Consider the following 72,089-nt stretch of genomic DNA (forward strand, 5'->3'; position numbering starts at 1 on the left):
TGCCACCCCACCCATATGTGTCATGTTGCCTATCACTGATGCCACCCCACCCTTATGTGTCATGTTCCCTATCACCGATGCCACCCCACCCATAGGGGCATGTTGCCTATCACTGATGCCACCCTACCCATATGTGTCATGTTCCCTATCTCTGATGTCACCCCACAAATATGTGTCATGTTGCCTATCACTGATGCTACCCCACCCATAGGGGCATGTTGCCTGTTACTGATGCCCCCCCCACCCATAGGGGCATGATGTCTATCACTGATGCCACCCCACCCATATGTATCATTTTCCCTATCACTGATGCCACCCCACCCATATATATCATGTTCCCTATCACTGATGCCACCCCACCCATATCTGTCATGTTGCCTATCACTGATGCCACCCCACCCATAGGGGCATGTTGCCTATCACTATTGCCACCCCACCCATAAGGGCATGTTGCCTATCACTGATGCCACCCCCCATATGTGTCATGTTCCCCATTACTGATGCCACCCTACCCATATGTGTCATGTTGCCTATCACTGATGCCACCTCACCCATAGGGGCATGTTGCCTATCACTGATGCTACCCCTCCCATATGTGGCATGTTCCCTATCCATAGGGGCATGTTGCTCATCACTACTGCCACACACACCCATAGGGTGGATGATGCGCCACACATCCATCAAACATCAACCACAGGTATGTCAGGCAGATACATTTCCCCACAACAGCATGCCAACAGTGTGTAGTGCCTGACAAATACCCCCAACAGTGAATTTGAATTATGACACACAACGCAACTACCATCACATGTGTGAAAAACACCTGAGTGTGGGCTACACAAGTCAAGCTTTGAAATAGCACTGGGCCAATGTTGTCATAACCCCCATTAGTGTGTACATCCAATGTAAAATGTGTGGACACAAACTGCAGCTAAAGGTGAGCATTGTGGCAAAGGGTGAAAATCCCTCATCACTGTGACCTCAAGGTAAGTGTCATCATGGAAATAGCAGCACATGCCAAACAGTATGTATGATTCCTGGACATGTCAGCACAACACATGTTCCGTCATCCATCATTTGCCACCCAATGTTGGCACTGGTGACATACACTTGGGTACTGTACAGCCCCTTAAGTCACCTGCACATAGACAGTACATATGTCTAGCAAGTTGCCTTTACACCAATGATGCCCACACCTGCATGTACAATGGAGATGGGACAACAGTCAGGGAAAGTGTCAAATTGAACAATGTGAAGCACATCATATGTGCATGGGTGCAAGCCACAGATGTGGCCATGCCAATGAAATGTTAACATCCCAGTGCAAAATTAGTTAATCCTGACACACCCTGTCAGCTGCAAAGGATGACATGGATACCATTCTGAACAGGAAACATATCTCATGGTCCACATTGAGTACACCACATCAACACCTCAGTAACAGACATTTGTAAATCCTGTATCTTCACACTAGGGTCATGGTAAACAGCATCAACATTATGTACAGCTAAATCAAATGCACAAGGGTAACAAAAAAGGCTTTATTCTGCAAATGGCAATTTGAAAGGGAAAATCCAAAATGAAATGTAGTCCAATGTCCTCTCAAAAAACAAAGTCCAATGAGGGTGTGAGTGACACCTGCCACCCGTTGCTTGCCTGGACTGCTAAGGACTGGGGAAATCCACTCTGAGGGGCATACATAGGGCAGGCCAGGTACCGTAGGGACAGGATTAGTCCTCATCAGAACGAGGCTGGGAAGGGGTGGTGGGTGCAGGAGAGTCAGTGGCAACTGCAGTGGAGGCGCCTGACATGGTTTGTGCCATCACAACTGTGGGGCACAACTCTGATGGGGTGGGTGCTGGAACCACTGCAGTGGGCAGGTCAGGTGTAGTGAACATGATCTCCACTGCAGTGCCCATGTCAGACTGGGTGGACGTGGACTCCACTGCAGTGCCTAACCCCTTGGGAGTGGAAAGGGGTGCAGGTGAGGTAGGCAGGACAGCTGGGGGGGCCACGGTCACTCCAGTACTTGCAGTAACAGACAGACTGGTGGTGGTGTCAGAGGAAGAACAAGTGGGAGTTGGGGAGGGCCTGAGCATTTTGGGGATGATGTATCTGTGGGTGGGGGAACCTGGGACATGGAGTGGCGGGGGAACCTGTGGTGTGCTGACCTGGGGGATGGAGAAAATAGACTGTGCAGTGGAGCTGAGGAGTGGGGGTGGGGTCTTACTTTTCTGGGTACAGGGTGACTTGAGGGTGGGGGCCTCAGTCTGCCTGCGCCTGGGGAAGGGTGTCCGGGTGTGAGGGGCACTCTTCTCTGTGTGTGGGGACTCCCTCTTCCCCCTGTAGTCTGGAACTGCTGGATCTGAGGGGAAGAAGCCTAGGTCACCCAGGAAGAGCTTCTTAGGAGATGGGGTTGCTGCATCACCTGTGTGTGTATGTGGGGGCAACATTTCTACTCTTGTGTGGCACTTAGGTGTAGCCACTCCAAGGCTGGGCACGGGTTCATGGGGACAGATTGGTTTTTGTGTTGTGCACCTCACAAAGGTAATGTCCAACTGTTGGCTTATGGGCATGAGCGATTGAGCAACACAGAGCGCAGAGCACACGGAACAGCAGGGTCTGAGGCTCGGAGCAGCACCAGCGAGCGAGCAAGTCGGTGTTGCTGACGGGGGCGGCCGGCCTCTTCTCATTGCAACATTGCGACATTGTAACAATGCCACCGCAGTCGTCACCCAGAGAGTGAGAGCGGAATCGGGGACGAGAAGGAAGCACAGCAGCAACCGCAGATGGGGACGTTGACGGTGAGCACGAAAAACGAAAAGAGCCACCACCGCTCTGCTGCTGGAGCCTCTGTGCTCCCGCGTCTGTGCTTTGTCACGCGAGGGGCACAGATGCACACCCTTGGCACAGGGGAGCTGGGGAGGACGGGGGCCAGAACTCACCCGGTGGAACCCGTGACTACACCCCACCCTGAGAGCCCTGTAATCCCCAGCTGCCGCCTGCCGAGCACACTCCCAGGCAGCTCACCTCTGCGTCACACGTTCAGGAAGGACTCAACAATAGAGCGGTCGGAGAAGGCTGTAGTGGAGGTAGAAGGCTGGGGTAGGGGGTAGGGGCAGAAGCTGCAGCAGGAGCAGAGGGGTGATAGATCCTGATCCAGAGTGGAATGTCTGACATAATATCGACAGACAGAATATCGAAATACAAAAATATCGGAGCAAAAATATCGACATCAAAAATATCGGAATCCTATCTTCATAAAGGTATGTACAAAAATATCGAAAAAATAATATCGTAGTACAAAAATATCGGAATCAAAAATATCGTTTTTTTAAATGTATTAATAATAATGTAAAAATAATTTTAAAATACATATAACTTTACAAATATTAAATAAAAGTATTAAAACAAAATTAAAACTAATACATATACATTTAAAATAAATAAAACACTTAATAATTTAATGTAATTTTTTTTTATGTTATTTATTTGATTTAATGTAATATTTTTTTGTTTTTACCCTGTACGCCTGTACCCCAAAAACCCAAAACTGACCCTGAACCCTAAAAATATCCCTGTACCCCAAAAACCCAAAACTGACCCTGAACCCTAAAAATACCCCTTTACCCAAAAACTGAAAACTGACCCTGAACCCTAAAAATACCCCTTTACCCATGAACTGAAAACTGACCCTTATCCCTAAAAATACCCCTTTACCCAAAAACTGAAAACTGACCCTGAACCCTAAAAATACCCCTTTACCCAAAAACTGAAAACTGACCCTGAACCCTAAAAATACCCCTTTACCCATGAACTGAAAACTGACCCTGAACCCTAAAAATACCCCTTTACCCAAAAACTGAAAACTGACCCTGAACCCTAAAAATACTCCTTTACCCAAAATTAATTAATATTATTTAATTACCAATTAATTATTAATTAACAATAACAATAAAGTAAATATATTAGCACATTAGCTGTAATTAATTTAATTTAATAATTAATATTATTTTTCCCAATTAATTAATTAAGAATAACAAAGAATGATATATAAAAAAATTACTATAATTAATGTAATTAAATAATTAATATTAATTAATTACCAACTAATTAATAATTATAAATATGTACAAAATTATATTAATTAATTAACTAATTAATATAAATTAATTACCAATTATTTATTAATTAAAATATGTACAAACATATATTAATTAATTAATTATTATTAAATTACTTCCCACTCTATTCCCCTATAAACCCATAACCCGCTACAGAACATATTTATCAATTAATCAATTAAATAAAATTAATTTAAATTATTTCTCAATTAATTAATTAATAATTCCTACTAATTAATAATTAATTTAACATAATTAAATTACTTCCCACCCTATTCCCCTATAAACCCACAACCTGCTACAGAAGTAAAAGACAATATTTAATTAAATTACATTAAAAATAAATAATAAAACATAATAAATACAATATAATATACACTAAATTTATTTAAAAATTGATATTAGTAACATCGAAGTTATTTATTTCGATATTATTGACATCGATATTTAAAACTTCGATATTACTGATATCATACAAATATCGATATTAAGACTGTCGATATTACTTACCTTCGATATTTTGTCCCATCGATATTTAAACTTCGATATTTTTGTATATCGATATTTAAAAATCGATATTTTGTCTGTGTACCTCCAGAGTGAGAGCTCCGTCAGTAGAAAACAGGTCAAAGTGAGACAAAACCAGGCCTCTTTTCATGTTACCGCTAAACCACCAACCAACATCAAGCGAGTACCAAAGAAGGAGCTGACAAAGGCACAATAAGCTCAACAAGCTGCCTAAGGGGGTGAACATTACAGTGAACATTATAGCGAACACAGAACCACAGAGAAACACAGAGAGATAAACCATACAGGAACACCAGGAAAAACCAGGAAACAAGGAAATCGCAAAAAAAAAAACACTACCCCAGATCAGCGAATCAATTAAATCACCACTAAGTAACCAACGAGCTGAGCAGGAGAGCGATCAAGCAGACAAACTAAAATCAATCACCTGAGGGGTATTAACTACAAGTGTAACCCCAGTAATCCTCAGAGAGCGCGATGAGGTCTGGCAAAATCAGGAATACGATAAACAACGTTCCGACAAGAAGGCGCCGCAACAGCAAGTCGAAGCCACCAGACGAAACAAAACACTTGCCGGAGCAGGAGCTATCACCATCAGGAACTCATAAGTGCGAGGAGGACGAGACAGTAACTCGTAGCAAACTAGCACCCAAGGGAAATCAACCAAAAATGTACACAATCTTCTCATTTTTAAAAAGATCCTGGGTCATTCGTAAGCTCTTCAATTAGTGATCTCAAGGGCCTCCCTTCCCCTCTGGAACCGGAGGGGATTACTCAAATAACTGCCATCGCCCCAGGAGGCGAAAAAAGTGAAAACATAACACAAGTATCAATGAGGATCGAAAGACACCGGGGACGGTCGGGAGGAAGATCAAGAACAAGAAAGAAGGATGGAGGGAAAGGCTGAGGGTGAAGCGGGAACACACACACCCAAGGAAAGCCCAACCCAAGCAGATTTGACTAGCACAGGCAAAGGTGGCTACAGCGAAAACTACAGTGAAAACTACAACGTCCACAACAGCATCGTGGAGGAAAGGGGCTACCCTCTTGAGCCAAGGATAGCAATTCTGCCAACTTTACAACCATTAATAACAGTTATAGAGGCGGAGCGAAATAATCAAGAGATCACCAACAACAGAAAACTACTCACACACAGAAAATCAGAGCTACAATCTTCAAGACAGCCAACAAACAAGGACTTCAAAATACAGGCACCCAACACCAGAAAAACAGCGATAGACACTTCCATAAACCAGGCCGATGTTCAGTCATTACAACCAGAAGACTCACAGGTGGGTGTCGGGAGAGAACTAGGAAAATCACAAAAAAATGAGAATAAAGAAGAACCAGAAGAGATAGAAAAAACAGAGTGCGACCAAACGGACATCTTCAAACTAGAGAACACCGGCCAGCTCACAGCAGAGGAGTGGGAGAGGCTAGTAGCATCTTACTCCCCAGTTATCCCACAGGAGGAAGACTGTCAACAAGTTCCTGTTATAACCCCAATCACTGAAGAGTCTTCAAAGGGACCGGAAATACTATGGTCATCCTTGCTAAATACATTACAGTTATCAATAAAGGCCATGCAGTATCATTCGGACAAAATGGATATGCAACTATCCCTCCTACATGTTCTAGTAATACATGTAGCCAACATTGACAACAAGCTTGCAGACATGAACGACATGATCAAAAGGGTAAAAGTTAAAACAAAAATAGCGCAGCCAAGCTGCGCCTGCTACACAATAATGGATAAATTCTCATAGATTCCACAACTACTGGGGGGCATCCTGAAAGACTCAAAAAAGACAACCGACAATACAAGAAATAGAGAAATCCCGGACGTGGCAAACACACCAACAAATCCAAATTACAGCCAGCCAAAGACAAATATGGAACAGGGCGGGAAAAAAAAGAGATATGGAGCACACATAACACATCAAATCCCGAAACCAAGCACGGACAGAAGGCCCAAAACTCAAGTAGGGATGGGCCAAAAAGCCATAACACCTCGGAGAAAACGAGAAAAACAAAGATGAAACCTATGCCGATGTGGCAGGAAAAGCCACACAAATGCCTGCAGAATCATAAAGAAAGGTTCGCTTAGAACAAATAAATACAGAGCTCAGCTACACGCAGGGGCAACAGGGGAAGGCTCCAGAATTCACTAACCATGACAGCCCTCAAGACAAGAGCACGGGGAAAGAAAGCCCAGAAAAACTCAGGGAACAAAATAAATGAGGTCGAAAACAAAAAAGGAAAGGGAGAAAAAAGACCAGTAATATAAAAGCATTTTTCAAAGTGGTTAACTTGACTCCGGAAAAAGAAGATGAAGCAGAAATAGACAGGCTAAGTCAGAACTCCAATCACACAGGCAGAAACATGAACTATAAGCGTCAAACAGAAATCAGTCAAGAAAGAAGAAAGCCCAACATTGGAACAGAGAGGGCAAATACCACAGCAAGGTTGGTGTGAGAAGTTGGCATGGTATATGATGTTCACTATTCTAGTGAGCACCTTGCACCAGTCCAAACAACCCTTATGGTGATGGTTGTAAAGTCAACCTTATAGACCAGCTATCCTAGTGGTAGCATGGACAAAGCAGTCTTAGGCTAAACTCAAGAGGGCATGTGAAGCCAGCTGGTTTACCATATGTAACCCCTTTAAATACCAATTGAAAGGAAACCACATAGGATATATATATAAAATATATATGTATTTATTTCTAGCGAATCCCTCTGAACTCTTTATGAGGTCAGAGGCACAAGCACATAACAAGATACTTAATTAAAATACAATAAGTTGCACAAAATACAGTAGGGCCCTAGGGGCACGCTAAACCATATACTAAAATAGTGGTATAAGGACCACTACACGAAAAGTGAATAGGCCTAGGGCCTAGGGACTCGCTGGGGCTATGCTGTACTACCAAGTGTTAGGAAGCAGGAGGCCCCCGGGAGGCGTGTGCAGAGTCTTTACTCACACGCAAGTTACCATAGAGAATGAATGGGAACGTAGAAGCTAGAAACTAGTTCTTTTAGGGCACTTCTAACTGGACTCGATGAAAGTTACTTGAAACCTAGACAGTTGGATAGTCAATACCCACAGGGGCACTGGAGTACTCGCGTTACCTCACCCACAGGAAGCGGGTGCATAGGTGTCAAAGTGTGTCGGGTTTTGTTGCTGAATCCTATGGAGCCTTGAAGAAAGATGCTGCAGGCGACCAGGAGAGAAGTGTCCGGTTGGATCCAAGGGCGGATCGAGGATGAAGAGTACCTGAAAGCAGAGGGGACAGAGTCTGGGTCACTAGCCAGTGACCAGGAAGGAACCAGGAAAGAACGAGGCGATGTCACGAAGCAATCAGGTGATGTCGTGAAGCTTGTCTCTGCAGCCACGTGGACCAGGAGGCATTGACGACAACCAGGAGTCAGGCACGGACTGTCCCACAAAGGCTCTCGCTGTCGGCGGTGTCGGCTTCCAGATTTAAGTCAACAAGCCTTGGCAAAGGCAACCCACGCAGGAATAGAAGTTTGCTTCTTAATCAGATCAGCAAGGTCTGATGGGCCGCTTCTTTTCAGGGAAGCAGGGGCCAGTCTGGAGCAACCAGACCAGTGGTGTAGATTCAAAGGTTCATCGCCAAGATGCAGTGGAAAGTAAAGTTCTGTGGTTTCTATTTCAATGAAAGTCAAAAGTATTGACTATTGCTAAAACAGTGTGGAGGACTATTGGGGGGAGTGCTAACTGGAATACATTATACATTAAACATTAATCCCATTGAGTGTCACACTTAAATTCAAGAAAAAATTGAACTAGAAATTTATAAAAAATATATCACAATTTATTAAGGTGCCTCCCTGTTAGGGTTACACTCTAAATTAAAAACATTTATTTAAAAAAGATTAATTTCATCATAAAAAACCAATACAAATAAACATAAAAACAGTCAAAAAGCGACGCGGCGTTTCGGTAGCTTTATGATGGTTGCACCTTCATCAGGATGTTTGGCTATATTGACTTGAAATCTCAAAATTGAAGACTTTTTTGGAAGAAAGACTTCTACATCAAATAGGTCTTGTTCTATTGTGTTTCTTCTGGTGATGCTGGACCTTTTCAGATATTGTTCTGCTCTTATATCGGCACGGAGGAGCCACTGTAGTTAATTTAGTGCTCTTGAACGAATTGCCCTTGTGAATTCCTTCTTCACATTGGAATCACAGAATAGAACTTTGTATATACTCTGGCGGTGATGCGGTGGACGATTAGTAGTCCGGTCTCAGGGGGTCAATTTTTCGATTCTTAGCCAGATTTCCTTAATTCGGCTTCCCTGCTCCTCCGTGTCCGTGTCTTCATTGGATTTTTTTTTTTTTGGTGTCATCCCCAAGATGGCCACTAGCCAATGAGCAAGTGGCCGGGCAGATGCGTCAAGCAGGAAAATGCAGAAGGGCCCCACGCAGAACTCGTGGAGTGTGCAGGGCTGATCTTCGGTGAAGATGACGCTTGGGGCTGAGGCTTCTCAATCCTCAATGCACAGCTTTGAGGGTGCCTCAGAAGCTGCACAGTAAGCAAGTTGCTGACTTTTCAAGATGGCCGGTCCCACGTCTCGCGTCACCTCCACGGGTCTCAGCTTTGCTGGGGCTGTGGATCAGGCTTAAGGAAGTCTGGAAGTCTGGTTCTTGTCAGGCTCTGTGCTCGGGCTCCAGCGGGAGCATCGACAAAGCAAGTCTTTGATCACTGGATGGTGCCTGCTTGTGCAGGGTGGTCACTCCTTGACCACAAGGGAGATTCTTCAGTCATCTTCTTTCAAAGTAGATCATTGAAGGTCCAGAGTTTTGTTTCAGAGTTTCAGTCAGGATAATCTAAAGTCTTGGGACTGAGCTCCTACCTATATACCAAATCTAGGAGCTGGATTACCTGCTAGGTCCCTCCTATGGGTGGGACCAGGGAAGGGGGTGGTTACACCCCTTTCCCTTTGTCCAGTTCCGCGCCAGAGCTGGGGCTGGAGTGCCCCAGCATCGGTTTGAACTGGACTATGCATGGGACACCTTGTGTGCCCCAGGCAGTGTCTTCTTTCTTTCAGCCCTCTCTGCCCTAATACACAAGAGCCTGTCTGGGGTGGTGCTAGCACCTCCCAAGACAGGAAACCTATTGTCCAAGCCTCCCTTCGCGGGAAGGACTCCCAGCAGCAGGAGGTCAGACTTGTTTCTTTGGCAGCAGCATCCATTTTGTGATGCTGAGGCTGTGGTTAACTTTAACCGGGAATAGTAGGAACAACATGTCTTCTCCCTCTAGAAGGGTGGAATGCTACCCCTGTTGCTAGTACTGGCGAGGGGGTAGTATTCCAAATCGTATGACACCTTACTCGACATGTTTTGATAAAGCCAAACCAGAGTTAGCATTTAACCGCGAGCTTCATAATGCACTTAAGAGTATATGGTATGGCAATATCTTAGAACAGCTATAAGGACATGGTTCCAAAAGCTGCAGACAGGCTCCGCTCATGCTAGAGTACCATCTCACATAAAATCAAGCACTCTGCCTCCAGGATTGTTAAGGCCTGCCATAGGAGTGACTTATAGGTATATATGTGTCTAGATATAAGGTTAGATATAGGAATACTATATCTAAGCAAGGGGTGATTACATGACTTTGCCCCAGCTGAGTGATCACCCAGTTGTTTGACTATGAGTGGCCAGCCAGGGGTGGAATAAAAAATGCTGCAGCCCCTGGTAGGCTTTGGATGCACTTATGCCCTGGGTACCTATAGTACACTGTACAGGGGCTCATAAGGTGACCCAATACCCAATTGGAGATGTACCTAAAGTACATGGAGTCCATTTTACAGAGAGAGCAGATAGCCTGGGGCCCTGATTAGCAGGATCCCAGGCCAACTAAGTCAAAAACCATCTAAACACTAGGCAAACAATCTGGGGTAACCATAGTCAGGTGTCCACCTTCCTACAGTTGGGAGCGTCACCTATAGACACTAAGGGAGCCTCAGCAGCACAGGGCCCAATGCTGGTAGAAGACAAGGAGGAAACAGAAGCACGAGCGGAAGAGCAACCATTCATAAAAAGAGCGGACCGGACACTGGTTAAACCTGCCATGGAAGAACATAAACAACGGGACCATAAGCGGAAGGAAGCTGAAAGTGACACAATTCTACTTATCCCGGAGTATAGGTCAAGAGGCAGAGGGGATATCCTCAACCGAGGCAACACATTATACGTTTAAACAACTAGCAAATAAATCTGTAAGGATTATGTTGCTAATAGAGGACAAAGCAACATTAGCTAAAAAGACTCACGGTTGGACCGCCATCCAAAACTATACCAGTAGCTCCTGCCAAAGGTACTTAGGAGTCGGTTACACACGGTCCTCAAAGGAGAAATTTATACGACTAAGGCTGGGCATCCTTCCATCACAAAACCTTCTTCCCCTGAGGAAACGGCCACAAAAGACAACAAGCTGCCGATTATGTGAGGATACAAAAGCGGATATCCTTCACTTAATATGCATCTGTAAAGGTCTGGAGAAGGAGCGCAGACAACATCTAAAGGCAACCCTGAAGAAACTGGGAATAAGAACATGCCGGCAGTCAGTCAGCATGCTTTGACGGCAAAAACATCCAATTAGCAAGTCATCTGGTCAAATTTCTGGAAAAAACGGAAAAGAAGCAGAATGCCAGAAGGGAGAGTCCGGAAGAAACTAACCTACATAACATTTAATATCGACTGCCTTCCCTGTATGTTCCTACCACAAAATCAAAGTAACAAATTCCTCCTTTTAAATCCTAAGAAATTGTAGAAGCTGCAGGTAGCCGATGGGCTTGCTTTTCATTTTATCACGTCCATTTGATGGTACTGCTCAAAACTGCTCCAGGATCCCATTGCGGTACGGATATGAACATAGACTCTTTTGGTCCACATAAAGACTTAGCATTTAGATAATGGAGAGCCAAATGACATACAATCTGTTTTTTTTTAGCCTCATGAAATGCTTTGAATATTTTAAAGAAAATTTTAACCGAAATGTTTGATAATATGTTTTATTAGACAAAATTGTATTTTAAGTTCATTTACATGTACATTTGCTGATTGCAATGGTTTTAATTAACTGAGCAATAAAGAATTACTTACTTGAATTACTTACTTATGGGCATGAGTGGTGGACATAGTACCATTTTGGAGATGTGTATGACCTGACACATACACCATGTGTACAGGGTTGCATGTCATGTATGTCACAGCAAGACCTATGGCCACAATCATGATGTGCCCCCACAGTCTGTGTGCATGTTGTGTCTCTGATGTTTGTGGTTCCATGTGCCCAATGTGAGACAGGGTCCACCATGTGCCTTGTGCATTCACATTTATGCTGTGTGTGTGTCTCAGGGACGTCCTTGTATGGCCTGCAGGGACCACAGGGGCCACTAACTGTGGGGCTCATGAATGGTCCATGATACAACATGTCATTCATTTGCACATGTGGCAATACAGGGACCATGGATATCTCCCTGACATGGAGTTGTGAGGCATGTGAAACATCAGTCCTCACTTGTCACTGTCTTGTGTGTTTTGAACGTGACAGCAGTCCATAGGTACTGTGCCACAGCCCAATGATTTGCCATTGCACCCCAAGGAACTCATGTACACATGTCTCATTCATATGTGAGATGATGGGCATGAAGGTGACACATGTGTCCATAACCAACAGCACACACCTCAGTTAATTGTGTATTGCTATGATGCATCATGTGATTATTTCTCAAGGTGAGTGCCGCATGGGTAGCTGAATGTATAATCTTACTTTACCCATCTCTGTACTGCAGGGCACCAGCAGTCCATAGACCGTTCCCTGACCTTGAGATCATGGTGAAAAGCGACAGCATCCGACGGTACCGCTTCACTAGGAAACTGATAGTTGGCAGAGCAGTTGGCACCATATCTGCTACCTGGCCGGACATACCCAACAGCACTGACACCAAAGGTCAAGGTGATGGCAGCCCTCCACTTCTTTGCCACCGGTAACTTCTAACACACTGTGGCTAGTGCTGGTTCTATGTCACAACCTATGTTTAGCCGTGTGCTCCGTGATGTCTTGGAGGGGATATTGAATTACCTAGACTCCTACATCAAGTTTCCTAGCCTGGGTGAACTCGCTGACATTAAGGATGGCTTTTATAGACTGGGGAGGATGCCAAACATGATTGGATCAATCGATAACACACATGTGGACCTGATACCACCACGGGCACATGAACAGACATACCGCAACAGGAAACATTTCCACTCAATCAGGATGTATGTCAGTACAACGCGACTTTATATTGCGGATTTTACAATGCAAGTCGTTACAATGACTTGCGTTGGAAGGCGTGGATTGAGGATTATTATAATTTTATATTCCAGCACCTGCCCATGTAACAATAGGGAAGGTGTTGGAAAATAAAATTACAATCTTCCTTAACCAACAGCGCCATCCAGCGCAAGTCGTAGTAACGACTTGCGTTGTAATGGTAGCGTGGTAAAGGTCGTGCGGTGTAAACACTGCGTTGTAAACGATGTTTACCCTCAATCAATGCTCTGGTGGTATGTTTGGGGGACATGGTGATCACACAGGCGTGCGTACGTTTCCCTGGTTCTGCGCACGATGCCTACATCTTGAGGAGGAGTCGCATACCGTTGATAATGTCACAGATGCCAAACCAGCGTGCCTGGCTTGTTGGTGTGTACTGTTTACCATTGTGTGTGTTTGCAATGCTGTCTCCCACCCCCTTACAATACTCAACCAATATTTATTTTTTTATATATAGGTGACTCTGGATACCCCAACATGCCGTGGTTGCTGACACCCCTCAGGAACCCTGTGACAGCTTCTGAGATGCGGTACAATGAGGCACATGGCAGAACCAGGCGAGTGCTAGAGCATACCTTTGGTTTCCTGAAAAGCTGCTTCCGCTGCCTGGACAAGACCGGAGGGGCCCTCCCAAATGAGCCTGCAAAGGTGTGCAAGATCATCATCGTCTGCTGCATGCTCCACAACATGGCAGTGCGAAAGAAGGTGCCTCTCATACAGGACGATGACGACCAACATCCACCACCTGTAGGATCCTGGCCTGAGCCACAAGGACAGTGATGATGATGAGGGTGACATCCGCACACAGCTCATTAACAACTTCTTCAGCTCAACGTGAGTTCACAGGGTTGTCATGTCAATGTCCTTAGTTAGCCTGTGATGTGTTTGTGCAGCTCAGTTGCTGTTTGAGTTTGTCTGTGTGGTAATTGACTGGAAGCGTCAGATGGTCTGTAGTCCACAATGGTGTTAACATGCTGAATTAATACTGTGTAGGTTTCTTGGGACATGTTTATTGCACTTCCATCCTGTTCTGTTGTGCTTCTGACTGTGTCTCATTTCTGTCATTCCCAAGGTACTTTGCCAGTTGCTTGGTGAAGTCTGACACCGACAACCAGAATCCAATGCCAGGGTAGAACTTCTAGTATGCCATCATGTGATCTACCACACACCCCTGAGGCACTATTTGTCGACAATTGGTGATCGTGTGCCCACTGTCATGTGGATTCACCTTGTTACTGTTGTGTAATAAACTTGTATCTGATTTGTAATGAACCTGTGCTTCACTTACTAATGTGTGTTGTCTGTCTTCACACATCTGGCTGACATTTGGTTACCTCACCTGTGGGCTTGTTAGCATTGACTGTGGACAGGTGTAGTGTCTGTGCATTCCACCGCATATTTGGCAAACATCTCTGTAGGCAATGTGTCACATGTCCATGGTGAGTATGTATTGTGGTGGCCTATTGGTGTGACTCCCTCATGTATGTCACATCAACATGAGACACATAACGGTAATGACATTGCTGTAGTAGTCGGCATGCACTGTGTACTTCGGCATTTCATCATCTCCATGATACATACCAAATTTTAATCACAACATAGGCAAGTATATTGTAATTGTGAGTTTATTTACATACATGTGTGGAGATAGTGCTGTACATGAAGTTTAGAATCCAAAGTTCACCAATGAGTTTGAAGTATTGGTAGATGAAATTTCCAGAGTGAAGTCTCCACAATCAACTTCTACATTAGTACAACATGGACCCTCCATGTCATGTTGGGGAGTTGTGCATGTGCAACAAGGTGAACGCTTTGCACACAAAGACCAATATCCAAAGCAGGTTCTGGGTTCCTGGGGGATGTGCATGGACAACTGTCGCTCACTTGTCCTTCTTCGGATGACCTCTCTTCTTCTTGGGGGGGGATCCTCAGGTGCAGGCGTTGACGGTGCAATGGACTCTCCACCAGATTCATCCTCCCTCCCTGTGACATTTGTAGATGTTGTTGCAAGAGATGTTGTGGACACACAGGGAGGTGTGGACATATTTCTGCTTATCTGTCGGAGACAGGTCAATATGTCACTATGCACCGCAGTAAGTTTGTCCCACTTGGCCTCCATGCATGCATGATGGCCAGCCTGCTCCTGTTGCATGTCCTTGAGGATCCCCACTACCTGGCTGAATCCTCCGGTGCAATCCTGGTACTCATCTATGATGCGTACCAGTTGGGGGACATCAGGCAGTCCAGGCCCCTCTGCATGCCTTGACCTCTGCCTAAAAGCACTCCCACCACCCCTAGGCACATGGGCTGGACATGTGTTGGCATGCACAGTTGACCCTGGGCCCCCTTGGGTGTTGCTACTGGTGTCATTGTTCGTAGCTTCCTGGGTGGCCGGTGTCCCTGTGCTGGTTGAATTTTGTGAACTAGGTCTGTCCGTGTTGGCAGGGGTGTTAGGTCTGTGGCCAGTTGTTGTTGGCGTAGCTACAGGGGTTGCAGGTGTTTGTGATGGTGGGGTTGCATGATGACTAACACCGGAGGTGCCAGGTTGATCTTCGTCATCCGAAGAGGACAGGGACTCCTCTTCACTTGCTGCTGTTTCCCCAGTAGCACCTGTGTTTGGAAGAGACAGACATTGTCAGTTGTGTTACTACAGAAATCAATGGTTAACCTATGTATATTGCAACAGGGAGGGAGGAAGAGTTACTGATACATTCATCTTGCAATGTGTAGTACTAACAATGAAGGAGGGTGCAAGGGATCACTCATCTTGTGCAGCCATTGTATTTACATGATTTTATTCCTTAGTAAATTCCCTCATATAAGTATACAGGAATGGGGCGGTGCTTCTTGAATTGCTGCCTCAGTCTACTGTAGCAGCATTTACTTTGGGTCACTATTGTTGAAAATATGATGTGCCTCCACCTGGAGGTAGACTGGCTGCTTTCCCAGTAGTGCCCCGAGGAGAAAATAGCTCTAAGATAACATGGGGCTGCAACATGTTGACCAACAGTGACTGACCCTGGTGCGGTAGATCTGTAGCTGGATCCACACATGCAACACCTTTGTTTGTAACTTCATACATCACTACGTATACCATTTTTCCTGTGTCTTTGGGTGTTGTGAGTGCTTTTGACTCACAGCACTTGAGCTCAGTTTTAATCTCTGGGCACTACTGGGGAACCAGCCACTTTAACTCCAGGGGGAGGCACAGCATATTTGCAACAATGGTGAGCCATGTGTAGATATGTGAGGCTGTCAATGGAGGCAACACAATAAGTAATGAACCAGGTTGCACAGGAAGAGTGAACCATTCACCTCTCCTTGTTTTTTGTAACAATGTTTGATATACATGACATTTGCAACAGGACGTCAGGATGCATGCCTGAACACTACATTGTCTTCAGTCGTCACAGACAGAGATTGATATTGTAGTAGCACATTTTCCTGCCAACATGAAGCCTTTCAATGTGCATGTAGATGTGTGCGCACACCCAGCTCATGTATGGATTTCGATGTACATAGTCATTGGTACTCAAGGTCCATCAGGTGGCTGACACAGGCGTGTAATCCCTGTTAACATTTGACTCTGCTTCCCTGTGAGGGAGTGTGCCTGTGCTGTCAAGAAGGCAGACAGTGGAGGTCTGGTGTTTAATGGTAACCAATTCCCAGCAGGGCCTTGTACTCCCCACAACAGAGCCCAGTCCCAGGGTACCTGCCATCCTATTTCCACCCCCTGTGAGGTGAGCAAGGTGCAGTGTGGGCTTGCTGAGGTTTGTGAGTGACTGCAAGTCCCACCATGCTCTGGGCTACCCCCCTGCCCAGCATTCCCTCACTTCCCTCCTTCTGATTCTGCTTCCCTGTGAGGGGGTGTGCCTGTGCTGACAAGATGGCTGACACTGGCTTGCTCTATTTGTTGGTAGGTTTCTACATGTCATGACACAGTTACAAATCACTATGATGTAGCCAGTATTGTGTTTGTCTGACTAGCATACACTTCTTGGGCTGATTTACTTTTGTTTACTATGCCTTTGCTATCAGTGCATGGTTTCACTGTCTCCTTAACAGTGATGTGTGTGTATTCTGACACAATATTGAGTATATTAGTTGTTGACTCACCGGGCTCTTGTATATCTGGTAGGCCATGGACGCCCTCTGGTGGTAGGAGGTCCTGTACCTTCTTCTCCCAGGACCTGAAGTAGACTGGTTTGGCAGGAGGGCCACAGCCAGTGAGCTGGCTCAAGGTGTGTTCCTTCTGGTGGAGCTTCTTGACCCTCCTGCGCATGTCATACCACCGGTTCTGGATGTCGGTCTTTGAGCGATACGCTGGTGCTTGTGCGCTCACCTTGTCCACAATCCTCTCCCACATCTTGGTTTTCTGTGACATGGGGGTCCTTTGTACCAATGTGCCAAACAAATGTTGCTCCACTCTGAGGATCTCGTCTACCAATATTTCTAGCTCAGTGTCTGTGAACTGTGGATTCTTCTTAGGGGGCATGGTGATTGGTGGTGGTGAGGAGTGATGTGGGTGGGTGGGTGTGTGGGTACAAGTGAGGGTGGGTGAATGGGTGTCTGTTTTGGGAGGTGTGTGTGTGAGAGTTTTTGGAGGGGTGCTGATGGTGTGTAGGTTGTGTGATACGTGTGTTGTGGGTGTGTCTATGGTTGATGTCTCAAGTTGTTCTGTGCTGGCTGCTCTGTTGTATTTGCAAAGGATCATGGTAGTGTTTTTTTTGCCTTTTTATAGGTGGAGTTGTGGGTGTGTCTGTGTTTTTAATTTTTTTTATTTATTGACTTTGTCATTGCTTGACTGGTCCTTTTTTGTGTTTTTCCCCTTGCTTTTTGTGGGCTTGTAGGAGACGTTCTTCTGAGCAAGTTATACGCTCATGTTGGCTTGTGCGGGCTGCTCCGTGTCTGTCACGCTGATTGTGTTCTGTGTTGCATGTGAGTCGATCGCGGTGGTCTCTCGCTTCAGGTACGTTTTCGGGCAGTGTCGGTCGTGCGGCTTGCGCTCCGTGTGAATCGGTCGGGTTTCATACATTTTGCATTGTACTGTGCGTCTCAGACGTCGCGGGTACGTATCGGTCGGGAACATTCCGGGTTTGTGTCGGTCGGTGCGGCTCCTGTCCATTTTCCGGCCGGATAGCTGATTTTTGTATGGCTCGGTCATACGGCTTGTTTTCCGTACGGCTTGGTTGTAGATCACGGGCTTTACATCGTGCTGCACGGGTTGTACGGTGCCTGTAGGTGTCGGTAGGACTCCATTACGAGTCTGAGTCAGTCAAGCCGATTTCTGACCTGAACCGGAATCGGCCCCTAAGTATAGCAGGAAAGGGTGCCTTATTTATAAGGTGATGTTAAGCCACGTTAGGTGGCTTAACGTCGCCTTGTAAATAAGGTGATGCCCCTATTACCACCACAACAGAAAGAAAAGTGACATTGTGGTAGCGATAGGTGCATGTAAATATGCCCCTTCATTTTAGAGGGATCAGTGGCATGACCAGACCTTTTTACCAGTGTCACTGGGAGTGAGACCTACTGGCCCCACTAGTTTAAAGTCTGCTATTATGTTCAGCCCAGAACCTTGCATTAGCACCCAATGTGTATGTCATGTTCCTGTGCATGTATATAGAGTGTAACATGCATGTTGTGATAGACTGTGCATGAGTGAGGCCTGAGTATTGAGGACATTTCCCATGTTAGATGCCCCTGGCCTGGCACTGAACAGTCTGTGCTTTCAGTCAGTGGGAGTGTTGTGCCTACATTCCTGTTTTAGGAGGGAAAAGATAAAGACTCTGAAGTGATGAGGAGGGAGACAGTTATGCATTTAGAAATTCCATTGCTAGCAAGGAGCTTCTGATTAGACATTCTGAGTACTGCCAATTGGTGGGTGGGTCTGCAAACTCTGTTGTGTTGAATGAGGTCTTTTCTAGGATAGGCATGCCTTTTTGTTTCTTTATGATTACTCTTTCAGTTGGGCTGATGACAACCAGGTACAGAAACCTCACTTTCTGGCTGTGATGTGGAGCCCCAAGATGCAGACAGCCCCAGTGCTACCTGCTGTGAGAAGCATCACTCTACACAAAGACTGTGCCAGGAGAGCAGTCTTGGGAGGCCCTTTGAATAAAGAACACCCTTAACCAGTTCCACAGTTTGAAACAGTGACTCCATATTCCTGTGTAGAAGTTGTGTATATAAATGGATCCAAACAACCCCACTTTGTTTCAGTTTCAAGTCATTTATGATCAGAGAAGAGAGTGCTGTGCAACCAGGCCGAACAGCCAGACTTTCTGTGTTGAGGGTACATCATCTCAAATATCCGCTTTCTGCTGGAGGAACTGTGGACCTGCCTAGAAGCCTGCCTGTCTGTGCGCAGAGGGAGTTAAGGAGTCTGCCTTGCCCTCCAGGAAGAAAGACTGATCAGGAGCCAAGAGGCCCCAGGGACTAAGGGCTATTCAGACAGAGAAGGTGGCCAGAGACAAAGGTGAGAGGGACCAAAGTGCTAGAGGGTTGCGGGTGGAAACTGCTACAACCTGTGACCATCTAAAGCATAGTTGGGTGCTCCAGTTGCCATGGTTGTTGTAGATCCAGTTGAGGGCCACAACTGCTGTGATCATTGTAGGCTTGATTTGGGGCTGCAACTGGCTTGTCTACCATTGGCTGGATTAGGACTGTAACTACCACGGATTCAAGTAGGGTGCACCACTGCAATCAAAGGATGCTGCCACACCGGGTTACCCACCTGAGCCGGAGCCTTCAAATCGGAAGACTGAGCTGGGCGGGCTTTTAGTCGGATGCTGCCCATGCCTGTGTTACCCCCTTACATTGTGAGCATACTGTTCATCACCGGCCCTGTATGAGAACCATGGAAGGGACACCTGGTCTGTTTAAGAGTGGGGACCCAACCTTTTCCCATCCAATTCATCACAAGAGGTAAGACTTGATGAACAAACTTGAACTTAGTGTGCCTTTGACTGTGAGAGATCTGAAAAACTGCACCTGGGCTTGATTGCACTTTCCATGGTTTCCAGGCAAGATGGACCAGTCTGAAAGAGGGCCAAATTAGAGGGACTAATAGAGGGGAATCAGGGGTAAAGCGCCATGAAGGGAGATAATACCCAGGGATGCTATTTTGTACATCAAATTACATTGGGTATTCTTTTCAGTAATACTGCATGATTAAAAAGTAATTTCTTTCCCTTCAAAGACTAGCACTAGGCTTGATATTTAGGTTATTGTGTCTGTTGCTTGATTGCATAAATGCTTAGCTCGGCACCCCACACAACCTCCAAGAAAAGTTCTGCTTACCCCAGCTACCCTGAGAGGCAAGTGCGGAAAAGCTTGTCTGTGGCATCGTTTTCAGAGCCATCGTAGGTTGGGACTCCTACCCCACTAACAATGTAAACCACTAAGTTTGAGACCCAATATCTCCTGTTTGCCCCATAGACCCCAGATAGGGTCTGGCAAGATTTTTTTTAACATAGTAGGATGTGATTCTAAATATTGCATTTCCTAACATCCTTCTAGGTGGAAACTTGCACCTCTGGTAGCGTGAAACAGTTAATGCTCTTAGTAATCTAACACGTAACATTCTCTGATATATTGGGGTTATTTATATTGGTACCTTTTGATCTTTATAATATCTCATTAGGTTCAGTTGTTGTGCTCTAGCCATGCACCTTTTATGTTGTAAATTAGCACAGAATGAGTGAGCTTTCACTTTTCTTCCTAGTTGTCCCATCAGTACAGATTAGGTATTTAGCTGTTTATTCCCTGAAGGTTGGCTTATTTTGTTCAGTATTTTGCACACAGCCGTACATCCTGATGTGCACGATTAATCCAATTAATCCTGATACATTCAGTCTCCTTCTTGTTTAATCCTTCAAGTATCTCTTTTCTAGGTGGGGAGCAGATGTGCACATATTTCTAAAATTGGCTTGTAGTTTTATTGTCTTAATTGGGCCTGGCCCTACTTAACGATGGGCAGTGCCTCTTCTAAAAGTCCAGGTAGACGGCAGGGTGACCAAAATCATATAATCAGTCAACATAGGATGACTCATGAGATGTATCCAATCCTGAAATGAGACATCTGAGAGTGAATCTTTTGATATATTCGCCAAATGAAAAAACTAACTGACTGCTCCTATTGATATATCACAGGAGTTGCTTTCATTATAACCAAATAGCATTTGACTCCAATTAAGGTCAGGGAAGTCACACATTTCATATGATCTTGCTTAATCCATCGTCTTTTTGTTTTAACTATTTATTTTGTTTGTAAAGTTTTATATAGCACTCCTTGTTTAAGCGTCTTCTTTAACCCAACCGGATGACCCCTTTTGCATTCTGTGTCCACTCACTCCCGGGTAACCAGCGGTTCCCACCCGGCCGGGTGACCTTTTCACTTCCGGGGCCCACACATTCCCTTCCGGGATGGCGTTTTGTCCCCGCCCCCGCCCGAGTTGCGCAATTAATTGTTTACTTCCGGTTCACCTGAACACAGGGAGCTCGGGGAGCTTGCCAGTGACCCCCTGGGTCCTGCCTGCCCCATTTGTAGTCTGAGCCCGCTGCGCCACCTACTTTTTGAATTCTTCTTGGATCGCTTTGTAAGTACCGCCTGTTGTCCCTTCTTCTGAAACCACAGGATCTCTTGTAAGCCCCATATGCCTCTGCGACAAATCTCACCCCCTTTGTCTATCCCCCCCTTCAATTCCTGTCCCTCCAAGGGTGGGTGGGCGGGTCTTCTCCTGCCAAAATTCCCCGGAGAAAGAGCGACTTGTGCCCGGGCCCCACCCTTAAATAGCCCTTATCTCCCTACCACATTCCTACCTTAAATTTATGGCTGAGCTGGCCCAGCCCCAATCCTTTGTGGGCCCGCCCTTTCTCCATCCCTGCCTTTGCTCCCCTTATCTCCCGCCTATCATTGGGTGCTTGGGCTCTGCCTCCCGGGGGTGGCCTCCACTGAGACCCCCGGTCCAGCCACTGTCCCCCTCCCCCTGGGGAGTGGGGGGGCCGAACCAAGGGGCACAGCAGAGGCACCCCCCACATGGTCGCACCGCCCGAATCCCAATAAATTCAGACCACACCAGTTTGTTTTATGGAAGAATTAAGGCCGCAGTTTATTAGGCATTATCACTTACAAGCGATCCTTTACACGCCATTATTTCTGTCTGGCGCCTGTGCATTCTTACACAACCAGCTCTGCACTGTGCCCTACATTCAGTGCAGCTCTCTTTTCCAAAGTGACTTGTCCCCGTCCTTAACCACCAATGCCTCTGCACTGTGCCCTACATTCAGTGCAGCTTTCCTTGCCAACGTAACCCCCTCCCTGGGACACACCTTTTCCTTTCTCTCCGGGCAAACTTCTTCTTCCAGCCCGACCGGGTAACCTTTTACCTCCGGTTTCCACACACTCCTTGGGTAAGCGTCTCCTTTAACCCAACCGGATGACCCCTTTTGCATCCGGTGTCCACTTCCACTCACTCCCGGGTAAGGGAGCGAACTACCAAATCAACACCCTTAGGAAACTTAAACCCTTCCTTCCAGCCAAAGACTTCCAAACTGCGGTACAATCACTAGTCATACCTCGAATAGAATACGGCAGCACCGCCCTCTGCGGTCTCCCCCTAGCTACTACGGCACCCATAAGAGCCTCTTTAAACGCCGCAGCGAGACTTATCACTGGATCAAAAAAACACTCACACATTTCCCCTGACTTCAAATCCCTGAACTGGCTGCCTTTTGAAGCCAGAATACACCTGAAAATCGCTTGCTTGACGCACAAGGCTGTCCACCTGAGCTCACCTAGATACCTCGCTCAGAAGCTGACGATTTCTGGAGGCTCCAGAAACACTAGAGGCACAAACAATCTTTTGCTAAAGCCTAAAAGATTCCGCAAGGAAAAAACCTATAAACGCTCTTTCTCAGGAATGGCTCCCAGGATTTGGAACTCACTCCCCCCTGAAACCAGGCTCATCCCCTCTACCATACTTTTTAAGAAAGAAGTAAAAGCGATCCTCATGGCTAAATGCACTTGAACTACTACTGGGGATTAGCGTCAAAAACTCGATAATGATCTGTACTACTTGTTCGAACCCTTTGCATTTTTGTTTGACTTTGAAACTGACTTACTTGATTGTTTATATATCACTTCACTGTACTTTTAACACTATTGATGTATCTGTTTATATATGCTCCCCTACTCTGTAAAGCGCTCTGATATCTGCGAAGATCTTGTTCGCGCTATATAAAACTTTCAAAATAAATAAAATAAATAAATAAATATTCGAGCGAGGAACAGACATTGAGGATAAACAGAATAATAAGCTTTACATCTATAGGGCGTTGTGGTTGTAGTAGACAAAATCAGTAAATGAATAACAAGCAGGTATACAATCAATAAACAAATAACAAATAAACATTGACACTGCCAATGCTAACCTCTGCATACGCATTAATGAGGCACTAGACTGAACAGCCCCTCTGCTAAAAACCAAATCTGGGGGCCGCGTAAACAAAACCGCCCCATGGTTCAACGCGGAACTAAGAGTCCAGAAAACCGCACTGAAAAGAACCGAAAGAGAATGGCGCAAGACTTTCTCTGAAGAAACCAGAACTAATTACCTAACCGAGAGACGAACCTACCATGGACTAAACAGAAAGACGAAAACAGCATATTATACGTCTAGAATCAGTGAGGCTGGTAACTCGGCGAAAGAGCTGTTTTCACTCTATAAAACTCTTTCAAGCGGAAATTCAGCTATTGTCCCTGACGACTGCTCGCCAGAATTGTGTGACAAAATCGCAGACTTTTTTTCAGAAAAAATAACAAAAATCTACTCAGCATTCCCTACGCAGCCCAAAACCGGGGCAGAGTTTGTTGAAAGCCCAAGGGAGTGGGGAGATAAACCAAGACTTACCAACTTCGTTACCCCTCCCACGGAAGATCTTTTAAAAATCTGTAGGTCGGTGAAGTCGGGCTCTCCTCGAGACCCAACCACACCCAAACGCCTGACGGATAGTCTGAGGGTACTAGAACCATACATCAGACATCTACTCGATGTATCTTTTAGCACCAAGACAGTACCTAGGGATTGGAAAAAGGCGGTAGTTCTACCCCTCAGGAAGAAACCTACCATCAGTTTTGAGAAACTGGACAACCTCCGCCCAATTTCACTCCTTCCCTGCCTGGCCAAGGTGGCTGAAAAAACGGTCAATATACAACTAATGGACTTCGTGGAAAAGGCTGCCCTATTTCACGACACTCAATTCGGATTCCGCCCCCGCCACTCTACAGAGTCTGCACTCCTAACAGCAGTAGAGACCCTACGTCAGGGGGTGGTTGAGGGACACACCATGGCCCTCATCCTATTGGACCTGAGTGCAGCATTCAACACTGTAGCGCATGCCAACTTGCTACAGTGTCTGAATAGCGGAGGAATATCCGAAGCTGCACTCCAATGGTTACAATCCTTCCTGACAGGTAGAAGCTTCCAGGTTCGCCAGGGCGACCACTACTCGAGAGACATAGGTTTGGGACAGGGCGTTCCTCAGGGTTCGTCCCTGAGCCCAACCTTGTTTAATCTCTATGTCTCTCCAGTAGCTTCAATTGCCGTGAGTCATGGATTGAGCATCGTGTCATACGCCGATGACACGCAGCTGGCTATCTCCCTATCGCCTGCACCCTGTTTTGCGATGGACAGTTTCAGGGATTGCATGCAAGAACTTGCAACCTGGATGTCCACCAACTGCCTTAAATTAAATGGCAACAAGACCAAGGTGCTCGTTGTGGGGAGGAATCCATCTGTTTGGTCATCGGCGTGGTGGCCTCCATGCCTGGGTGAGGCTCCCATACCCCGCCAGGGAGTCAAAAACCTTGGCGTATGGCTCGACGCTGACCTATCTTTTGGACCCCAAATAGACCGAGTAGCAGGTGTCTGTTTTAGCGTCTTAAAAACTATAAGGAAGGTCCTTGACCTCCTTCCTATGTCCGCACGGAGAATACTGGTACATGCCCTTGTGACATCACCCCTAGACTACGGCAACCTACTTTACCTGGGTACCACCTGTAAGGCTATGAATCGCCTCCAGGTAATACAGAACGCGGCAGCCCGTCTCATCCTAAAAATCCCTAAACGATCAGACACCAAGGCCGCTCTCAAAACCCTCCACTGGCTGCCAGTAAAAAGCAGAGTGGAATTTAAAGCCCTCTGTACCTGTCACCGCATCCTGGCTAAGAAATCGCCTATTTCACTCCAGAACTTAGTGACAAGGTATACACCAGCACGCAATTTGCGCTCCTCATATGGGGGCCTACTTCAGGTTCCTAGGGTCAAAAGGGCCCGTATGGGCGGACGCTCCTTCCGCCATCTGGCAGCGAAAAGATGGAATTCCCTCCCTCTCCACCTCCGCCTTGATCCATCCGAATCCAGCTTCCGTAAGAATCTAAAAACATACCTGTTCTCCAGATAACTGGTCTCTCGACTCCAAACTTCGCCCAGAGTTCTTTAGTTGTAGCGCGGGGACACGCTTCTGCGTAACCAAGCGCTTTATAAGCTTCCCTTATTATTATTATATAGGTGTGATCTTAGAGCCAAAACGTGTTCATCAGCAATGTTTTCACTTCTTTTTTGAAGGAGGTGGTAGACGAAACCAGGCGGACATTCGGAGGCAGAGAGTTCCAAATCTTTTGGGCCCCGCCCGAGAAGGCTCTATAGAACCATGGGGCATATTACCAACAACTAGCGATAATTATCGCTATGTTGGCTTAGCGGCAATATTTTTATCGCCGAGCTGCGGCGATTTTTATCGCTTAGGAACCTTGCTATTATCAAGGTTTATCTCCTAAGCGATAAAAATCGGCCGAAATGCATGAATATCGCTGAAAAGTCCGCGATATTCATGCATTACCGAGCTAATGCTCTTAATCATGTTATCCACCTCCCATTGGATAACATGGCTAAGAACTGCTCAGGGGCAGGTGTTAGCTTTTGGAGATAATCGCGCTTAGCGCGAATAACTCGAAAAGTTGGTAATAGGAGATAGCGATGTTAGCGACTGTTTCCAGTCCCTAACATCTTGGCACTCCCACTTTGCATGTCATTAGTGATAAATTTCACTGATATGCAAAGCGGGGCCCAAGATGGTCGCTATCTCCTACTAGCTGTCGCTAACTGGTGTTAGCGACAGCTAGGTAATAGGGAGATCATTTTATCTCCGCTTTCTTGGCTTTTAAAGCCAAAAAAGCAGAGATAAACCCCCTTGATAATATGCCCCCATGTTATTGGTATTTCTCCGAAATCTACTGAAAGGAGATAAAGGTTTTGTACATTTGCAAATGCTCTGAGTTTGCTCTTTGTAATACCAGGCATTAGATAGAGTGGATGTTAAAAATTGACTTTATGAAGTGCATTATGTAGTCTAAACGTTCAATCAAATGGGGTGGCATTTGAGATGGTTTATTTATGCTGCTACCATACTTAACTCCAGAGCATTTTGGTTGCTTAATACAGGTGAACGGTTTTGGACAGTTAGAACATGAAATCTGTATAAATGATGATCCTTTCCGTTCTGAACCTCATCTGCATTAGCAGTGATTGAGAAGTTGTAAAGTACAATGGTGTGGAAAAGAGCCCTTTCTAAACCAGATAACTGACATGATTTATCCGTTGGATCCCGTAGAGATAAGATTTTAGAAGCCAGACAACATGCTCTTTAGCAAATCTAAATACAGGCAATTATATTGACGTAGAAAATTAATGCACATTGTCAATTACACAGTGAGAGACTGTGGGCCAGTGAGGCGTGGGTTAATGTACCTGACTGTCTGGTATCATACAGCTTGCTGGGTATTGTTATCTGTGATATCATAGGTTGATTTTCAAATGTATATTGTTCTTAAAATATTGTTTTAGTAGGCCATAAAAGTAAGCAGCCTAGTCCTGTCTTAGCTTGGGTAACACGACTAACAAAGGGATTTTGGATGGGGTTATTTAACATAAACTGGAACTTTTAATGAGTCTCAATTTGAAAGAAACGTCCAGCTCTGTGGGCTTTAAACGGATCACTAAATGATTACATTTCACACCGGAAGGTCTTTGCAGTTGAAAGTCTTATAAAGGTCAATTATTTGCATAGGCATTAAGTTGATAACTGTAGCGCTAGAAATCACATTCCTCTTAACTGAAAAATACATCAGGTTGAGACAGACATGTTGTGTTATGCAGATTTGTAGAGCGCACTATGACCCGGAAGGGCATCCTGGCGCTGGGCGGGTGTGACTCTAGGCATAAACAAAGCCTAGAGGGGCTTCTCGAAAAGCCAGGTCTTCAACTTCTTGCGGAATTCAAGAAGCGAGGAGGAGGCTCTTATGTTTAGCCGTAGGTCGTTCGCTGCTTTAAGAGCGACATAGGAGAATGCTTGACAGCCTGATCTTGTTTTCTGTATGCGTGGGATTTCCGCAAGGTTTGTGAAACCAGGTGAGATTGTTGAGTCATGCTTGGCCAGTGTTATTTAGTTCAAAAGCAAGAATTGGGAGCGACCCCACACCCAAGAGAAGGGGTACCACAGGTAAATAAAGAACACATTTCTCCTGGGCAAAGTTTAACTACACTGAAATCAGTGATGTTAATGAGTCTCAACCATACACTCTTCTGCTCTTATCTACATTCATCCACAACACCCATAATGTCACTAGTTGCAACCATACAATACCAACTGGGACCACAACAGTCAATTAGGTGAAACAATACTCTTGAACAACTGATGTGCAAAAATAGACAAATTAATTTTAATAAGATTACATGTAACTTGAAAAGTAATTAGAAATCTCTTGTGAACAAATTTATAATGTACACAGACACTTAAAAACACAAATGTGCTGACAATAAAGATTAAAAATGAGAGAACAACAAACAACAGTGCATAATCATAAACACATCCTCAGTTCATTACTCCACATAGAATTCAATGTAACATCACATGCGTGTCCATAAATCATATCATCTATTCAGCACCCAATCAGATCCTTGGATGTAACATCATATAGTGTGTCGACGCGTTTCGGTGGCACTTGTATTATTATAGGCCACCTTCTTCCGGACAATGTATATAAATCGTTCTCTCCCAATAAAAAACCACAAATGTATCCTCTTAGAATCTCCGAGGTGGTTCAAAAGGTAGTTACGAGATTTAAAATTAAGCAGGGCTCTTAAGGCTCCAACCGCTTCTTAATGCTGACACGGTAGATTGGGCGTTATTAGTCCTCTACTGGAGGGATGTAATTTAGCCAATAAGGAAGAGAAACCACCGTCTTCTCTGTAACCAATATATAAAATGGTAGTATTTTTTATCTTACTACGCGGCAAAATCACAGCTCCCTCCTGGCCGTTGAGTATAGATCACTCAACGGCCGGGAGGGAGCTGGGATTTTGCCGCTTCATTTTAACATTCCCCAGTGGAGGACATATAACCTTGAAGTTACCGTGTCAGCAGTAAGAAGCGATTGGAGCATTAAGGAGCCCGCTAAATTTCAAATCTCGTAACTACCTTTAGAACCACCTCGGAGATTCTAAGAGGATACATTCGTGTTTTTTTATTGGGGGAGAACAATTTATATTCATTGTCCTGAAGAAGGTGGCCTATAATAATACAAGTGCCACCGAATCGCGTTGACGCACTATATGATGTTGCATCCAAGGATCTGATTGGATGCCGAATAGATGACATGAATTATGGACACTCATGTGATATATTACATTAACTTCTATGTGGAGTAATGAACTGAGGATGTTTTTATGATTATGCACTGTTGTTTGTTGTTCTCTCATTTTTAATCGTTATTGTCAGCACATTTGTGTTTTTAAGTGTCTGTGTACATTATAAATTTGTTCACAAGAGATTTTTAATTATTTTGCAAGTTACATGTAATCTTATTAAAATTAATTTGTCTATTTTTGCACATCAGTTGTTCAAGAGTATTGTTTCACATAATTAACTGCTGGGGTCCCAGTTGGTATTGTCTGGTTGCGACTAGTGACATTATGGGTGTTGTGGATGTATGTAAATAAGAGAAGAAGAGTGTATGGTTGAGACTTATTAACATCACTGATCTCAGTGTAGTTAAACTTTTCCCAGGAGAAATTTGGGGCATATTATCAAGGGGGTTTATCTCCGCTTTTTTGGCTTTAAAAGCCAAGAAGGCGGAGATAAAATTATCTCCCTATTACCTAGCTGCCGCTAACACCAGTTAGCGACAGCTAGTAGGAGATAGCGACCATCTTGGGCCCCACTTTGCATGTCAGTGATATTTATCACTAATGAGATGCAAAGTGGGCGTGCCAAGATGTTAGCGACTGAAAACAGTCTCTAACATCGCTATCTCCTATTATCAACTTTTGGAGATATTTGCGCTAAGCGGGAATATCTCCAAAAGCTAACACCTGCCCTGAGCAGTTCTTAGCCATGTTATCCAATGGGAGGTGGATAACATGGCTAAGAGCATTAGCTCGGTAATGCATGAATATCGCTGACTTTTCAGCGATATTCATGCATTTCGGCCGTTTTTTATCGCATTTGCGATAAACCTTGCTAATAGCAAGGTTTATCTGCGATAAAAATCGCCGATGTGCGGCGATAATTTTTGTCTCTAAACAAGTTAGAGACAAAATTATCGCTAGTTGTTGGTAATATGCCCCTGAGTTCTTTATTTACCAGTGTTATTTAGTGCCTTGACAGTGTGGGTGAGGAGTTTGTGAATTACGCTAGTTTGTGAATGGGGAGCTGGTGGAGCTCCTTCAGGTGTGGTGTAATGTGAGTGCGATGTGGGGGGTTGAGAGTGATTTTGGCCGCTGAGTTCTGAATGGCCTCCTTTTGATTTATTTGTTGATTTTTTTTCCAGGTGCTGATTGGGAGCCCTTTGAAAATCTTTCTCAGCATCTTCAAGGCATGGAAGCATGAGGCAGTGACAGCATTAACTTGGGCAGTTATGTCAAGTTTTCTACCCATGATGATCCCAAGGTTCCTAGTGTGGGTGGGGGTGGGGGTGAGTGTCAGTCCTTGCTCTGCTGGCCCCCAGATGGATTCCCACAATGATGTCTATTCCTGAAGATCGTGATTTCGGTCATGCCTATGTTCATCTTCAGACAGTTGGTCTTCATCCAGTGGGTGATTTCAGTTATGCAGGCATAGAACTTGATTGTTCTGGGAGGCTGGGTGAGAGGAAGGGAAAACTGCCTGGCCGCAGTGTAAATTTACATTTGCTCCAGCAGGCGGCGGTGCCTACTGAAGTACTCAACCCCCCATCTCTGGCAGCACACATATACATCACAGGGAGGAGCTTGGTGTGACTCTTTAATGATGACAGATGGCAAGGCAAGCCCCACCGTACGCCAAACCAAACTGGACAAGTAAGCCCAGCCACGAGAACCCACTGCTACACTGGTGGCAGAAGATCAGAGCCTTCCTGGTGCCCAGGCATCCCCTGCAGAGGAAACAACGAACCTTATGGACATACTGGCAGCGATAAAAGGCATTCACATAGCCCTCTAATGAAAAATAGGCTTGTTTTCAACTGCAAGCAAAAGTGGTACAAGAGCTCTGGAGGATAAGATCTGTCTCTCAACCAAGTTTGGAGACACCAAGGCCTACCGGAGCTGTGTCACACCAATACCCAGGGTACGGAACTCTCTGCAGCATTCACTGAGATAAAGAGTCCAATCCGGACCCCAACTGCATTGAAAGGAAGCACCCATTGAGGGACACTGAGATCTCTGAAACCCACTTTGTGAGTGGTCCAGCTGTCCCGGAATCACCTCTCCAAGGTGCCTGCTCATGACAGCGACATCTTGACACTCACCACCTGGCTAACACATCCGCTCTGCACCCGTCCCGACTGGCCTTGGTAAGGACGATCCAGCTGTACTCCAATGGTCCTGAGGCCCTTGTGACCTGCTCCTTTGAGTGGGACTCCACTGACTTACCTATAGGTCTCATTGTGCAGAGTGTTTTAAGTGGCCCCTTCTTTGCAGTACACCATCTAGCTGCGACCTCAGCACCCTGCTCCCAGCCGAATTCGGGACGCTCCACAGAATCCACTGGTGGAACATTGGGCCTGGCCTGCTACTTACCTAAATTCTGAAGGGTTTACCTTGAAATCCAACTGTGTGATTTTATATGCATTTTTCTCTTTTCTCCCATTTACTTCAATGGTACATAATAGCGCACAAAAGTAATTCATTTTGCAAATTGAGAAAATTCATATCCTAAAATGTACTTACGGTAGGATGAAGTTTTCGGGTCTGAAAAATTACACAAAAGTCTATTTTATTTTTATAAATTGGTCTTGTATTTATTCTTGAGTGTGTGTCTTGTTTATTACCTCTGTGAGTGCAACAAATGTTTAGCACTACCCTCTGATAAGCCTAACTGTTCACCCCCAATACCACACGGAGCATTGGTATTATCTACTTTTGCCTCTGTATACCAATCTGGGTGTCACTGGACTCTCTGCACGGTGCACTTCATTTTAGTGCACTACATAGAGAGCCAGCATCCTACAATGGTGGATCAGCTGTGGGGTCTACGACTTTGCATTTGCCGATACCACTTTGTCAACAAGTGAGCACACAAACAAATCCAAAATTGTCCTTAGTCACTTGTATTTTCTGATTGGTTTATTTTTCTTAATTTAATACCATTCTAGATCTCATTGGACTCTCTGAACAGCATACTTCGTTTTAGTCCGCTATATGAGAGCCAGCGTCCTACTTAGAGTGATTAACATATTCACATTCTTCTGTAGCTGCATGGGCTATATCATTAATTGGAGCAAGTCTTTAATCTATATCCTTCATGGATCTATACCACGCCTGCCAGAAGGAAGTGCAGCTTGAGTGGTCAAAGAAAGTTTCCGCTATCTAGGGATATATATCATCAGGGATCCGGATGTTTTTTACCCACTCAATCCTTGAGCCGCCACCTTCACGTTTGCATAGGGACTTTCAACACTGGAAGGCCTCGCCCATCTCCCTACTGTGGAAAGCCGTTCTGTTTAAAATGATGGCTCTCCCCGTTTCTTGTATGCCCTTCAAAACATGCCCTATCCAGTCTTGCAGTCTTATTTCCAGGCAATAGATTGTGCAATTCGCTTTGGTGGAAGCCCCCTCGCATAGCGTTCCAGAAACTGGCCAGGAAGTGATATGATGGGGGTTGTGCACTACCAGATCTCTAAATATATTACTGAGTGTTGCAACTCATAGTTGTTAATCACTGGGCTCATTTCCCAGAGGATGAGCTGGCCAATAGGATGAACAGAAGAAATCTTCAATCCGGAGGTTATCTCAGACCCATCTACAGGGGAATACGCACTACACCCTTCCCCACATCCACAGCGGTCACTGTAACCGTCTGGCACACTGTACCCTATGGGATACCGCAAGGTTGGGCACCTTGGTCTTACAGGGATAAATGGGATCTCATTGTCCTGTCTAGAAAGGATGACCTGTGGAGGCAAGGCGAGGTACTTCCATTTGTAAATTACTAAGCAAATACCAAATGGCCACCACTGAGACCTTTCGATACCTGCAACTCAGTCATACTTTACAGAAAGTAGTCTCTTAAGGGGTGAAGAGCTACCCATGTCCTCCCCACTTGAAGACAGGTTGCTGGACAAATACAGGCCCAGTAAAGTGGTCTTGCTTACCTACTGTAAATTGTTAAACAATTCTCCTGACACCTAGGCCCAATTGTGTGAAAGCTGGGAGTGGGATTTGGGAGAGCAAAATGGTGAGGAGCGGACAACGGCACTGGCGTCCCCCAGGAAGGTAGCTACGAGATCCAGATATTGGCTGGTACAGCACACGATCCTCCATATATGTTATTACGCAGGGACGACACTGGTTAAAATGGGAAAGACAGATTCAGCACTGTGCCCTAAGGAGTGTGTTTAGGAAGGAACGTTTTTTCACATGGGATGAAATTGGCCGATATTTCAAAACGAATGTGCAGCTGTCATTGATTGTCTAAACAGTGTCTGCGGGAGTGCTAGGGTGTCAGCAGGGAAGTGGTGCCTCCTGAATATTTGGGATGCAACTGATCTCCTCTGTATGGACCGCTGGGGTTGATGGTGACCAAATGCAATACTGCGCAGATGTGGGGAGCTGCACTACCACCGCAAGTGGGTGACTGGAAGCTAGATATGGACTGGTGTATGCAAGTGAAGAGGGTGGTGTATGAAAGGAGGGTCTGTCTGAATAAATAGTCTAAAGTATACGGGAAATAGAATGCATGTCAGGGAGAGCGCTGCACCCCTCTTGCGGACACCAATCAAGATTCTTGGGGGTCAGAGAATTCTAGACCACATTGCTGCCCTGTGTGAACTGTGGTAGGGGGGGGGGGCTTTTTGGACAAGGGATACGGAGATTGGATGAGAAATTCTCATTTTAATTCCTATTCTTTGTTGTTATGATACATTCTGCTTAGCGCCACTGTGATTCTCTTTAATGTCATACAATAAAAAAGGCTGCATAGAGGTCGAGAAGGATGAAGGCTGTTTTCTCTTGTATATCCAGAGTCATGCGAATGTCATCCATGGCAATGATGATTGCAGTTTCCGTGCTGTGATTGAGTCTGATACCAGACTGAGTGGTGTCATGGAGCTGGTGGTCGTTGAGGTATTCAGTGAGGTGTCTCTTGATGATTTCCTCTAAAACCTAAACATAAAAAGAATGTGCTTTCCCAAAGCTAGCAAATTTGGTAAAAATGATACAGTACGTAAGCACACAGATTGTCCTGTGTTTGAGCAAAGACCATTGAAAACTTGCATAATCTATATGTATGCCAATTTTACAGGCCATAAGCTTAGCATATTACAGTCAGAGAAACATGTATTATTCTTTGATGTTCTGCTGTTGAAAAATGAAAATATTTGCAATGGTGCACTGTAATTATCTAATAATTTGCCAGTTTACAATGTCATTAGATATGAAAATCTAAAAATATGTGAGCTTGCACGTTGAAGTGTAATGTTATTTCTTTACTGTGGCAGAGTTTAACATGAATGAAATCTTCTGAGCCGAAAGCTGCCATATTGTGAGATGGTTCATAGAAATTTCATGTCAAGTTCAGATTAATGTACAAAAGAAATTTGCATATTTTGATAATTCACACGTAGCGTAGGTAGGTAGGTATTATATTGGTTAGCCAAATGTGAGTGGCCAATCATAGCACGACAAGGCAGCAGAGAGGCTTGGGAAAGAAAATAACTACGCTTTGTGATACAGGACAGGGGAAACACCAGGAGTTTTCTGTGAGGTTACAGTAGACACACATGTTGAGATTTAGATTTATAGAGCGCATGGCTTCCCTTGGGCTTCCTAGCGCTATGAGATTCCCACTCCACGATGGCTAGCGATCGATTAGTGATACTGTTTGAACAGCCATGTTTTGATCGCCTTCCGGATTGTTGCTTCTGTTGTAAGTACCCGAGTTTCACATGGTAGTGAGTTCCAAAGCTTGGGCGCCAGAAGGGAGAATGATCGACCTCCCCATCTGGCTCTTCTGATTCTTAAAGTTTCATTAGTCGCTCCTAGCCAGATCTCAGGTTTCTATTTGGGACGTAAAGGGGCAATAGGTTTCTAATTTTGCTTGGGGCCTTGTTGTGTAGAGCTCTGTGGGACATGACGAGTACCTTGAATTTCATTCTGGCTCCACCTGGAGCCAATATAGTGCTTTTAGATGCTTCCTAGCTGACTCCTGGGTTGGGGCCTTGCACAGTAGCCTTGCTGCGGCATTCTGGGCCACCTGGAGTTGGTTGGTCACGTAATTTGGCTCACCTAGGAAAAATTAATTTCCATAGTCCAGGCGTGATGTGACCAGAGAGTGGACCACTGTCTTTCTGAGCTCTCCTGGAATGCGCTCCAGTATTTCGCAGAGCATTCTAAGTAGTCCAAAACATGTTCCTGTCAGTTTCTTGTCTTGAATTGCCATTGTTAGGTCCTTATCGAGCCAGAAACTCACATTTTTGATTGTTTCCTTCGGATTTGGTGGACTGCCCAAGCATTTGAGCCATCTTATTGACGGCCTGGGAACTGCCTTGCTGCTGAGAACCATTAGTTCCATTTTATTCCCATTCAATTTTAAACAGCTGTTTGTCATCCAACCCATCACTCTTTCCATTAAGGGAGTTAAACTTCCGGGGTCCCCGTTGATTCTGGGATATAAGGAAATCACCAACTGTGTGTCATCAGCATAGGCTGTCATGAAGACATCAAACTCTTGGACTATCTGTAGACATTAAATGTAGGCATTAAATAGTGTAGGACTCAGTGAGGAGCCCTGATGCACCCCACAAGACAAAGGCATCAACTGGGAAAGGAGATCACTTTCGATGACTTGGAAGGTTCTTCCTTCCAGAAACAAAGCCCGCCACTTGAGGATGTTACCTTGGACACCGATGGCCATTAGTCTATTTGGTAAGATGCGGTGGTCCACTACATCGAACGCCGTGCTCAAATCCAACAGTATTAGCGCTGCAGCCCTTCCCTGGTCCAGATGCATTTTTATTTTGTTAACCACTGTCAATAATGCTGATTTCATGCTGTGCTGTTCGCTGAATCCCATCTGCATGGAATGGAGGCATTGGTATGTTTCCAGAAACTCTGTCAGTGCTCTGTTAACATGTTTTTCCACCAGTTTCTCCATGTTTTGCAGCATTGAAATGGGGCGGTAATTCCCTAGTTGCGCTGGGTCTAGGTTGGGCTTTTTTAACAGTGGACGAATTATAGCGCGCTTTCATGCCCCTGGTATTATGCCCGATTCAAGAGAGAGGGTCATATTCTTGACTAGTGTTGGAAGAATAGTATCAGCGACTTTCTTAAGGATGTGCGGTGGGGCAGGGTCTAGTGGCGAGCCTGACTTCACCTTATCCATCAGTAGCTTTACCTCTTCTAAAAGTACTGGGGGAAGCTAGTGATGGTTTGCGTGGGGGCGGTCTGTGCCTCCTCGATTTCCTGCCTTGGGAGCTTTTCTCTTTCGGTCAGGAGTGTGGTGTAGATATCTGTAACTTTAGTTGCATCTCTTCTCCGAGGCTTCCGTCATATGGGTAGTTCGTGGAGAGGCGGGTAAGGCCTTGACTACAGTGAGGAGTTCCTTTGAGCAATTCTGTGCCTGACTAATAAGTGTTTCAAAGAATTTAGTATGTTCTTTAATGCTGTTGTGGTAGGCTCTGATCGCCACCTTGTACTTGGCTTTAAGGTGTGGATCATAGGATTTCCTCCATTCTCATTCAATGTATTTGCAGCTTTTCTTTGAGGAGAGTAGTTGAGGGTTGAACCAGGAGGCAATTTTGGACATTGCTTTTGATTTGAGAAGGCAGAAAAGTACACATTCTGTAACAATACTGAGTTCAGACAGCAGCAGTGTCTGTGCTGGGTCTTTCTCAGCATGGCAGGAGTATTTGAGTCATGTACTTGCCAGGCAATTTTTTTTTAAGTTAAGTTGAAACCCCTTTGTATATAACCCCTATTTTCTGCATCCATTCACTGCCTTAGCAGACTTAGGGAATAGTAAACCCGAAGGCTAGAGCAGATTAATTACAGAAGAATATCTGACAGAAGGGCATTGGACTACCTATCAGATGTTGAATCCCAAAGAGATGTAAAGAAGCCAGGGACAGGAGATGTTGCTTGGTGGTCATCTTGTACTGTGACTGCTTTGAACGTGTGTTTCGTGGACATTATATCGATCCCCAGGCACATTGCTCTAACAAAGAGCTTCTGTCATAAATGCTCCAGTAAGATTGGCTTTTAAAGTACACACACCCTAATCATTTAAATGTTTATTGAGAGTTTACAAATTGATAGACATTAACAACTGTTGTAGCTTCTCTATGATACATAGCAAGATTGTATGAATAAATTATAACTAAACTTGATTGCTTCAAACCAACCCTGCTGGACATAATATTTGTTTACATATTACCAGAGATATACATCAATGACACTGCAGGTATCACACTGTAGCCTGATAAATCACCATCATAAAATGTAATCTTCATTTAAATGTGCTATGGCAAATAAGAGGCCAAATTAAAGTTTAGTGATGCGGTCCTCTGTCGCAACTGAGCACCCTCCCCACTAAACTAAAGGTTTACCTCATTTAGGGATGGGCAGACCTTCATTAGGTCGACAGTAGAGACTACTCCATCTCCGCCACCTACATAAACCTATGACAGCCCGGGAGATTAAGGGGTTTGTCATTTGTACATCCACCCGCCTGAGAGTGGGTGAACACACGGCCAGTTTTCCCTATGAGTGGGGCATTGTTTTTTTTATTTTCCAAAACAAAATCCCACTTTGGGTTTTTGTTTAGGAAAGAAAAAAACGTTGTACATTTACAGTGCAGCTCCGTCATGTTGACAGAGCCGTCCGTCAAACTTACACTATTTTACAAGGAACCATTGCGACAGCAGTTCCAGACAATGCTAGGGTTGACCGCTGGGTCAACGATCATCTCTGAATGTGTTGGATGGGGACTCCGACAGGGCGGTGGGGTACTTTACTCCATCATCCTGGCGGACTATGCACACAATCAGGCTGATAGTTTGATTATGGTACTGGAAGCACAATCCACATTGTACCATATCATTTAAAGGTAAGGCTCACAGAAATCCGTTTTTATGGATTTTTACAGATAAATGAAGAAAATTAAGCTTCTTTTAAGTGACTTTCCGTACTGTCTTCAATGAAATATAGCCCAACAGCTGAGCGGATGGATAGCATGGGTAATCAAACAATAGGGTAAAATTTCTTTAAATAATGGCATATGTCAACATACATTTGTGGTAAAATGCTCATACTTACCAGTGGATGTACTGTTATGTAATATTTTTCAGCTTAAGTAGCTAAAACACAACAGACATCAAATCATCACTGAGCGTCTATCAGTTACATATATATGGAAATCTACAGTTTCACAACTTCATTTATCTGAAAAACACAAAATAAGTATGGATAAATACAGATAAAATGGCCCAAAAATAAATATGGATAAATACAGACGTAAATGTTTAAAAAAATACCATAAAACTGGGAGAGCTATTTAAAGGCTGTTGTGGGTGAAGATATGGCACACTTCATATTTAAAAAAAAATGCTGACTAAAATAATTTTCAGCTGCAGTTTATTTTCATATTTTGTTCCTTATTCTATTAGCGAAAGCTAAATAAAGCACCTTCATTTTTGATTCCTTTAAGCTCCTAGTAGGTTGTATTACGTTTACAATTACGTGTTTTGCTGACTGCAGTTAGGAAGTTCACATGTTTAACGAGGTATTAGGGAGGTGATTCTGACTATTGGATCCATCTCATCCGAATGTCTTTATTCTATTTGTTGTGTAAAGAAACTAAGAAAAATTCTGGAAATGGTGTGAATAAGAAATAAATCTGGGATCTTACCTGTGCTTTTTTTGGATGCCAACGTTGGCGGTGCGGCTTTTGCCATTTATGGGAAATAACGACAGGAGGAAGCGTCACTCTTATATTACTTGTGACCGAAAATTCTTATGAAAAATTAAAAGAGGGACCATATACCTAAAGATGTTTTACCTGGTGCACACGTTTGGAAATGCTGTGACTTCAGGCTTGAGATTCATGACGGGACTCGAGACTAGATGGATTGAAAGCATACACCTACCCTTGGAAATGTACGGCTGAAACCTCAGGCCGCACAAACGTGCTTTACGGAATGCACACTGAATAAATACAGGAAGAATTCGTTACTAACAACCATCATTTTGACTTATGACATGTCATTGACATCTGTGCCCTGTAAAAGTCCCAATGTTTTGGGACAAAACGAGTTGGCTGTGTCCGTGTTCTTATTTTAAAGTTGAAGCAAGAAATAAAGGATGAACATGCATACAACATGTGTTTATTGATGTTTGTACTCATTGTTTAAACCTCTGTGTAACTCTGTTTTTGGACTCTCTGTGGGATATTGGGCCCTCTTTTCGTTTTTCTGAAGAATTTTCGGTTATACACTAGCAAAAGATTGCTTCTCTCTACTGTTGTGATATTTGTAATAATTGGGGCATTTTGGAGGTTTGCCCTAGAAGTTAGCACCTGTCTGGTGGGAACTATACAGAGTACGGTGATATCAAACCATAACCGTTCTTGTGGTGTTCTTATAAAATGCTTGGGACATATGCTTCAAATATTCAACTGCAGTGACTGACCAAAAGGTTTTCTACCCCTAATTAAGGTAACATGATATGCGAACAAAAATGATGCATCTTTCCAATTCAACATGACAAAACAATTATTTTTAATTATTTTAAAGGAGAGTGTTTGTCACTATCTGAATATCTTTATTTTTCAAATCTCATAACTACGTTGGGTTTTCTTCCAGTGGCATTGGTGTTCAGATAGGCCAGACACGAAAGACGTCCTCCCTTTTCGCCTTCCATCTTTCTTCAAAGATATTCTGGGTATCTACTTAAATCTCAGAATAATGAGGTTGAATTCCTGCAACTGCACCTGCAGTAGGGTGAGAACATACTGTTTCCGAGCACAGAAAGGATTCATTTAATTATAATTCTTGAGCAAACAAGCAGTAAACAAAACTCAAAACAACTTGCAGTTTTGGTCCTACAATGCAGGCAACTTAAACTAAACACAAATTACTTTGCACAAGTATGATTTCATCCTGCACATTATACATACAGGAATTATAGATTTCTTTTAATACATACAGAGTCCTAATTAAATGTGTACACTACATTTCTTTTTGATTTAAAAATAATTTTATTGGTAGTTTCAGACATAAAGCAGAACAGCAAAATAAAATGAATGATGACAATCGTAAAAATGTGGTACATACAGCAGTTAGCAGTTGATTCTAAAACATACAGCTGAGATGTAAAATTGGATAAGAGCCGAAATGGAAGATGAAAGGTACCAATAAATAAACATACCACTAAATAATACAACACAAAACACTAAAATAAAGGAAGCCGAAATTACATGAGACAGAACATAGAATAACGGAGTCAGCCGTAGTGACCCATGGATGGTCCGCAATTTGATGTCATGAACAAAGTGAACAGCAATATGTTCAGTGATGCAGGAAAGCGAGTCCAGCGACGGAAGAAATGTAACATGTGAGGACAAGGTGGCAACTAGTTACTCAAGGGAGCAAGGAGTTGAATCAGGGAGGCTTGTGGGCACTAAAATAGTTGTCAAGGGTGAACCATAAGCGTCTGCGCGGGGGGGCGCCAAGGGGATTGCAGAAGAGCCGTATTGTCGGCGCCACGGAGACTAAGTACCCAGTTTAACCAGCAGGCATAATTAGCTTTCTGGGTATCCTTCCAATTATTAACACCTTGGGTGCTAGGGAGATTTTTCTCCTGTGCTGGATATGCATGATCCCCATTGTTCATGACGAGCTCAGCTCGTCATAAGCACACGACCAGTCATGACGAGCTGAGCAGCGAAGGGGTTAAGGACTATCTTTATAGCAGCGGTGAGTAGAAGGTCAAGTAAGGCCCTATCATCGTCACTGAGGGATTTGGCTTTGAGAAACCCAAAGACTAGGTATGGTAGTTCCCTGGGTGGGGAGAAAGAGAAGACTTTATCAGTAAATTCAAATACTTTATCCCAGAATGGGGCAACACATTCACATTGGAGGATAAGGTGACCCAGGTCACCCTCTGCACAGTTACAGTTCCAACAGAAAGCGTCAAACCTGATGTTGTGGGCAAAAAAACGCACCGGCGTCCAAAAGGCTTTATGGAGAAGCCAAAATTTCGTTTGGGATAGTGTGGGGCTGATTTTGTGACGCATGCAGGAATCCCAGGTTTTGGCCCAATCCGTGTCTGAGATAGTGAAAGGGGAGCATGATGTCCAAAACTGTTTGATACGAATAGTGAGATTGGAATGTTGGAGTCGTAGGAGTTTATATATCCATGAAACCTGGTGACCTAGCCTGTTTAAACTGGTAAAGTAGGACCGAAAGGAGTGAGGGTTGGAAGAGAGATTCGCTTTGGTGATTGCTGTTTTTATGTGCAAGAAGGAATAGAACTCAAGTGAGCTGAGGTTAAATTTGGATTGAAGGTCTTTGAACGATAGGGGGTATGCCCCTTCATAAAGTTGGTGTGGAAGTAAAAATGCCTTTTTCCACCCAAAGGCGATTGTATAGTGGTTTGCCTTTGTAGAGCACCGTGGGGTTTTGCCATATTGTTTCCCATTGTGACCGTCTGATGGAGGCGTCAAGTAGCTTATCCACTTTAAGAAGGGCTATTCTTGTATTTCTAAAAATAGGTGTCGAACAGGTGATTGAATTTAATTTAGTGAACAGGGCGGCCGCTGGGGTAACATTCCCTAGAAGGGCCTTCTCTTTCTCAAGCCACACAGGTGAGTAGCCCTCTGGTGGGGATAGCAAATAGGAGCCCTGTTTGGCAAGAAACGCAGTTTGATACCTTTTGAAGTCCGCTAGGTTGACTTCACCTGCAGACTTGTCTATTAGAAGTTTCTTTAAACTAATTTTTGATTTTTTGCCCTCTCCATAGAAAGTTTGTGAGTACGGCGTCCAATTTATGATGGAATTGCGGGGATAGCGTAAGGGGCAGCATTTTGATGGTCTCAATTCTTCCCCACCAAGTGATGAAACGTGGGGACCACCCGTCTAGTTGCGTTTTAATTTTATCTAAGGTTATTTTTTCATTGCGTTGAAGGGTTTCGGCAAGAGTGCTTCCAAATTCAACCCCAAGGTATATAATGAAGCCTGGTTGCCAGTACACGCCCGAGTTACCCAACATGTCTCTTGTACCAAGCATGTTTAGCGCTTTAACCTCAGACTTACCCCGGTTTTGTTTATAGCCGGAATGTAGGGAATAGGTTTCTGTGGTGGACATGAGGCCTTCAATGGAGGAGTCTGGCTGTTCAGTGATCAGCGATTTTAATGACATTTGATCTTGCTATTTTGCACACTTACACTGTTACCTCACGGCTCCCGCCTCGGTCCCCGCAGCTGTGTGATGTTTGAGTGGAGGGCGTGGAGACCTGCACCAGAACGCGCAGGGCGTTTCCGGCAGCACATGGGGCGGAGCTAATCTCAAGCTCCGCTCGTTACTTAAGCTAGGTGGCTTCACTGCACACTGAGGATTGCGGTGAGTAGGCGGCTGCCTGACCCCACCAACATCCTTTGAGATTCACCCTTTGTTTGCACTCGATTTACTGAGCAGTGTTGGCATTATTTTTAACTCGAACAGTGTTTATAATGTTTTAAAATGATTAGCGATTTTAATGACATTTGATCTTGCTATTTTGCACACTTACACTGTTACCTCACGGCTCCCGCCTCGGTCCCCGCAGCTGTGTGCTGTTTGAGTGGAGGGCGTGGAGACCTGCACCAGAACGCGCAGGGCGTTTCCGGCAGCACATGGGGCGGAGCTGATCTCAAGCTCCGCTCGTTACTTAAGCTAGGTGGCTTCACTGCACACTGAGGATTGCGGTGAGTAGGCGGCTGCCTGACCCCACCAACATCCTTTGAGATTCACCCTGTGTTTGCACTCGATTTACTGAGCAGTGTTGGCATTATTTTTAACTCGAACAGTGTTTATACTGTTTTAAAATGATTAGCGATTTTAATGACATTTGATCTTGCTATTTTGCACACTTACACTGTTACCTCACGGCTCCCGCCTCGGTCCCCACAGCTGTGTGCTGTTTGAGTGGAGGGCGTGGAGACCTGCACCAGAACGCGCAGGGCGGTTCCGGTAGCACATGGGGCGGAGCTGATCTCAAGCTCCGTTTCCTATATATCCCATGTGCCAGAGAACGCGCGGCGGGCGAGCGCAGCGGGTGCGCCGGTGGCACGCCGAAGGCGCGCCTAAGGCAAGCCTGTCTGCGCCCGTCCGCGCCTGGCCCACGCCCAGCGCCAGTCACTATGCCCAAATTGACCTAATAAAACGCCGCAGCTGGTCCAGAGAAAGTCTCTTAGACCTTAGACCTCTATTAGCTGACAACCACACGAGGTACAACCCTACGCTAGCCCAGCAATGCTATACTTGCCCTAACTGCCACTTTTCCTTGCACCCTTCGATACGTAATACATGCAGGGATACCAGAGAGAGCCGCCGTCTCACCCCTCCGCGTGAATTAAAGGCTTGCTTAATCAACTGCCGTTCCCTGCCTAAACATGCTAGTGACATCTGGCTCTCCCTTACAATGAATGCTTGGGACCTGATGTTCCTCATGGAAACTTGGACTAAAGAGTCCTCGCATCCCGACATCGCCCTAACAGTCCCTCCAAACTATCAATTTGTTGGGCTTAATAGATCTGGTTCAAAGGCAGGGGGAGGAATAGCTAATATTCTAAGATCCCATTGGATAATCTCTTCTAGAAAACTAGATAATCTGGGTCCCATTGAAGCCATGTATTTTAGCATTTCCGAGGCAGCTCTCCTTATCTGTGCAGGGGTACTTATCTACAACCCACCTAGCACTCCCCCCATCTATACCACAGAATTACTGTCGAGGCTAGCTGACCTCTCACTAAAACATCCTCACTTTACTGTCCTGGGGGATTTTAACCTACACGTAGATGACAGTAATTGTGCAAAGGCATGTTCCTTGATAGAAACCATGGAGGGTATTAACCTTCTTCAGAAAGTTGTGGGCCCCTCACACTCTGCTGGGCACACGTTAGACCTTATTTTCACAAATTTACCCGGCCTTTCCACCTTGGCCCCTTTCCCTGTGACTTGGTCGGACCACTTCACTATCCCTTTTAATCTAAAACTCGCTACTACTGTGACCCCAGTCTGTAGGTTGGAGAGGACAGGTAGAAAGTGGTTCAAAGTAACGTTGGAGGAGCTTGAGCCTGCTTTAGCCAAGCTCAAATGGCAACCCTCTACGAACCTAAATGAGGATGTTGCTAATCTAAATCAATACTTCACTACGGCCATTGAAAACATTGCCCCCCTCACTACCCTTTCTTCAGCCAGAACCAAGCCTTCTGCTCCCTGGTTCTCCCAGCTGCTGCGGGAAGAAAAAAGTAAATGTAAAAAGCTTGAACGCCTCTGGCGTCGTACCTATGACCCATCCGCCAAAATAACGTACAGAGGGGCACAAAAAAATTTCCACAAACTCAAACAAACTGAAATGAGGGAATACTTTGCCAGTAAAATTAAATCTACAGATAATTCTGCCAAGGCACTCTTTCAAGTAGTGAAAGATTTCACCAACCCTGCTGCCCTTCTGCATAAGACAGAGCCCTGTCAAGAACTCTGTGATAAATTATCCAATTTCTTTCATGAGAAAATTACTCTCATTTATGCCTCTTTTAATACAGCGCATAACCCTGACACAGAAGACACACACCCCACCGATCTCATGCCCAAGGACAAGAGGCTTAGGACGTTCAAACTCATCACCTTAGATACTGCACTGAATAAACTTCAACTATGTAAATCAGGCTCGCCCTTAGATCCGATGCCTGCTCAAGTTTTCTCCACAGTTGCTCCGGCGATTGTGCAACCTCTCCTATCGATATGGAACTCCTCTCTCGTATCAGGTCAGTTTCCGGAGACTTGGAAGCAGGCAATTCTCATCCCTCTTTTAAAAAAACCCGAGGCAGACCCTGCTGTTCTCAGTAACTACCGCCCGATATCCCTGCTACCAAAACCTGCCAAAATTCTGGAAAAAATAGTACAGGAACAACTATCGGACTATATTGAAAGCAATGATCTGTTACAAGACTCGCAATCCGGTTTTAGGACCGGTTATAGCACGGAGACAGCACTTCTAGAGGTGGCGGAGACCGTGCGGGAGACTGTGGACCGGGGAGAGGTAGCCATGCTTGTGCTCCTCGACTTGTCTGCAGCCTTCGATACGGTCTCCCATGCCATCCTCCTGAATAGACTCCGTGAGATGGGGATCTGCGGCACCCCTCTAGCCTGGATTACTTCCTTTCCTACAGACCGCACACAACAAGTCTGGTGCCGCCCTTTCTGGAAACCTCTTGGCTGCGGGGTGCCCCAAGGTTCTGCACTTAGCCCCCTCTTTTTTAACATTTACGTTGCACCCCTAGCAAAGGTAATTGAGTCTCTGGGGGTAAGAGTGATATCGTATGCTGACGATACTCAGCTTATTTTCTCCCTTAAAGATCACTCGCCCTCAGGTTTTGACAACTTTAGAGCCTGTCTTTCCAATATCGTGGCTTGGATGACCTCAAACACGTTAAAACTTAACACGGATAAGACTGAGGTGTTATTTTTTAATCAAACGATTCCCTTGCCCCCGCCATCTGGTGGCCTGTGGAACTCAACCCACCACCTTCCCCGGTAAGGGTGGCCCGCAATCTTGGAGTTCAATTCGATAATGACTTATCTTTCAAAACCCAGATTCAGAAAGTCACCTCGCCATGCTTTGGGAAACTTCATATGCTAAGAAAAATCTCCCCCTTTCTCCATAAGGAAGCATTGAAGACAGTGACACATGCCCTAATCACGTCGCACTTAGATTACGCGAACAGTCTATATGTGGAACTACCCGCCTACCTTCTTCACAGACTGCAGATAGTGCAGAATGCCGCTGCCAGGCTAATCTGCAAAGTCCCCTATCGACACTCGATCTCCCCCCACTTGAAGAAATTGCATTGGTTACCGATCACTGCTCGCGTTAAATTTAAGGCCCTGGTCCTAGCTTTTAGGGCTCTCAACGGAAAAGGCCCAAAATACCTGAGACACAGACTAAAACCAGTCCACTCCTCTCTTAATCTTAGGTCGAACCACCTTCACCTTCTGTCAACCCCCCAATTTCGTTTCGCGAGAAAGGGAGGCAGAGCCTTCGCAGTGGCAGTATCAAAACTGTGGAACTCTCTGCCCATCAGCCTTCGGCTTATTGACACTGAATCTCAGTTCAGGGGCAAATTGAAAACCTTCTTATTTTCAGGCTACTAATTCCTGCTGCCCCTTTGACCTGCATTCCTCAGCGCCGGGACACCCCCGTTGAGGGTTGGTGTGCGCTTAATAAATGTCTATAATAATAATAATAATAATCACAAGGATGTCATCTGCGTATGCCGCCCATTTCACCGCCTGTCGCCGAATTCCACCCCCTTGATGTTCTCGTTACTTTTTATGGCAGCTAAAAGGGGTTCAAGGGCCAGGAGGAAAAGGGCTGGAGAGAGGGGCAACCCTGTCTAGTACCTTGTTCTAAGCAAAAAGTTGCAGAAAGGGAGCCGTTTATGGCAATTCGGGGTGACGGGGTAGAGTATAGAGACATAACCATGTCGATATAGGGCTTCCCCAGATTAAAGGACCGCATACAGTGTTGTAAAACAAACCATGACACCCTATCAAACGCTTTTTCAGCATCTAGAGTGGCAGTTATTTTGGCTTTCTCTAAAACATGGCTGAGTAATCTAGTATTATCATTGGAAAGCCGGTGTTTGAGGAAACCCCCCTGCGAATTACTAATTAGCTTGGGAAGGAATGTATTCAGTCTGTTGGATAAGATTTTGGCATGGATTTTACAATCAAGATTTATGTGGGAAATTGGACGGTAAATTTTTGTCAAAAGAGGGTCTTTCCCTTCCTTCGGGTTAACAATTATGGTGGCCTCGTTCATTAAATTAGTGACAGCACCCTTGGACATAAAGGACTGAAAAAGGTTCAAGAGTTCAAGAAGGCTAACAGTTCCCACAAACTCTTTATAAAAGTTGGCTGAAAAGCCATCAGGGCCAGGGGCCTTGTTGCTTTTAAGGGATTTGATGGAAGTGGAGATTTCCTGTAGTGTGAACGGGGAGCCCAACTTGGAGTTGTCCTCCTCGGGGAGTCTAGGGAGGTCTAAAGAATTCAAGTATTTGGTGCACGCATCTGAGTCGAACACTAACTTGTTTTTGTAGACGTCCTCGTAGAAAGACTGGAAGGTGTGTAAGATGTTGTTGTGTTAGGTGTGAATGTTATTGGCCTGGCCTTTAACGGAAGCAATATGAAATTGTTTTTTTTTATGTTTGAGGTAAGACGTGAGAAATTTCCCGGCTTTATTGCCCTCACATAATTTTAGTGCCGTAAATTTGTTTATCCATACCCCTGCTCTTTTGCTTAAAATAGCATTATATTCATACTTCAATTTAGTGAGGCAGTCTAAGATGGATTTATTACCCAATTCGGCTGCATGGGAAATCTCTAAAGGCTTGACATCTTTCTCAAGGGTTTCCAGATCACGGTTCATTTTTTTGTTCATTTGTGCTCGGATAACACCTCTAATCGTGGCTTTAAAAGCATCCCAGACGACCGAGATGTCTGAGTCTGGCAAAATGTTCAAGGTGAAGAATTCCTGGATGGCGGTCTTATTTTCAGGGACGGACAGGATGTCTTCATTATAGCGCCAACGTTTCGGAGGGAGGATCGAGAGTGAGCCTACTAGCTTGGTATGGATGCAAGAATGATCCGAGACCAGTTTAGGAGCAATGTCAGTCTCCTCTATGAGATGAGTGAAGGGGCTAGAAATTAAAATGTAGTTGATTCTTGAATAAGAGTCATGAGGGGCCGAATAAAATGTGTAGTCTCATCCATCGGGGTGTTGCAGGCGCCATGAGTCGTGTAGGTTGTATTTGGAGCAGAGACGGGTCAGAGTATCATGGGAACGTGACGGGTGGTTTGTGCATTTGGATTGGCGGTCTAGGAGGGGATCTAGAGGGAGATTGAAGTCCCCACTTACAATTAAGAGTTCATCTTGGGGAATGGATTCTATTGCAGCTGAGACAGAATCCGACAACTCTGGGGCATCCGAGCTAGGTCCATAAATGTTTACTACATGAATGGGGTCGTCGTCTCTCATGAGGTGCGCCACAAGCAACCTGCTGTCATCGTCATAAGTGTGTGAGGTAATATTGATGTATAATTTTTTTGAGATAAAGGTAATCACTCCCCTCTTTTTTGTGAATTGCTGAGGAGCAGAGGGTGTGCGAAATCCAATGTTGATTTACGAACGCTGCATCTTCCTTTGACAATTTTGTGTCCTGTGAAAGGATGACATCGCCTTTGGATTTAGCTAAATAATCAACGATTTTTTTACGTTTAACCGGGTGGTTAAGACCCTTGACGTTTAAAGAGACTATATTGAGACTTTCTACCAGTGATTTGTTTAAACCATCTAGGCTGTGATTGTCGCCAAGGAAGTGGTTAGCATACTGCGATTGGTGTTGTGCAAACCAATGGGCCCATGAATTATCAGGTAGGGGAGAGAGCAGGGAGAGCTGGGACTCATTAGCATTATAAGTCTTCTTAAGTCAGTAAACTTGTGCAGGTGGACTAGCTAAGTGCGACATATGCGATATTTCTTTTGATGTCTGTGCTGTGGAAAACAAAGGAATTAAACAAAACCATACTGAAACAATTACAATTACATTTACCCCTTGCCCACCCGCTCTCCCGCGCTCCCACCACCCAGTGCCCCTAGATACCTTCTCCCCTGCCCCCTTCCCACCCCTCCCCCCTCCTCCTAGAAAAATCGAACCTAGGAGCTGCGACGGCAGTACCGTCCATGGTCAACACAGAACGTATAGAAGGGTAAAAGAACAACAGGAGAATAAACAAGTTAGGTGCTCGTAGCGATAATTGTGCGACCCTACACAATATAACTTAAGACAAAAGCAGGGCTCCGTCTTGGTTCCAATGCAAGTTCCAGGGCTATTAACTATGTGACATTACAACTATAACATCTGTAAGAACTTAAAGTGTAACAAATACTGACGTTTGGTAAAAATAATTTGTAGCCCCATTTGGTCTGCAGAAGAGCAAACTAGCGCTGTAATACGTGAGGATAATAAAACAACTTGAAAATCTGGAAATGAGGATGGTGCTGTCAGCAAGAACAATGGTGGAATAAGGAAAACCGGTGGAACAGGCCTCCTAAAAGTGTATCATCAAAGGAAAACCTGCAAATGGTCTCGACAGCAGGAAACATGTTGAGATTGGACGTAATTATTCAAGGGGAGTAAACTCGATACTTGAACTTACTAAACGGACCATGTAAATGGTGGGTCTTAGAAACAGGACCAATCAAGCCAATGGCAGTGACTGGAGTTACAACTTGGTATAAGTAAATGTTAATTCTTGTAAACAGGACCAATTAAACCATTGGTAGTGGCTGGAGATCATGACCAACAACACCTTTGAACAGCATTGAACGATGTTGATGCCCCACCAGCCCAAGTCGAACAATGTCAGCGGTTAGCAGATTTGTGCGCTTCCGTTTTTTGTTTGTTGGAGGTTCCGCTTGAGGAGTCCATGTATTGTGGAGTTGATTCTTCCAGATAGCATGCGAGGTCATCAGGGTTTGAGAAGAAGCGAGGCCTAAAATGGTTGATGATCTTAAACCTCGCCGGACCTGCGAATAAGAATTGAATGTCTTTTGACTTCAGCTTATCCCTCAATGACAAGAAGCCTGTTTGTATCTCCACCGTCTCTTTGGAGAAATCCTGCGTGAAGATTATGCAATGGCCTTCCCATGTGATGTGATGGTTTTTCCTTGCAAATTGTAGGATGGCATCAGTATGCTGAAAACGGAGGGGTTTGCAGATCAGAGGGCGAAGGCCTTTTTTCCATGTGATGGAAATATCGATACTCTGTGGGCTCTGTCAAGCTCCAGGCCGTGAAGGAAGTTAATTCCGGTGACTGTTGGGATCCACGCTTCCAGGAATGCCACACAAGATTCTGCGTCTTTTTCTGATTCTTCTGGCACGCCAAAGATTCTAACATTGCCCCTCCTTTTACGATCTTATAACTCAGCGTTTTGTCGTTTTAATTCTCTAGTGGTGCTCTGAAGGTGTTGTATGATTTTGCACGACTGGGTTGTTTTATCTTCCACGTCACTTATCCTTTGTTCTGCTGCATTAATGCTTTGGGTCATAGAGTTCATAACGGCTGTAATCGCCATGAGTTCCAATTGCATGGAGTCGGTGTTGCCTTTTGTGGATTTGGCTAAGTCGTGGATCTCCGCCAATTTCTTAAGGATCATGTCTAATGTGCTTATGAGGTCAGCTTTAGTTTTGATAGGTGATTCAGATAGGGCTGGTTCCGGTCTTACTTTTTTGTTGTTCTTATTGTCTCTCTCCGCCATCTTGTAGGATCGTCAGACCCTGGGGTGCCGAGAAGATACAAGGACAAGGCAGCACCGTGTTGTGAATTCCGTGTTGTGAGCTCTGAATCGAAGTGAAGAAAAGGAACAATGACACTGATGTAGAGCTGGAGAGGTTATGATCGCCACTGACGAGAGACAAAAGTTGATCCAAAGGTATCGGCTGCACTAATCTATTTTGTGCAGGTGTGGGGTCCTCACTCTGTTAGTGTGGTATAGTTGTAGAGCACACACTCCACAGGCGTTAGGCACACACTCCGCAGGCGTAGTGCAGGATCTCAGTAGGAAGGTCAGAGGACTAAGAATCGTCGTAGAGGGATGGCTATAGTGGTCTTTGTTGTTGGCTGGGGTCTGTTGTGCTATTAAGAGACTGTGAGCAGGAAGTAGTGGATGGCCCCTGTTCAGTTCCTGGCTAGACTCTTGTCAGACAGGATTCGGGCTCAGGAAACAGGCCTCAGTAAGCTGCAGGTCCTAGCAGGCTCTAACAGACATTAGCAGGCATTGGTAGAATTGGACATTGATAGACACTGGCTGAAATGGCACTGGCAGAGATGGCAGGGTTAGGCACGAATCAGCTCGTTTTGGCATGAATTGCAGCCCTTCCAGATTTAAGCTTGCGATGGAAAGCACTGCGCTATGGAGCCGCTGGTCATAGATCAAGGCTCCCTGCTGTGGCCGACATCATTATTCGTAGCGCACAGCGTGCCCTCTTCATTTCGCTGTAGCTGCCATTTTAAAGGCAGGCAATGTGGGTTGTTGTCCTCGTGTGCCCGCCCCGCCTCCCAGCTGAGACGCCCTCGCCCCTCCCCCTCCACTCTCCATATATGACAGGAGTTCCCGCGCGCAGCGTTTACGCGCAGCGACCGCGCCCAAGCCGCGCCGAATGTGCGCCAAAGGTAAGCCCGTCTACGCCCGTCCGCGCCTGGATCGCGCCCAGTGCCAGACCCCCTGCCCCTCGCGCTCCCCAGCCCTCCCACATTACCTATGACGCCGCCACCCTCCTAGCCCTTGACCCCGGTCGCGCCCCCACCTGCGTCCAAGCCGCTCCTGGACACACCCATGGACCTTTCTCCTGCTACTCCTGCAAATTCAGCGGCACCAACAACATCTCCGCTACGACCACACCACAAATTCCCGATCCCAACCACCTACAATGCATCCTTCTCAACACCCGCTCGGTCCACAGACACGCCATTGACCTATGGAACCTACTAGACACCCTCTCTCCAGACGTCGCCTTCCTTACGGAAACATGGATGAATGCTTCCTCCGCACCAGACATCACCATTGCCATCCCTGAAGACTACAAGATCACCCGCAAAGACCGTACCAGCCACACAGGAGGAGGAATCGCTATCGTCCATAAGAAATCTATCCGCATCTCAACAAGCTCTGACGCCAACCTCGCCAACTCCGAACACCTTCACTTCCAGATCCACATCGACCCCAAGACCACACTCAGAGGCACCCTCCTCTACAGACCACCAGGACCCCGCGCAAAATTCAGTGAAGACATCGCGGACTTCATCACTCCACACGCGCTCCCCTCCAAAGACTACATCCTTCTGGGAGACCTCAACTTTCACCTCGAAAAGAGCAACGACCGCAACACCACCACCCTCTTGGACAACCTCGCCAACCTCGGACTTAAACAACTGGTCACTTCCCCCACCCACATCGCAGGTCACACACTCGACCCCATCTTCACATCCAGCAATCATGTCTCCTTCAGTCACTCTACGGATCTCCTATGGACCGACCACAGCTGCGGTCACTTCACCTACAACAAGCCGAAACCCATCAACCACTCTCAACCCACCCTGCAAAGAAACTGGAACAAAATCACCACGGACCAAATCTCCGCATCGCTCCTTCGAAACTCCCCAGCCCTCTCTTCTAACGCCAACTAAGCCGCCGCCAACCTCACCCTATGGTTATCCAACACCGCCGACACCTTAGCTCCACTGAAAAAACGTCAAAGCAAACCTGGCAGCAAGAAGGCCTCATGGTTCAACGATGATCTCAAGAAGTCCAAGAAACTCTGCCGCTCCCTTGAAAAGGCCTGGAAAAAAGACCCAACCACCAGCACCAAGGACGCCTTCAAAAGCGCCACCCGCACTCACCACCAACTGATCCGAAAAGCCAAGAAAACAGCATTCAAGGATCGACTTGACAACAACGCCCACAACAGCAAGGAACTTTTCAACATCGTCAAGGAATTTTCCAATCCCTCGGCCAACTCCAACGACATCACCCCCTCTCAAACCCTCTGCGACTCCCTAGCCTCTTTTTTCCACAACAAGATTGCAGACATCCACAACAGCTTTGACAACCAACCCGGAAACCAACCCACCCTACCATCTGCTGACCCTCTTCCCCCCGTGAACACCCTTAACGCCTGGAACCCAATCTCCACTGAGGACACCATCCGCCTGATGAATTCCATCCACTCAGGATCCCCTACAGACCCATGCCCTCACCACATCTTCAACAAAGCAGACTCCGTCATAGCTCCGCACCTCCGAGACGTCATCAACTGCTCCTTCAACTCCGCTAGACTGGAAACACGCTGAACTCACCGCCCTTCTGAAAAAACCAACAGCGGACCCCACCGAACTCAAAAATTACTGCCCCATCTCGCTTCTTCCATTCCCGGCCAAAGTCATCGAGAAAGCCGTCAACAACTAGCTCGCCGCCTTCCTCGAAGCCAACAAATCCCTCGACCCCTCACAATCTGGCTTCCGAGCAAAACACAGCACTGAGACCGCCCTAATCGCAGCAACAGACGACATTCGAACTCTACTGGACAATGGAGACACAGTCGCCCTCATCCTCCTCGACCTCTCTGCAGCATTCGATACAGTCTGCCACAGCACCCTTCTACAACGCCTCGATAACATCGGAATTCAAGGAAAAGCACTTGAATGGATCACCTCGTTCCTAACCGGAAGAACGCAGAGAGTCCGCCTTCCTCCATTCAAGTCCGAGGCCTTTGAAGTCATCTGCGACGTACCTCAAGGATCCTCACTCAGCCCCACCCTCTTCAACGTATACATGAGCCCCCTCGCGGCCATCGCACGCCAACACAACCTCAACATCATCTCTTACGCGGACGACACTCAACTAATCCTTTCTCTCACCAATGACCCCAGCACCGCCAAAACTAACCTACACGAAGGAATGAAAGAAGTTGCCGAATGGATGAAACAAAGCCGTCTGAAACTGAACTCAGACAAAACAGAAGTCCTCATCTTAGGTACATCCCCCTCTGCTTGGGACGACTCCTGGTGGCCGGAAGCCCTCGGAAAAGCACCCATCCCGACTGACCACGCACGGAACCTTGGCGTCATCCTGGATTCTTCACTCTCAATGAACAGACAAGTCAGCGCCGTATCCTCCTCCTGCTTCAACATTCTTCGCATGCTCAGAAAAACATTTCGCTGGATCCCCTCCGAAACTAGAAAACAGTCACCCACGCTCTGGTCACGAGCCGACTGGACTACGGAAACACCCTCTACGCAGGTACTACCGCTAAACTCCAGAAGAAACTCCAACGAATCCAAAACGCCTCAGCCAGGCTCATATTAGACATCCCACGCAACGAACACATCTCTGGTCACCTTAAAGACCTCCACTGGCTACCCGTCAATAAGAGGATCACTTTCCGACTGCTTACCCACGCACACAAATCACTCTACGACATCGGACCAGATTGCCTCAACTCTCGACTGTCCTTCTACACCCCCTCCCGCCATCTACGTTCTTCCAGCCAAGCCCTCGCCACTGTACCTCGCATTAACAAGACCACCATGGGAGGCAGATCCTTTTCATACCTGGCTGCTAAAACATGGAACTCACTCCCCGCTTACCTTCGCCTCACCCAGAACCACCTAGCGTTCAGAAAGCAGCTTAAAACGTGGATATTTGACAAATAATCCACCTCCCCTTCCTAAGCGCCTTGAAACCCTCTGGGTATGTAGTGCGCTATACCAATTCTATGACTTGACTTGACTTGACTTGCAAGGCCGGTTTGGCGCTGAAATCACAGGCAGCGATGGGGGCAACAGTCACTTAGCAATCAAAAGGGGGCTTGAGGGTCGGTTCTCCTTCATGGATGGAACATAAACGGGATCGCCAGCCACGTATCCGCCATTGCAAGATCAGGCAGGGTAATGTGACGTGAGGCAGGTGAGTCTCCTTCAAGTTAAAACCTTTAGTAGAGCTTTATATGCGGGCCGCGCTCACCTCTGGGAAGTGTCTGTGGCTCAACAGTGTTCAAGCTGTGCGTAGGCAGGGGCCAGGAGGTAGGCGGTCAGGTTTAGGGTTCCGTGCATGTCGGCGCCATTTCGTGTTCAGCGACGGTGTATCCGGCGGCTGCTGAAAGGCCCCAAAAACTCCTGTTCACCTCATTACAGACACACCAAACTGCCCCTGGGTGTGCTGTACAGTTAGCGGCGTCGCGGAGCTGCAGAACTGGCGTTATTGGACTCCTGGATACAGCAAAGTCGCTATCCTGTGCGACGAGAGACGGATTCAGGCGGCCATCTCCATCGCCGTCCAAGCCACGCCCCCCATGTACACTACATTTCAATGCGGATATAACCTTGAATACATGCATCTTAATAATCATGAAACACTGCAAACAACAAAAATACATGTGAGTGTGTTTAGACCATGAGTATACTACACCCATACAATTTAGAGTGCTGTAAACGCTATATCAATTCCCCTCTATTATGATTAGTGTCAAAACACCAAAATTCTATCCTCTTACAGTTTTCTCCTTGTAGCAAAAGCCGACCTAAACAGAAGTTGTAGCTTGCCGTCCTTGTCTAAATCTTTCTAACCCTTTAAGGTGCTGATAATGACAGGCGCCTTTTGCTTTGTTTTGCTTTTGTATGTCTGTTTTCAATGGTGTATATTTTTGTAAATTGTCTGTGTTCTCCGTATATATTGTTGATTGGTATGCCTGATGATGGTTTTGATGGGTGTGATTGGAGATTGCTATGAAGTTGTGAGAGGGCATGCGTGACATATGCTTTGAAATGTAAATAGATTCTGTATATATATTGATGTCCTTATTGTGGTTGGATTTACAAAAGAAAATTCCAGAAAATAATAATAAATAGATATATGTTTTTCAAATAAATACTCTCTGTGTGGGACTATAATGATGTTTTTCAAAGATTAGAGTGTTTGCCTTTTCATATATTTAGTTCTAGGGGAGGTCCCCTCGTTCTTGATTACATTGCTGATAATGACAGTCCTGCAGTCATTCCATCTGCTGCTCTCGTTTTTTCAAGGAGTTTTCATTATGGCATGCTCTTTGCAATTTGTAAGCCTTGATGGCTCCCAATAGTACAATTATACAAATGACAGCTATTATGATAGGTTTCTAGATGTATCCCAATATTCCTTGTCCCAGACTTCCAAGCCAACTTCCAACCCTTGTAAATCCCTTACCAATTTGTTCCCAAAATCTCTCTGCAGCCAGATCACGTAAATCTTGGTGTATTTCTGAAATATTACTAATATATTTCCTCATATCCTGACTATTGTCAGGAATATAAGTGCAGCACTGTTGAACTTTCGATAATTTGCAGACTTCTCTAGCTTTTGCTAATAACACGTGTAATGCAAAACAATTTTGAAGAACCATAGCCCTTATCGAAACAATCTCACAATCAACGAGTAATAAGATTTGGGCCTTATTCATGGAGAGCTTATCCACCAGAGTTGCCAACTTTCTAATTTTCACATCATTCAAAATCACACCCAGACTAGGTATCATGGCGCAACATACGTCTCCAACAATTTCTCCTACACTTGCACCATATTTTCCTCTGTGAGATCTTTTTCCTTCCATAGGCCATAAATCAACCACATGGAAGCTTTTAGGAAATACCACAGCCAAATAATACGTACCATACCAATTCTTAGGCAAATTCACTTAGGCACTTTTTTAACACACAAAATACACATTTGGCACTATGGTTAATTTATCCAACAGCGCTTTCCTTATTGATTCCTCAATTAAAATGTATTCACAATCACTCTCACCCACAAATATCTTGTCATAATATGTTGAAGGATGTCTAATGCACAGTTTCCCTTTTTGCTGGAAATCTAAAGCTATTGGACCAGAACTTCCCTTTGCCTTATGATCTAATTCTTCCTGGGTCCATGGAATAGCTTTATGATTTGGATCTGGTCCAAATAAATTCTGCCTATGCCGATCTAGTTACAAACTTATTCTCGATGTCAGATAACATACAGGTCAGATTGTGTCTATGGGCACAAGATGTATCTAAAGTAATAGTAGGCACAAAATACGTAAACATCCTCTCTACCTCCTTATAGTAATCATATGTATTCATGCATGTACTTAAGAACTGGAACCTGTGAGAGTACTACATCATAATTGGAGAAGTAGTACTCAAAATGTGCCTTAGTATAGACATGCTCACAACACACTACATGCGATGCCATATGTCAAAGGTAAATGACGATATTGAATGCCTTCTTCTACTGATGCAGGCAATTGCATACACACATAGCAGTCTTTCGCTTCCAATGTATCAACATACTCATACAACAAACGAGCATATGCATTCAATGTGAAATCACCTTTTGACAAATCTACATGTAACATCTGACTAGTTTCTCTATATTTTGCAGATGCACCCTCTTTTACATCTGAGGTAGGTGGGGTAAATGTCGCCTGTTCCCCATTCTTTTCAGCATCGTGAGACCCAATCAAAGATGTAACAATCCCCACAGCTAAGGCAATAAGCACCACAATAATAAGGGTACAAAATATGAACTTCTGCGTGTGTCCCGAGCTTCCAGACTCCATTTTGAAAAACTGTTTGGATTTCTTGAGGCGCAAACGAAATCTACAAAGTCTCTTTTCTTCTTTCTTTCCCTTATCCTGTTATTTACAATGTCTTTTTATTTTCTGTTTTCCATTCGATTATTGCATTTTTCAGTCCAATAATACTAACCTAATGAAGACATGTAGTCAGTCCTAGCCCTCAATTCTTCTTCTATAGAAAATCCCTAATTTACATCTTCTTCCCCTTGGGCCTAGGTTATCTTCTTTCTAAAGGCAAATATGTTCTTCTTTCATTGTTCAAGCTTCATCATTAATGATATTAGATCCAAGCATAGTAAGAACAACCTGCAGAATCTCTGCATGAATTTCTCCCATTTCCTGTGCTGTAAGCTGTCGACCAAAGGTAGGAAAAGCAACCTGGTTGAGGTTCAGAAATTGCAAACCCCGCTGCCTTGGTGGATCAGGAACTGTCAGAGTCAAAATTCCAAAAGCATTAACTTAAGGGACCAGCAACTGAATATCAACTGTCAGAGTGATCTCTCTGTGACTCACTGTACTGGTCCCTCGCCTCCCTGATCTCTCCGGTCTCTGCATCTGTAGCCAGGTACGTCCACTCAGGAGATGCGTACTTTTGAGATGGTACCCTCTTTCTTCAGGATCGTCTTAGACCAGCCAGTCTCTCTTTGGTTTCACTTTGATCTGATTCAGAGGTTTCAGTAAACGAAGCGAGATTTTTCTCAGATGTAAGCCTTATATTCAGCCTCTCTTTTCTTGCTGGCCAAATCTCTGCTTCTGCACCTGCTCTCCTCTCTTCCTCTCGATCTGATCCTTCTTCAATAGGCTGTCTACTCTGATCTGGTTCAAAGTTCACTTCTGCAATTTCATCTATTTTAGAATCTGAACTCAACTCTGGAGCAGCTTTAGCTCTTCTTCCTTGCTCAATTGATTGTCCAGACTCACCAAGAGTTCTTACGACTTGCTCTGTTTCTTCCTCTACTGTTGTAGTTTCAGCTGTACTTCTTGGAACAAGGGGAGTTGTTTCTCCCACAGGCTCTGGAACTCTGTGGGTATGTGAAGCATAGATCCAGTTTGGCAATCCTCGACACATCACCGCTGTACTTGTGACCCAAATCATCTGATATGGTCCTCGCCAGCGAGCATCAAGGCAGCTCTTCCTCATGTGCTTTCGGACAAGCACCCAGTCACCAGGGTTGAGGTCATGCAGCAGGTCTCTTGAGGTGGATGCAGTCGGATCCTCGACCTGGTGGGACACAGAATTAACCACATCAGTCAGTCCCCTACAATAATCCAAAACCAAATCATCTGTGATGTTTATCAATGCTGTAGCTGGCACCGTAGGCAATCACATTGCTCTTCCCATCAATATCTCATGAGGAGAAAGCCTTGTCCTTCTATCAGGAGTGCTACGCAGACTCATCAATACCAATGGCAACCCGTCTGGCCATTTAAAAGAAGTTGACAAACAAACCTTTGATACCCTCATCTTGATTGTGCCATTTATCTGCTCCACAAGACCAGAAGCCTCAGGCCTGTAGCTACAATGCAATCCCTGATCAATTTTCAAAGCTGTGCACACAATTTCATGATTTCGCTATGGAAGTGTGTTCCTCTATCTGTCTCCACTGATGTTGAAAATCCAAAACACTGTGTCAGTTCCCTTAATAGCAGATTTGCCACTGTGATACTGTCACATCATCTAGTTGGATATGCCTCAACCCAACGTGAAAAGATACACACCACCACCAAAACATATCTCAGCCCATTGCACCTCAGCATCTCGATAAAGTCTAATTGTATCCTATTAAAAGTACCTCCTGATCTTCCAGTGTGGCTCATCGCAAGCACAGTTCTCTTTCCAACATTTATTTGTTGACACGTAACACACCTTAAACACACTGTGTTGGCATACATAGGAAAACGTGGGTTAAACCAAGTTTGTCTAAACACCCGCACCATGGCCTCACTCTCAAGATTTATTTATTTATTTATTTATTTAAGGATTTATAAAGCGCGTAGCTGCCACAGCGACGAGGCGTCCCAGTGCTATCAGACACCCAAGAACCAGAGCCGAGTAGAACTGGTGGACGGTATATTACTTGCAGGGAAAGAGCCAAGTTTTTAAGGTTTTGCGAAATGCCAGATGATTCGACATTACTCTCATCGAAAAAGGTAGAGAGTTCCAGAGTTTAGCGGCCAAGTAGCCAAAAGAACGACCGCTGGCCCTCACTCTCCGGATGCGTGGAACACGGACTAAGGCAAGATCAGCAGAGCGAAGCATACGGCCTGGCTTGTAGTACTCCAACAGATGGAATAGCCCTAACGGGGCTTGTCGTGCTAGAATCTTATGGGAGTAGCACAGTGCCTTGAACTCGATCCGCTGTTCAACTGGCAGCCAATGGAGTCTGGGAAGCACATGGGCAACTGAGTGCAATCTAGGCAGAGCGACCAAAAGCCGAGCTGCCGCATTTTGTGCCCTCTGAAGACGTTGAATTCTTGCTTTGTTGGCGCCCAGGTAGAGACAGTTAGCATAATCCAGTCTGGACACAACAGATGCCTGGATAATAGTCTGTCGCACCTTAGAGGGAAAGAACCCGAGCAAAGGTCTATGGCCACGTAAAAGTCCGAAACAAGTCCCTGCGACGGCCTTTGACTGTTTGTCGAAAGACAGATTACAGTCAAACCATATGCCCAGATTTTTTACTGCCTCTTTGGGGAGAGGGGCAAGCTTAACGCGGTCTGGCCAGCACTGGTCGGACCACAGCTCGCGATCCCTGCCGAAGAGGAGAATCTTGGACTTGCTGGCGTTCAGCTGTAGATAGTTAGCCGCCATCCAGTCCGAGATTGCCAAGAGATCATCCTTAAACTTAATCAGGTTGTTGTCACACCTCTTCGAAAAGGCAAACACCAATTGGGTGTCGTCAGCGTAGAACACCAGTGATAGCCCCCTGCTCCTGGCCACTTCAGCCAGAGGTCTGACATACAAGTTGAACAACAAGGGACTCAGAACGGAGCCCTGCGGTACTCCCCGATGTAAAGCAGCCTCCGGGGAGTGGTAAGGAGGAACTAAGACCTAAAAGGACTGGAACCAGGCCAGTGTCCGGTCCCTCAGTCCTATCTCCCTGAGATGGTTCAAGAGGATCTCATGGGAGACCGTATCAAAGGCGGCACTGAGGTCCAGAAGAACCAGTGCTGCAGAGTCCCCTGTGTCCAAACTCCCTCAGATACACTCTGATACGGTAAGTAAGGCAGACACTGTGCTGTGCCGCGGCCGAAACCCGTGCTGGGTTATATCAAGATGAACTGCTCCTTGAATCTGCCTTGCCATTGGGCTCAATAAACAGGTAGGTAGTACTGCTCTATCATCTGTTGACACCCAAATGACATCTTCTGTCTTTTCACAGCCTGCTCTAACCCATGATGCAGCTTCCTCCTCAGGGACTTCATCCTGCAGCCGCTTCACCTCATCCCAGGTATTGGCTACAGCTAACATCATGCTGAGCTCGTTCTCTTCTGTGCTCTCTTCTATATATTCTCCACTGAAAACACAAACATGCATAGTACAAAAACGAGCTACTTCATCAGCGTAGTTATTACCTTTTGTAAGAAAGTCCTCCCCCTTTAAATGGGCTGCACATTTAACTACTGCAATCTCCTTAGGTTTCTGCACGGCATCCAATAATTGGAACACATATTCTCCATTACGGATTGGGGATCCTGAGGACGTCAAAAATCCTCTCTGTGACCATAACTGCCCAAAATCATGAACCACTCCAAACCCAAATAGACTGTGCGTATAGATAGTCACTCGGACTCCATTTGTGATAGTACAGGCATGTATCAGCGCAATAATCTCGGCCACCTGAGCAGACTATACTCTTTTCAAACAGACAGCTTCTACCACCCCCAAGATGGTGCATACAAGAAACACTGCACTCAAGCATCCTTCATTGTCTATTAAGCATGAACCATCAACAAAAAGGATCAAATCAGATTCATCAACAATATCAGGTCTGGGTTTGGTAGCAAGCTCAGTAACATCTAGGCAGTCATGCTCTTCACAATCCTCTCCTTCTTCTTGCGGAAAAGGCAACAATGTGGCAGGATTCAAGGTAGTACAGCATTTCAAAGCGACATTTTCAGAAGCCAATATAACCTGTTCATACTTTCTAAGTCTGTTTTTTGTTAAATACTGTGTCTTGGTTCTTGTCATTAACAGCTCTACTGAATGTAGCACATAAACAATAAGTGGAAGACCCAGCACTATGCTTTCACATCTCTCAATGCTGACACCTGTTGCAGCAGCGGATTTGAGACATCCGGGCAACATAGAAGCTACCAGATCTAATGTAGCTGTAAAGTAAGCCACTGGTCTATGGGCACCTCCATGTGTCTGTACCAGGACCGCTAATGTACACCCCTCCATCTCACAGCAGAAAAGCAAAAACACTTTGTTGTAATCTTGCATTCCCAGAGCTTGAGCACAACACAGGCTCTCTCTCAACTCATGGAAGGCTCTCAAACAATCGTCATCCCATGGTACCGGATCACTGATGTTCTTTTGAGTAAACTTCAATAGTGGCATTGCCTGCAATGAAAAATTTAGGATCCACTGTCGACAATAGCGGACCATTCCCAAAAACATGCGTTTTTTGAGTTCCCATAAGCAGAATCGTCTCTATGCGATCGGTGACACTTTTCGTTTTCACTTCTAAATTTGGTGACCTAGATATTGAACGTCTGTCAGACAATACTAAAGTTTGTTTGGGGACACTTTGTATCCCTTCTCTGCCAAATGATTCAGCAAAGCCACAGTGTCAATCCTGCAAGCATCCTCCGTCTCTGAAGCAACCAAAAAGTTGTCAATATACTGAACCAGAACGGAGCTCTGGGGCATCACCAGCCCGTCAATATTCTTTTTCAAACTCTGACTAAAGATAGAGGGGCTTTCTGTATACCCTTGGGATACAACACCATGTTAATATAAGGTCTTCCATCCTAAATGCCAACAAATATTGGCTACCCTTGTGGAGTGGTATGGAGAAAAATGCCTGACACAAATCTATGACTGTAAACCATTCTGCCTCACATGGTATCTGAAATAAGATAACAGCTGGATTGGGAACCACAGGACAACATGGAACCACGATTTAATTAACCATGCGTAAATGCTGCACTATTCTGTACTTGCCACTAGACTTCTGCAGTCCCATAATAGGTGAGTTGCAGGGACTTCCTCTTATCTCCCTCAGAATGCCTTGCGCAATCATAGACTTGATTACAGTTCTTATTCCAACCACAGTTTCTGGAGTCAATTTATACTGTGGAGTTCGTGGAAATACAGCAATTGGTTTGACCTGTATCTTAACAGGTTCAACCGCTCAAATCAATCATATCTCCTCAACCGTGAAATCCCACACTTTCAGAGAAACCGAGTCCCTTAAATCATGTGGTAAGTCCTCTGTCGTGAGAACCATGAAAATTTCTGCGCACAAGCTCATAATGGCCATTTTAAAAACGGCATAATCATCACAGGTTTGCAGCTCCAAACCTCTCGGAGTACAAGATATAGTGCAATTTAGCTTATACAAAAGGTCTCATCCCAATAGACAAATTGGACTTGAATCGCACATACAAATTGATGCCTGTCTTGGAACGGTCCTATTCTCACAGGTAACTCGTTTGTTAAGGGGTTAGTCATTTTCTGATTGGTAACTTCCACCACTTGAATCTATTTTCCTGAAAGGGATAACTCTTGGCCCAATTGTGTCCTTACTGTAGAGCCTGCAGCTCCAGTGTCCAACAAAAAGGTAACAGGATGTCCGTTCACCATACAAACGGTCCACTCTGATCTACTTCCAGAGCCACACTCAACGTGCATTCCTCCTGCACCCCCCTCTGACAATGAAGTTGGTCCTGAGTATGGTCAAATCTGTCTTAGATTTCAAAATAGGGCATCTGATGATACACCTGATTACTTATGGGTATTCTCAGAGGCTGAGGTATCTGCATTTATGACTTACAACCTCCTCCATACATGGACCTAGGTCTAGTCACGTGTTCAGACTCTCGGGCATCTGTCCCTCTCCTTCATATTGCATTTGATTTGCTGGATTCAATCGACACTCGCGCTTCCGATGCCTGATTTTTTAACAACAAGGACATTCAGTGACCTTTTGATTTACTACCCAATCACCTCCTGCACCTGTATCCATTCCCCTTCCTGTTCCCTGTCCAGGTTTGATTATCATATGTTGACCCATTCCCCTGCCTCTTCCTCGACCCCTTGCTCCTCCAACCCCGTGCATCAGATCAGGCCTTTAAGCATTTCTCAATTGAACCAAAATCAATGTATCTTTCACTTTCTTTTGTGTCGCCTCCACCTGCTCACTGCAGTACTTTGCATAACGCAGCATTTCGTCCACCGACTTGTACTGCCAACATATCAAGTGATGCTGTATCTACAAACTAATATCAGATTTCAATCCCAGCACAAACTTCGAGACAAACTGTCCCATATCCTTTTACTCACGAGTGTCCCATCCACTATTCTGTTTAAAAGTCACTAAAAATCTCTCATAATAGTCATGTACCGACTCCTCAGGATCTTGAGTAGTACGATCGATTTTAAGCCAATCAACAGTCTGAGGAGCTACTTTAGATTGTAACCATGTAATCAATCACCTGCTCATATTTCTTCATTACCTTGGGTGAAGGACCATGATTCACCGAATCTCTAGCTGGTTCTGCAGCAGGCCAATCAATTGCAACTTTACATGCTGCCCACAGATCACCCCGGACCACTATATCAAACAAAGTATTCAAATCAATACATAAGACCTTCGAAATCTTGACAAACTGGTCCATTTGTTTATACCACTCGGCAGGTTTTTCCCTCAGCTGAGGAAAATCATAAGTGAATGAAATCACCCCTTCTCCATGGCACATGTACATACCCCCATTTTGTACTTCTCCAGAGAGAAATGTCCTACCTGTCCCGTCCCTCCACCCGGAGGCAGAGTATCTCCTATCACATTCTTGGCACTTTTCTTCTTGGCCCAACTCTCTTCCCATGTGCCCAATTCCTTCCACGCTCGCATCCCTATCACCAATTCTCTCATTTGTGCTTTAGAACCTGTTGTTCGCTTTTGTTCGAAATCCTTATCAGTATAATTCAATCTGCCGCTTCCATGCATCAATTTGGTGTTTGTCAAATCCACCTCATACCTTCGTGCCAACTGTATCGATGCGTCATGAGCTTGCTTTGCCTTTCTAGTAACATCCTTAGCTACAAATAACAACTACTTGAGTCATATGTTGCAATTCTGTCCAATGGCAGATTCCCTTCAATCACCTCATCCATTTCTGCTTTTAATCTTACCACATCTAACAATGGTGCCTTCATTGCAACTTGAAAAATTCTCTGACCTCTTTCACTTCCTGATTCCTCCCTGTCACAACTTTGTGTTCTCTTTGAACCCCCACTCTTCTCCATCCTTAAAACTTGGCGACTTTCTCTCTCACAGCTTTGACTTCTCCAATGGTTATCCTCACACAAATTCTGTGGTTCAAACAGTACCGTAGGTGCTTTTTGTCGCATCCCCATTTCCTCTCTCAATATCATTGACTCCCTCACCCCACATTCTGATGTTTGATCTAGAGTTTGCCAAAGTTCCTGTTTGTCTTGGTTCCGACCCACTGTCTATTCTCGTTGGATCAGCTGTAGCTGACAGTGAAGTACTAGCTTCCACTGGTGTCTAAGCCAGACCTGTTCTACTCATTGTAAGACTCCCTCCAGATGTAGTCTCTTCCCCTTCTCCTGTTTGCTGTTGACTTCCACTTGTTCTCTCTCTAGAGTTATATATAGAAACCACAAAGTCCAATAGTAATTGGTACCATAAGAGATTCTGGTAACTGCAAAGTACATGCAATTTTACCATGCAATTTCTCCTGTCTCAGGGTCGGTGTACCCTATACCTCCAGATCCTCCTGGAATTCTTATTCCCACTGACATTTTCCCTCTTACAGATGTTGTCTGCTCCTCTGAACCTGTTCGTCCCACTCCTAAAGTTTCCTCTGTTTGCTTCGTCTTCTCAGTCTCCAACCTAGAGTCACAAGGTGGAGGACGTTCTGCTAGCAGTCTTTCAAGAAAACTATCATCTGCATCAGTTTCCTCTTCTTCTGAAATGGATACAATCGTTCTCCTTCTATTTATTTATTAAATTTATAGGGTGCAATAGCTACCCAAAAAGGGTTTCCCGGCGCCGCAACAGATCAGAGATTATGTTGGTAAACGGCTCACAGGTTCTTGGTTAAAAAGCCAGGTCTTCAATGATTTGCGAAATTGGACGTACTCTGTTTCGTTGCGCAGAGCTATGGGCAGGGCATTCCAAAGTGAGGGACCTAGATATGCAAATGACCTTTCACCCATCCGAGATAGTTTAATTTTAGAAATGAAAAACTCCTACTCTCCATCTCTTCAGCTGTGCATCCCACCTGGCATCTTGATATGCCTTCATTGCTTTCTTCATTCTTCCCTGTGAAGTTTCTTTTTTCTTGGCTATTGCTGCTCTCATCCATGCATCTAATGCCTCAAATTGTGTTGGTCTGGGTGGAGCTTTCAGAGAACACATCACTCCTCTCAGATGGTACAGCACCTCCATACGAAATGACCCATAACGAGGGAAAGCCAATTCTCCCTCTTTCTCTGTAATTTTATGCCAATTTTGAAGCCACACTATGGTATGGAGTCCTACATTTGTTTCCATATAATGTGCCGGGGTATCCTCTGATGGAGCTTCTTCTCCTACCAGGGTAACAACTCCTGTGTCGCCTCTACACAAATCTCACAACACAATAAAACATCTCATTACTAAAATCATTTGCAACCCAAGTTTCGCTGTTCAACTTCATCCGAACTTCCACAAATCCCAGCGCAGCGTTACACCAACCGACCTATCCCAGCGCGGCACGCACTGACGTCACTGCTCCCTCTTTGCAGCGGCTCACCCTTCTTTATAATTTTACCCCGTACACTTGCTCACACATTCGTACTAACAAGTAACTGTATATCCAAAAGCTATTAAACCAAGTAACTGCTCCTGACGCAGTCACAATAACTTACAGTTATATAAAACAAGTAATTGTCAGTCTGCTGAAAGATCAAGAGAACACTCTTACAAGAACATTCATCCGCTGTGACCACCAGACCAGCGTTGGTCACTCAATCGCCGTAGTCCATCTCTGGTACATGAGGCTTTCTACCCGTGACGTACTGCATTCACACAAAGTTCCCTATCACAAGTGAATCCTCAATAGCGCTTCACGACACCCACAGTATTGATCAGACAATTACAAATACAAAATTATCCTGGGATCTTGGCCTTCCCTAGAGCCCGCTCACCAAATTTTCTGATCCGCACGTGTCTGGACCAGTAAACCAATAAACCCACACTCACTCAACTTGCATTCCAACTTAGCAAGACATCACACGATTAATTAATCACCGGAATCTAACACAACACACAGTTTCATACTCATGCTACCACTGTTTCCGCTGCACCATCAATTTCCGCCGACTTCCGTCCGTCTTTGCCGTCGTCTACTCTGTGTCCAAAACCTTATTATTTTTCTGAGCCTACTCCTTCTTTCCCTTTTCTCTCCTTACTTTAAGAGGCTAATCATCCTCTGCTACCATTTGAATACACTAAATTGTACTCCTTGCCTTCCCTACTAAATTCAAATCAGATGGTCTTTTTATAGCCTGCTAAAAGTGTTTGAGGGGAGTAAAACAATCCATGGTTATGCTGTCAATTTAGTAATGCTTTTACAGGACCAGAGACTCCAAATTTCATTTTTGTGAATTTATTATAAGCCAAAAATAATTGAATATAAACGCACCTCAATATCAGGGTATATAGGTGCATAAAATCAATACATAGCCAAGTCTACGAATATAATTCATTCGGCACAAAAGGGATAATATGATGAACTCCAAAATCAAAATGCAACAAAGAATAGAAGCTGAGTCGAATTCTCTTTTTATTAGAGAAGGAAACAACTGTATTGTTCCCTACTCTGTTTTACTGGAAATCCTGATAACACCAAGAGGGGTACAGAGAAGAGAAAAAACTGAAGTAGAGTGATACACATGCAGTGGCACAACTTGTATATTTGAAAACTGCCCTCACTCACACACAAATGTGTGTGACATGCTTCATCATCGGGTCTGCTTACAAAACATCCTGGCGTAGCCACGCACAGGATGGAGCATAGGGAGGGGGTAGACAAACAACATAAAAGAGAGAAAAACAATAATGGTGTCAGGGTGTGTGTTACCCAGCGACTGGGTACTGTGATAAAAAAGGTACAGCGAAGAAGGTGCTTAAAACTGGCTCATGGGTGCCCTTTTCAAACCCTTTATTCACAGGCCCCAAGACCAGGATTAAAATAGTGAAGGATGGGTGTGCTATGCGGAATATCAGCTACCCATAAGCACCCCTCCTTAAACTGCCAGTGTTAACATGTTTCGCCCGTCCCAAAACAGGTCACGCCGGTCTTCCTCAGGACTTCTACCAGTCCCAGTCTGGTTCCCCCACCTTATCTTACTCTGGTTATTTGATGGGATAGAAGGACCAAAAGTGATCTGAAACGTGTGGAGGAAATTTCCACCGACACGGGATACAAATACTAAAATGACAAAACAAACATATGCATGTCATACGGATTAAAATATATCGGTCATCATGCTAACTGGGCATTATAATTATCAATACCCCGGTTAGATGTATATTTATCTACAACCCTCCTAAGGAGTCCACTCATAATGAGACCCTGGAAATCCCAAATAATCGTATTCATTTCTGTCTGAAAATCAAACTTTCACATCCACTCACAACCTTAAGCGTCGTTTTTAGCAGGCTTTTTACTCATCCCAGGGAATACCTATATGCCTCCCTCCCAGCCAGCACTCACCGGGTTTATCAAGATGGTGGTCAGCAATCAAATAAACCCTGTCCTTTGGGGGTAAATAAAGTCAGTATATTTTGTAACAGACCAGTCACATGTTCATGATCCACCGTCTTTTCTTCGGGGGTAGAAGTCCTGAGGAAGACCGGCGTGACCTGCTTTGGGGGCACAGTAGGACGGTCGAAACATGTTGACACTGGCAGTTTAAGGAGGGGTTTTTTTTCGGAACCTGATATTCCCAATAACACACCCATTCTTCACTATTTTAATCCTGGCCTTGGGCCCCGTAAATAAAGGGTTCGGAAAGGGCACACCATGAGCCAGTTTTAAGCACCTTCTTCGCTGCACCTTTTCTATCACAGTACCCAGTCACTGGGTAACACACACCCTGACACCATTATTGGTTTTCTCTCTTTTATGTTGTTTGTCTTCCCCATCCCTATGCTCCATCTTGTGCGTGGCTACGCCAGGATGTTTTGTAAGCAGACCCGATGATGAAGCATGTCACACACATTTGTGTGTGAGTGAGGGCAGTTTTCAAATACACAAGTTGTGCCACTGCATGTCTATAACTCTACGTCAGTTTCTTCTCTTCTATCTACCCCTCTTGGTGTTATCATGTTGTATTAGGGAGTTCGGGGTAGATGAGTTCTATTGACCCTCTCCCCTTCTCTGTGAGAAAAAATTACAGAAAATCCTACATATTTCCCCGATATCTTATCCCAAAGGTGTCACCACGTGTCGACTTTCTAAGAAGTACTCATGTCAAATGGATCTGATAGCTTAAAGCTATGGAGCTCGTTCTAAGATGCTCCTTCCCCTCTGAAAATAAGCAGAAGCCTCTCAAATCTGTCCCTGCGCATCATACAAAAAGACAATGTTCAACCCACAATACGTCACAAGATAAACTTTTCCATTTGCAACATCTTCAGTAAGTTTCCACAGAAGCCTTAACTACATTGGGTTTTCTTCTAGTGGCCTTGGTGTTCAGATAGGCCAGAAACGAAAGGCGTCCTCCCATTTTCACCTTCCAGCTTTCTTCAAAGACATTGTAGGTATCTCCTTAAGTCTAAGAATGAGGTCTAATTTGTGCACCTGCAGTAGGATGAGAACACACTGTTTCCGAGCACAAAAAGGATTAATTTAATTATAATTCTTGAGCAACCAAGGAGAAACGAAACTCAAAACAACTTGCCGTTTTGGTCCTACAATGCAGGCAACTTAAACTAAACACAAATTACTTTGCACAAGTATAATTTCATCCTGCACATCATACATACAGGAATTATAGATTTCTTTGAATACATACAAAGTCCTACTTAAAGGTGTACACTACATTTCAATGCTGATATAACCTTGAATACATGCATCTTAATAATCATGAAACAGTGCAAACAACAAAAATACATGTGAGTGCGTTTAGACCATGAGTACAGTGCTCCCATTCAATCTAGAATGCTGTAGGCGCTCTATCATTGGCGTTATTGATCCGTGGTGTTACTTTATCTGTTATTACCGTGGGAATCAACAGTCATGATATCAAATATGCTACCCAAGGATTTTGGTGTGCCGGCATGACTGTAGGAGTCACGTTTTTCCGCCCAACTGAATGTCCTTGATATTAGGTTACTCCTTACCAAGTGTTGTGCTGGCTCTTACAAAGGTTCTCCAAACGGAAGCCACAGGGCCTGAAGAACCCCCTCAATTGGGGCACTTTCTGACAACTTATGGTCCGCGTGTACGATTATGGCGCCCAGCTCTGCATGCAACAGCATTGCAACATTCTCAATGGCTAAAAAAAAACACTTGACTAATGAACTCAACCCTTCCATTCATTCTCAGTGTGCAATGGAGCTGTGGACTTCCCTTGGTCATACACATCTTTGTAAGTCGTCCCAAAAAAATCGAACAAAGTCAACAAAATAGAAAGAATAAACATAGAAATATGCCTTGCTGAATAAAATAAACCAGAGTAGCCAAGATAACAAGCACGGACCACGCCAAACTCCAATAAAATCATGGAGCCGGTAAATTGGCGCCATTTGAGACAAAGAAGTACACGTGTATAAGGGATTTGGGGATGTGTGCTCGAGTGTTGTACAACTATCAGACAAAGAGGTGACGGTGGAAACGGCCGGGCCTTTTATGGACTCTGCCTCAAGTGCTCTACGACATTAATCACTGCCTGTTTAAGGCCGCAACACAAAAGAACTGCTTAGCATTTTCTGGTGTTTGTTAGCTGTTCTATTTACTTTGCTGCTGCCTCCAGTAAAGACAAATGTGAGGCCTGATGCGATGCTTCCGGTCTCGGTATGTAATGATTCCCATTTTTCATAGCCACAAGCCATGACGGTTGCACGTGTGGACAGCACGACCTTCTGCCTCTTCCTGGGACGCTCGCCAACGTGCACCTACGTGTTTGTTCGTTTATACGTAACTCTGACGTTGGTGTCAATCACTTAGGCCAATAGCAGGAGGGGCTTGAATGACGGCTGCAGAGAGAGTGTCAACAGTAGGGGGCAGAATACAGCAAGGCATGAGGGCAGAGAACTATGGGAAGATGCGAGACCCCTCACTACGAGTTTCATGATGCGGGCGGTGTGGAAACTCTGCACTCTAAATTCAGGTTACCATGTAATACAATTAAGAGTTAATACCACCGGAATGGGTCATATATCTGTTTTACCAGATGGAATTTAGCATGGTTTTCAAGTATAAACGTGATTTACTTCCTGCTCTGACCCACAGGAACAAAGAGAAAACACAGAAAGGAGAAAGAAGGAGCTAGAGATAGACGGAAAAGAGTGGGAAAGAGAGAAAACTGGGATGAAAAAGAACTTTAAAGAGTGAGATAAAGATGCAGGAAGTGTCTGGTTGTAGATGAATGGGGCAAGAGATGGACTCACGACTAGGCAGCCTTGGTATTTGGCACTCCAACATTCTATAGTGCCGGACATGGGCTTCTTGAGAAAAACTTTGCGCCCCAGCGCATATTATTTTACAAATTAAGGCCTATTTATTGTTGATGCTTTTCATATTGATCATACACCGCCAGTTCATGTTAATGATATTGGTGCATTATCTTTCATGTTTTATGGGGAGGGTCTGGGTTGTGCTAATTATGAGGGCACATCTGACAGCGCGGTGTGGCACGTTTTGAAACTATTGATTGGGACAATTTAAGTGAAATTATGTGTGTGTGTCTTTCTAGCTCTAGGGTATCATGTAATGATTGTATAAGGGTATTGTGTGGTGATTTGTTTTTATGGCTGTCTTTCAAGCTTTGGGAACAATGTAGAATCACTGGAGGGTTTCACTAGTTATGTCAAATAACATATCACCTTATGCACATCCATGGTGAGCCTGGTCAGATGCCTTCAAGATCTACATGTGAGCTAGTTGTGCTCCCATAGAGAGATAAGAAGCAAACCATCAAACCTCATAATGGCTGGTTCACATCTGTCCTGCTAACAGAGAGGTTGGCTCTTCAGTAGACAGAGAGAGAACGGCGCCTCTGCTATACTGAGGCTCGTTTGTTTTATAAATCTCAGCTCAACTATCATTAAGTATGTCTTTCAAGCAGTGGTTTCCTTTTAGAGCAACAAGATCTTGTAGGCCGCCAACTCACCAAGGGCTTTTCGGGGTGGTCAGACATCTTGCCAATCCCAGCTGTGCTATTACATCAGTCACTTCATCTCAAGTGCTCTGTGACAGACGCACCCATTTTATCACTGAGAAGATTCAGCTCATCTGCAATAGCATATGAGCCATAACTGGTCACACAGACTGGGCAGCAGAGGCCTGCCGGTGATCCCGTATGAAACCTGTCTGTTTCTATTCCACCTACTTGTTAAAGTGAGGTCCACGCTCCGCTTTCATCACTCAACTCACACTCCCCTAGACATACCTTTCTGGTGTCTTTCAGGCCTGACTAAATTATGCAGGAAGAAAAGGGAAATTATACAACGTACTGTACATTTTGTGAAAGTTTTACTGCATTTTTTGGTCTTTTTTACGGTACACAGTCAAAATATCGAATCTTAAATTTCGACCTACACTTATATCGAGTTGCAAATATCGATGGGACATAATATCGTTGTCAAGAATATCGTTGGACAGAATATCGA

The sequence above is a fragment of the Lissotriton vulgaris genome, chromosome 5, assembly GCF_964263255.1.
Source record: "Lissotriton vulgaris chromosome 5, aLisVul1.2, whole genome shotgun sequence".
Taxonomy (NCBI): Eukaryota; Metazoa; Chordata; class Amphibia; order Caudata; family Salamandridae; genus Lissotriton; species Lissotriton vulgaris.